At 38.9% G+C, this 72,089-nt stretch overlaps 1 long non-coding RNA gene across 2 annotated transcripts; it reads left to right on the top strand.

The window, feature by feature from the left end:
* The first annotated feature begins 18,312 nt into the window (after nt 1-18,312).
* LOC112669537 (uncharacterized) lies at nt 18,313-61,694 on the top strand. Of its 2 annotated transcripts, XR_003142339.3 has the most exons (7): nt 18,313-18,452; nt 36,407-36,449; nt 37,385-37,527; nt 57,963-58,088; nt 58,587-58,806; nt 59,088-59,424; nt 60,117-61,690. It is a non-coding gene; the product is annotated as an uncharacterized LOC112669537 (long non-coding RNA). The 2 variants fall into 2 exon arrangements; XR_007405904.1 differs by having other exon boundaries at nt 59,088-61,694.
* The last annotated feature ends 10,395 nt before the right edge of the window (nt 61,695-72,089 follow it).

The raw sequence follows: 72,089 nt of genomic DNA, 5'->3' as shown, positions 1-72,089 counted from the left end.
GTTAAAAGAAAAGCAGGTTACTAATATTGCCACAATTTTGGGAGGAGGTAAGCAAGAAAGTCGACCCTGCCCTGCTGCTTTTGCAGACCAGCCATGTGCTATCACTTTGTTCTGCCACATTGCGTCTTATTTTTGTTCTTTCTATAGCTGTTGCTTTGGCGGCGCCTTCCTCCCACCTAGCCAGTAACTCCCCCTTCTTCGAATTCCAGGTGAATGCCTTCGAATTCCTGCCTTCCCTTCCCTCCTCTCTGTTCACTTGCTTTGCACCATATTGTTTCATAACACAGGGCTTGTTACCTTCCTTCATGGTGTGGGCAGATGCAGTTAGGCTGTATGGTGTCACTTAGATGATCCATCTCTTCCTGACCTGCTACTTGGGTGGACAGGCCTTTTGTTTTCCCCCCAGGAAGCATTGTCATTTAGGTGGATCGAGAATAACTTCTTCAGGACTTACCAGACAATCTCACCATGTGCTTTTCTCTTTCTCAAAACTACATTCTCAAAAATCTAAAACTTCAAAGGCCACCAGAGTCTGGCAGAGCATTTGCTTTAGTACTTGTACCTCTTCACTCCTCTCTGCCCATTAAGTAAATATGGCCCAACTGTAGACCTTAACAAAGTTCTGCCTGTCATTGGTTGGGTATGAGATCAACTATTTAAAACAACATTAAAAGATTACCGTGTGATTGGTAATAACTCTTTCACATTGAGGGAATTTGATCATCTTGGCATTAAGATGATTAGTGAAAATGCTGTAACTAAAGCAAGATCTGAAAAATGCCAAGTTTTGGTTTATGCACCTAATGGGCTATAGATTTCATACTAGGGTTTCTATGTCTTTTTTTTAAAACTTGTGTTGGGAAGAAGAATTTGATGGAGCTTGGAGACCCCTTAAGACTTGATTAGGTTATGTAATTATTTTATCAGGAAACAGGGTTGTAGATATTGCTGTAATTGTCCTTTTTTCTATAGCAAAAGTATTCAGGACTTGATGATTGTGCAGTAACCACTACAATATTTTTGTTCATGACATGGGATGTGTAGTAGAATACCAGGGTCCCCTCTTCCAAACATTTTGCTTTCTTATTTCATATCTACATCAGCAAACGGGTAGTTTGACCCCACTTGCTGAAGGCCATTTATCCAGTCTTGCTTAAAATAAACTCTTGTGTTTGCACCAGGTAGTGGGAAAAGTCCATGGAAAGCAGCTAATGGATAAGAGTGCTTGGTGGTTTCCTCAAACCTTCCACAACCTCCCTTTTTATTCTGACACTAATAAATGAGTAGTCATTTTTTCAGAGGATAAAAATGCTATTTCTTTTGTCTTTAACCAAAATAGGGACCAGTCATTAAAGACTTTATCGTTATTTGCAAGTGTTCAGCTTTTGCAAACAATGTTATGGAAAAAAAATTAGACAAACAGCCCTTTAAAACAATCATGACCACTGTAAGCTACTTAGCTTTGATAATTTCTTCTTTCTCTATATAGCCTTGACCTTGGCTGAGAGAATGTGATTTACAACATAAGTGAATGTCAAGAGGACAGAAACTATGTCATACATGTTCTGAGCTTGCCACTTTCTGTTTTAAGATATAAATCATATAACATTTGTATTAAATAAGTTAGAAAGTTTATGTATATGATTAGTTGCTTTATGGAATTATTTTTTAGAACATATTTATAAAATGTCTATTTTCTATACTATGATTTAAAAATATCCTTTAAAAGTTAATTTAAAAATGAAACTAATATATACATACAAGGTTAAAAAAATAAGATAAAACATATTAGGGCCTATAACAAAAAGCAGAGGTCTCTGGGCCACCCTTTCCCATCCCTAGTGCCTCTTCTCAGGAGCAACTACTTTTATCTCTTCTGGTTGTTTCTTATATTAATCATTGCCAGTCCCTAAATATGGTGTTTATACTCTTATTTCTTTATTCTGATGGGATATATGAGGATTTAGTTAATATATACATCCTTCTCACTATTTCTCCCAATACCTCAATATAGTCATAACACATTTTGTGTACTTTCATTATTGGATTATTCTATAACTTTAGTAAGTATAGACAGACCTTTGTTTCTTGTTACACTCAGTATTGGTACTGGTTTTGTAATTCGTAGGGCCCAGTGGAATATAAAAATGCAGGGCCCCTTGTTTAAAAATTACCCTGAATAAAATGATGATGACACAAGATCATTAACCACTGCATGGGGCCCTTCCAGGCACGGGCTGTGTGTGACTGCATAGATTGTACATCCCCAAGCTATCTCTGTTTGCACCCTGTCTTATTCTTTGGCTCCCTTTCTTCTCTTTCTCTCTACTGTCATTTCTTCTTACTTGTATTTTTAATTTTTAAGAAGATTTATTTATTTATTTTAGAGAGGGGAGAGGGGCAGAAGAGAGAATCTCAAGCAGACTCCCTGCTGAATGAAGAGCCCAAAAAGGGGCTCCATTCCATGGCCCCAAGATCATGACCTAAGCTGAAATCAAGAGTCTGATGCTTAACTGACTGAGCTACCAAGGTTTCCCTATTTCTTCTTACTTTCAAAATATCAAGATTAATAACCATAAATAATAATAATTATATCTAAGTTGAAAATTAACATACGATACATTATTGTGACTATTGCAGAACCAAGTGAAATTTTATATTTTATTTTTTGTATATCCTTTTGTTTTTCCTAGCGTTTCTAATTGAATTTTCTTTTGTCTTATCCTTTTGCCTTTATCACATTCTCAGTTTTAACCAACTTTGCCCAGCCTATCTAATTATCTATTCAGTCTGATTTTTCCCTGAGGCCTCCCCCCATCCCAGATGAAGAGTCCTGACATCCTACCTCCTTCTTTTCCAATCTGGACTTAATTCTCCCCAGGCCTGCTGCCTGACTGTGATCCTGGGACTTTTCTTTATTGCTTCTCGAGTTTGGTTTCATTGCTTCCTAGATCCTGAGATCTGATTCTTCTTCGTTTGTCCTTTGCATGCTCTAGCACCTCCTCAAATAACTTTTAGATGTAGTGAGTGTGGGAAGAAATTGCTGAGTCCTTCCATTTCTGAAGATGTCTACATTTTATTCTTGCTTTTGATTCATAGTTATGAATAGAATTCTAGGCTGAAAATAATTTTCAGAGTTTGAGAGTATAGCTCATCATTGCATTAACTATTATTGGATTAGAAGGCAACTTGATGCCTTTTACTTTATACTGAGTCTGATATTTCTCCCTATAGACAGTTTCCTCTTCATTCTTGGTATTCTGAATTTCACAATGTTGTATGCAGGTGTGGCACAAGTGTGGATCCTTTCTTATTTATAACGCTAGGCACATGGGAGCATTTTAAACATGGAGATTGATATCTTTAAATCTTTAGAAAATTCTTTTGAATACATTTTTTGATAATTTCCTCCTCTCTGTTTTTCCTTCTTTTGAATTGGTGTTAAGTGGATCTTGGGCCTCTCTGACTAATTCTATATACCTATTATCTGTTATCTCACTTTTTTCTCTGTTTTAGTTATTTTTAGGAGGTTTCTCCCAATTTAGGTTCCAATATTTCTGTTAATTTATGTTTTTTAATCTTGAAGTTTCATTTTTCTCTGATTTTTCTATTTATAGCATTCTGTTTTTGTTTTATGAATACAAAATCTCTCTAACGAGTAAACAAATGGGAGTATTCAAATTATTCCTCAATACATCATTGTATTTTTGTTTTTAAATTTATTTACTCAGGGTCGCCCCTGCCCCCATTATGGAGGCTTATACATTGGTGATCCTTGGCTGACCTTTTAATTTTAAGATGAGGCAGTAAAAGCCTCATGCCAAATGCTGTATGTATGAATGGGATTTGTGAATTGGTGGTGTTTGCTCTAAGGGTGGTTGGTGGTCATGGAATATTTTTCCTGGGGAGCTTCTATATTCTAGAATCCATAGTCCTTTCTTCTGCAGTGTGATGAAGTTCTAGATTTTTTTTTTTTTTTTTGCCTGGAGGTATTTTCCTGATTGAAAATTAGAGCATGTGAAATTGATTCCTTCTTATAACTTTCAATTATTTCCTCAGTTGCCTCCCCAGGGCTCTCTCCTCTCCCCCTCTACTTTCCTGGTTTGGTTGTGCTGTCTCTCAGGTGCCATCCTTATTGGTCCTGATATTTCTAGATACTGAGCCTCTGGAGTTCTATCTGGAAGACTGCCCTCCTGAGCTCAATTGCTTCATATGCTTGCGTTGATTTGTCACTCTTTGCATCTTGCTCCATCATCAGTTCCATCTTCTGCACTTCTCACTCCCATGAATTCCATGAACTCTCTTTTTTCTCTTCTTTTCTGCATCATTGTTGGCTTCAGTTTTTTTTTTTGTTGTTGTTGTCATTTAAGTGAGATCTTAGGAGGATGCTACCTACTATATTTTTGAGGAAGTCCTTATTCTTTCATTAAACTGCCCATGGCATCTGAATGTGCTAAAGATGGTCTTATCCAATACTTGCCAACTGCTTTCATGCAAATACTTTCTCATTCTGGTCACACTTCTCACTCTGTACAGTTGGAGAAAAATCAATGTAAATTTATATAGGGAAACCAAAGTTTATACAATATCTATGTTTCTATGTATTTATCTATCATTATACATACAGGAAAACAATTTCTGCTAGATATGAGAAGGGAAATGGTTCAAATGGTTAATAGTCTCAGAGAGAAGATAAATATGGCCAGCTTTGGAATGGATAGGAGTTTTTGTTGTTCTTTTTAATCAGCAGAATGTTTTAAAAATGCTTAAATGTTTAAAAGTGGCTTTAGGCTAGTAGGTATTCTCTAAGTCATCAGGCTTCATATCTTTTTATTTTAAAATATATTTGAGATTTATCTTTATTGAAACACATCAACAGATTGTTTAGTAAAGTACATTTTTTTTTCATTCAGGGTTTGGGGCAAACACTGCAAAAATCATGTGTAAAATGAGGGAATTTGTTAAACTACCAGCACATGCTTATAGCAGTTCTTACTTTATTACTGCAACAGTTACATTGGTGACTTACACCTGCTTAACCATAGCTCCTTCTTCTCATGGGACAGAGTCTTCCTAAGTGTAAGTTTGGACATTAGCCTACGAGGTGGTATCTCTAAGCTTTCAGAGACCTTGTTAACACCTCGCATAAATTTCTGTCTGTAGCATTTTAGGAATTTCTATATACAGATTTTTACTTCCAAGGAAAACAAAGTGCCTAGCAGCTTTTAAAGACCTCTCTCTGCTTCTCTTCTAATTGCCCAGCAGACAGTGGTAATATCTAGCAAATATTACTGAGCATTTAGTGCATAGGCTGGGACATTAGTATGCTAGCCTCACAGTGGGATGATGAGAGAAATGGCTGTGAAATTTGGAAATGTATAAACTGTAATAATATCCATGGGCACTTGATCTGAATATTGTCAATAGGGAATAAATCATTCCAAGGAATACTGAAGAGGAGAGAATGAAATTAAGTTAGAGGAGTTTAATTTAGCTAACATGGTTTAGTTATTTGTTTTTGTTATTTTTTTTAAACAAGAATATAGTATTTACTAGGTGTCAGGCAGCATGCAAACATCTCATGGAATCATTCCGTTTTGACATAGGTATTATCTATAATTTGCAAATGAGGAAACTTAAGCTCTTTTTTTTTTTTTAATTCATGAGAGACACACAGAGAGAGAGGCAGAGACATAGACAGAGGGGGAAGCAGGCTCCTCACAGGGACCCTGATGTGGGACTCGATCCCCAGACCTGGGTCACACCCTGAGTCGAAGGCAGATGCTCAACCACTGAGTCACTCGGGGGTCCCATGGAAACTTAATTTCAAAGAGCTACAAGAGGAGCTTTCCATGATTAATATGAGGCCGAGATGCCATTTGAACCTGTTTGGCTTGAGAGCCTAGAATCTTTTCATGGCATCTTGCCTGCCTCACTTTGTTTGCAACCTTTATTTGATGTGTTCTTTTGCTTGGAACACCCTCTTTTACTTTCTGAAATCCAGTTCCTCTTTTAAGTCCTAACATAGATACCAGCCAGCATAATGTCTGCATGGATAGTAGAATCTCAATCCATGTTACTTATCCTTATTTTCCAAGAGAACTTCCCCAACTGCTAACTTGGTGTTAATCTTTCTCTTTTGAGTTCCGTTCTACTTTGTATATAGTTTCTTGCTGTTGACCACTATTTATGTGCATGTCTGTATTTTCCACTAGAATGCAAGCTGTCTGAGGTCGACAGATGGGTTTGAATTTCTTTCTATGTAATCCTCATGGGCTAACACAGTATCTTCTACATATTTGACCTGAATGGGCTCATGTTATGGCAAGACTGGATCATCCTTAAGTGTAGGGTTGAGCTTTATGATCCTGTAGGATAAGTAGGTGTCTAGTTTTATAGATATAATTTTTGCTTGTTTTTTTAATCACTCAATTTTCTGGGAGAAATGGAAGACTTCATAAAAGCTATAAAACTGCTCAGAAAAAAATGAATATTTACTAGATTCTAAGATATTTGAAGGCAGGGACTATTTTATGTTCATCCTAATGCCCCACTCAGTAGCTACACACTGCCTTGCACACAGATAGTTTGGATCACCAGCAAACCTCATTTTATTTTGCTTCACTTTATTGTGCTTTGCAGATACTGCCTTTTTTTCTTTTTACAAATTGATGGTTTGTGGCAATCCTTTGTTGAGCAAATCTGTTGGCACCATTTTTCCAACAGCATTTGCTGCCTTTGTGCCTCTGTGTCGTATTTTGGTAATTCTCACAAAACTTCAAACTTTTTCATTATTATGACATTTGTTATGGTGATCTGTGACTAGTGATTTCAACTTGCTGAAAGCTCAGATGATGATTAGCATTTTTAAGCAATAAAGTATGTATATTGTTTTTCAGGTATCATGCTATTGCACATTTAATGGACTACACTATAGTATAAATGTAACTTCTATATGCACTGGGAAACCAAAAAATTCATTTGACTCACTTTATTGTGATATTCGCTTTATTGTGTTGGTCTGGAACCCATCCCCGCAGTATCTCCCAGGTGTGCCTATGTTTGAAAGTGTGTTGACTGGTAAGCCAAAGGCAAAAAGATATGCTTCAAAACAAGGTTGGATCGTGCAGGATGAAGCCCACCTTGAAAAAAATTTCATCCTGCTGACACCACCTTATGTTGACCTCTTGAAAGTCTGGGAATTCCTAAGAGATTTTAAGTAAGATTCTTGTTTCTTAAATATTTGTGTGAATTCTCTTCCGTCTTTCATTCTCACTTCCTGCAGCAATTTTCATTCTTATCCTTTGCTGTAATTGCTGGGTATTAAAAGTCTGTGTGAATGTGTTATGAAACAAAATTGTACGAATATTCTTATCTTGGGGTTTTTCTTTTCTGTGATGCTGTGAGAAATCTCTTTTTTACCTCCTGTCAAGTCTCTAAAGGGATTTTCGCAGCTAATTTGGGATGATAAAGGCATTCTTATTGTAATGCAGCTATTCTGGTTAATATATATAGATTTCAATAGCTTGCATTTAAACCTGCCTGAACTCAATGAAGTTTCCCACAGAATGGTTTTTAAAGAATGAATGCATTTCATGCACTACCTAACCATTCTCTAAGTGGCCCTACAATTCAGCCTTGACTTCTTCACACAAAACAGCAGCTCTAGGGCTCTTGGGTTTGTTCACTGAGATAGAAGTTACAGAGACTGAAAAATTAGAGCTCAAATTGTTGTCAAGAAAAACACAAAGCTGTTTGGTTTGAAGGTCAGCTTTCTGATAGAGAGTGAAACAGGCAATGGAAATCAGAAAGTTCATCAATGTTTTATTTGAATAATGCTTTGCTTGGCTATTTGAGATAAATATCCATTAAAGGCATGAAATACACCATGTTGACCTCCTAGACCCTAAGAAATCTATTGCCTGTTGACTTTGTTTCTTGTTTACTTTATGGAGGAAGCACATACACTTACTTAGTGTGAAGTGTCTTCCCTTCCCCTCTTCACCTGCTTCTGCTTCTGTCCCTGTCCCTAGGAACACCACACCCACAGGGATTTCCCTACCTTCTTAGGTCACTTCCCTTTTAAAGAAAATGACTCTTTCCTTATGTAATGATTAATACTATGTCAACTTGGCTGGACTTTGGTGCCCAGGTGGTTGGTCAAAAACTAGTCCATATATTGTTGTGAATGTATTTTGTAGATGTGATTGACATCTACAATCAAGTAGCTTTGAGTAGAGTATCCTTGATAACATGGGTGGGCCTCATCTAATCAGTCGAAGGCCCAAAGAACAAGAACTGGGGTTTCCTGGGGAAGAGCAAATGTTGGCTTATGACTGGAACATGAATGCTTGCTTAGGTTTCTAGCTGCTGGGCTGCCTGCAAATTTCAGACTTGCCCCATAATCACGTAATTAATTGCTAAACCCATCTCCTCCCCTCTCTGAATATCTTTATGCGTATATCTCTATTTCCTATTTGTACTGTTCTCTGGAGTGCCCATATATACCATATTTCAAATGTCTAAACATACCACCACACATGCTGCCACACTAACTTTGATAGTGTAGCGGGAAAATGACCTTCACTAGTTTTGGCTATTTACTTCCTGTTGAAGAATAATTTGTAAAACTCTTGGTTGCCCATGTATTTGCTGACCAGCTGCTCACATAATTTCTCCCATGAGTGCTTTCCTGTATACTTTGGCCATGCCCTGTTCACTTATTCCTCAGTGGTTGTCCTAAGTGCCTGCCATACATATGCTACTCTGTGACTATTTACTGTTCACTTTTGTATGGCCCCGTTTTGAACACTGGAAAATAGGGGCAAGGAAGGGCAATTGTGAGAACCACTGTTATTTTCATATTGCTGCTACTCTTTGCCTGGAGGTTTATTGAACTAAGTGGTTTTCAAGAGTGTAAGTTTGAAAAGCACGAGGGCATATTCTCTAGGTGACCTTCCTTTTAAATGAATATGTTTTGATAAAATATGAACCTTGCAGAATTTATGGGATAGAATATACACTATAGTTTACCACATTGGAAGTGTTGAGTGGAATAGCTCGTGAGGGGTGGCTCTTCCTCCTTATTAAGGCTATACAGTACCTGCCTCAATGAGAGACCTTCTGCACAAGCACACGGAAAGGACCAGAAGGGGCCAGAATGATTGAAACCGGGGGTGTGACATGGTTTTCAGAGGTGATGTAAGTGATGGTCAAGTGGAGACTCCTGGATTAAAAGGGGTTTCCTGGAAGAAGTCCGGCTCTTACCATCTGGCCACTCTCCCTTGAACAAAGGCAGAGCTGGAATGTTTTGAGACTCACCTCTGCTGATGGGAACACTGAGGGTCCTCAATGTTTCCATCGCACATCAAAGGAAATTTGGGGTAAAATAGCTGTACTTTTAAAATGAAGGTAATGAAAAATAGGATTTTATTTCAGGACACTTTTTCAGCTTCTCTACTATATATCTACTCTATAAAGACAGAGATACTTTAAAGCCCTGTCCAAGAATTCTAAGCTTGTATTGTTTATACTTTCATGTCACGTTACCTTTTAGTTATCTTCTTGGCCTGCTGTCCATACTTCTGAGCTCTAAACTTTCTTCACCATTTTTTTCCCCTCTAAACTTTCTTTCGTTTGCTTACATTTCCCTAGCAATTGTGTGACTGAGTCTTTTTGAATTCCTATCTGGACAATGGGAGGTGAAATTCATGTCTTACTTGACTTCTTCCTGAAGCTCGACCAATTTTTATGAAGTTGAGTAAGTGTCGACTCAGCTGACACCCTTTAATAAATGGAATATATTCCTAGGCCTAGTAGGAGTTTTAGAGTCAGACAGCCTTTTAGATCCCAGCCCCACCCTTTACCAGCTTTGTGACCTTAAGAAAACCAATTTCTTATCTTCTCAGTTTTCTTACCTGAAGAAACAGGACAAATGTCTATCATGGAGATTGAATAGGAGGAGTGATACAAAAGAGTGGATGTTTAATTATTGGACACTGTTATGATTATTTATCAAAGGCCATTTATTTGTTTGTTTTCCAGGCAAGAAAGACAAGTCCATGTTGTATCTGTTCTAAATAATTTTTACCTATTGCTTTTTTTAAACTTTCTTCTCCTTTTGATTTCATAAGAATAAAAGATGATAGACAACTAAATTTTAGTTTTGTTATATTATTTAGTCTGAGGAGAAAAAATCTTTTGCAACTTTAGAAAAATTAATTAAGGGTCTTTACCATTTGTGAGTGTCACCATGGAGACAAAAATTGTGTGGTCACCATAGCGACCTTTATCAACTCTCTCCATCTGAAATTATTACCGTATAAAATTAGATATGACTGCTGCTATGAAAAGACACAGTATAAATAAGTTGAACTATCTTGATGACAATGCCTGCTGCATGTGGTATCTTGGTGTAGTTCTAAAAGTGTTACTCAATGGTAAGTTGACACCCGGCTAGATTTTCACGTGGCCAACTTTTGGCTCTGCCCTTTTACTTCTGAACTGATAGAACATCCTTAGATGGGGCTATTCCACGTTTCCTCTTTAGTATCCTGCCTCATTCAAGGCAACTTTACTGAGTCTCTGCTTTTTATGGCTGCTTTTGCCGTTACTTGTTGCTTCTATGATGGATACTCTATGCATACATTCTGATGCTTTTGTAAAAAAAGTACAAGTTTATATTTATTTATAATAGCTCACATATATAGGTAATAGTAGTAATAGTGATAATTTTATATTTTTTAGAAATTTATTTATCTTTTTAGAGAGACAGAGAGAGCAAGCACAAGCAGGAGGAGCAGAAGGAAAGGAAGAGAGAATCTCAAGCATACTCTGTGCTGAGCTCAGAGCCTGACATAGGGCTCAATATCACCATCCTGAGATCATGCTATGAGCCAAAACTGAGAGTTGGATACTTAACTGACTGAGCCACCCAGATGCTCCAGTTACAATTTTAGTTTAGATAACCCTTCTTCTTCTATAACATGCTAAGATGTATCTCATAACTTACCACAAGTTATGAATTTAAAATGCATCTGTGTTTAGAATTAAATGATTCCTAAATATGTGATAGGCCATCAAGTGGTCCAAATGGTGTATACATTATCCACAGTATTTATATTAAAGTGCAAGCACCCAAGTTCATCAACTGTTAGATTCCCTGGATTCTGGATGATCTCCTGAAGATGGTGATGGCTTCCTTTGGACTCAGGGAGTTAGTTGTGTTGGTGGAGGTGGGCCAAGGTGGGAGAGTAAGTAACAGTCAGAGTTAAGGAGACAGGGAGGGTATGAGAAGCAAGGAGCAGGCAGGAAGAGTGAATGTTCTTGGAGAGCTCTGAGGGACATAACTTATTTTCAGATTTTCCCTGGTTTCAGAATAATACCAAATTTGAGTTAGATAGGAGCCTCCAAACACTTTTTTTCCCCAAACACTTAAGTAAAAACATTTTGTAGTCAGGTTTAAAATTTCAAAACAAGATGGGCATTTCTTCAAGTGCATCTTTTCATATATTGTCTAGCAATGCTCAAAAGATGCTGTATTTGAGTAGGAAAATAAACTCTGGATTATTGGTCTTGTGAGCAAAATGACTTCCCAAACCCAGTATTCCTTAAAGGAATGAATGTAAACTCTTTGTGGCATACCCCAAAGGTAATGGCAGACTTCCCCACATGGCGTGCTGATCAGATTTTTGGGATTCTTCTGGTGGACATGACATCTAGTTAGCTGAATTGAATGTCTTCTGAAAATTTAAGGACTTGAGATCTCAAGCCAAACCTGGTCCTTAGGGTCTCGGGATTGTTTTTCCTGGGCAAAATGTTGACCTCTATTTCTAAGAAAAACATCTTTGAAGAATTCTTTGGACATCGAAATAGCTCTACAAAATAACATTTTGGTGCTTTAAAGTATAAACTAACCAGAAACACATGATTTCAGTTTCCCATAAATCACAGAGGGTTTTGCCTAAGAGAAAAATGCATGGTGAAACACATCGTGGGTAAACAGTTTAAGGCGGTAATCTGGTTGCACAAGTAGGTCAAGGATTGGGGAAGGTGACATGCAAATTTGTATTCAGGTGGAGCATGTGGGGGCACATTAGCATCAGCTCACAGCTGGTGAAAGACAGGACAACAGCAATGTTGTGTTAAGGTGAGAGACTGGTCCTTGGTTTCTTTGTCCTTCAACTGACACCTGAGCTGTCTAATATGATCCTTTATTTGGAATACTGGTAGAGAAAATAAGACCAAGTTATTAGAAATTCCAGTTTTAGCATTCTTCAAATAATCTGGTTTGCTTATTAATCCACTGTTCACTCCTCATCACCTGCATTAAGGGATTGATATGAGAGATTTATAATCAGTATATATGAGCAGAGATTCTGAGCTATTGTAAAGATATTGGAAGACACTGTCAGGATTTAAAAATATCCTGTATTTGATATTCTTGGCATTTTAATTGGTGTTATTTGTAATAATAATTATAAACAAAGTATTTTTGCTTATATTTATACAAAAAATTAATAAAAACATTTTTTCTAAGGGAGATTCTTGATGAAATAACCACAGTATGTGAATTCATAAGGTCTAAATGAATTCGGCTTTATTCTATGTATAAAATAGTCACTTGACTTGCATTCAGGTTGTGAAATTTGTTGAGAATTTCTTGACTCCTAGATAGGTGTACATTTGAGAAGATGGAGGTAAAGGGATGATGGGTCAAGTATTGTGTCTTCTATGTATTATGCATTGTGCTTTTAAATGTGTCCTCTTTTAAAATACTTACAGAAGTCTTTACATAAAGCTTATTATCTTGATTTTATAGGTGAGGAAACTAAGGCTGGAGAGATGAAGGTCATTTAAACAAGATCAACAGTCATTATAACTTCCCTATTCAGAATTGAGCAGTAGTGTCCAATGTTGGAAAAAGCTCTGGCTGGAACAATTTTCACTTTATCAGATTTGCAAGATTCTATTGTTCTCTCCTCTAAGGGATGGAAACTGAAGATGTGTAAATTAAAAGCCCAAAGACCAGTCCCTCTTTATTAATTAAAAAGAAATTCAGAGAAATCCAGAGACTTAAAGAAAAAAATTTTTTTTCATTATGTGAGCCCAGTGTTGGTAAAAAGCAGGAAAAACATCAGGAAGGCTGGCTTCTAATCCAACAGACCATTGTGCAGTAGTGTAGATGCGGTCAGCGTACTTGTTCTTGAAACCAGGAGTTCAAATAAGGTCTTTGCAGATAAGCAACATCAGAACGAATAATAACAAAATAAATAACAGCAAAATAGGTAAAATAAGGAAAGTAAACAAAAATTAAACAAAGGACAGAACTTTCTGTACCTTTGGACACTTAGGGATAAGTAGTTATGAGGATAATGTGTTATCACGTAGCTAATTACTGTAAGTGCACAGATGGTATTCTGAGTTGATGAAACTTCTTATATATCCTAACCCTCAGAGGAAGCTGGTCCAGTGGTCCTTCTGGTGCCCGATGGTGAGACTGGTGAGTGTATTGCTAGAGTCTGGGAAGAAATGACAGTGCAATCTGTGCTCAGTGATGGAAATTTCTCCCAAGTGGTATTCCTAAGAGTCCTGGTGATTTAATCTATTTGGTATGTGGCTGTTGGGCAACAAGAAATGTCTTTCCTTGTATGCTAAAAGGTATAGCGTTTGTTGGTTAATATTAACGAACATTTCTAACCAGAATGAGATTGGATAGGTGGCGTTTAGAAACTTGTGAAAAATTTCTAGTCAAAACCACAGTCTATATCGAAGTTTGACATCACTGAGAATTGCTCCTCTAAAGATTGTGGCAATGAAAGACAAGATAGGATGGAAATTCTGTGACCCTCCATAGCTGCTTTGATGCTTTATTACAATATGTGCTGCATCATATGCTGAAAATGATACTCCAAGGTGATCATCTTTCTTTTTAAAATTTTTTTAAATTAAAAAAAATTTTAATCTTTTTTTAACCATGACATATTTGAGTTTTAATATGTTTTATATGTAAGTTAGGTCCTTAAAACTGTCACTTTTTTTTTTTTAATTTTAACTACTCAGATTATTTGTCACAGCCTATATTCGACCTGGGCCTTCTGTCCTGGTTTGAATAAAACAGTAATGGTTTCTAAGTAATGGTTTCTGGACAGCGATCGTATTTTTGCATCTTTTGGTACCATTGCTCTCACAGTCCGCTGGACTCTGACCAATTTTTTCGTCTTAATATTGTAGAGTACTTTGGTGCTCCAAAGGGGAGCGAAATTGTGGAGGGGACTTCATCTTACTTTGCCAATCCTGTCATAAGTATCATACCTCTTCTATGCTTAATTTATTCTCCCAGAGATGAAGCTTTTTAATCTGTCCCCTGCCTTCCCTTCCCAAAGCAAGGTGCCTTCAGAGTGGGTTTAACTCTTTCAGATGACAGAGTTCAGTGAGACCTTTCCACTGCTTCCCCACTAAAATGATCTCTTTCCCATTTCTGCCGTCCATTCACACTGCCCATTTGCACCTAAGGCATCCTGCCTTGCAGGATTCAACAAATATTAATTCAATGTGTGCTATGTGCTGGGTACCATAAGACAGCATATTTGGTCCTGGGGTTGGTTGGCTGAACAAAAGCAGAGTTCTTATCAATGGGAAAGGCAGACATGGAACATATAGTTCAAACTGTGGTGACCAGGGGGATGAGGAGGCCAGGGTGCTGGAGGAGAAGGCACGGGTCTTGCTGGAGGAGATTGCCCAGGAGGAGACAATGCACTGAGACCTAAGAAGACATCTGGGTGGGAGCAGGGTGGAGTGAGTGTAGAAGCAGTTTGGAGGCTCTAGGGTGGACAGAGTGGGATGTGACTGTCTAACTGGGAAAAACCAAGGAGAGCTGAAGTGGAGAGATGGGGTGGGAGGGAGCCCCAGATGAGGCTGAAGAGCTGGCAGGCACCAGGTGCAAGCTGGGGATGTGTGCCTACTGATTTTCTCTCCTGCTCGAGGGCTGGCTCCTATGAGCAGCAGTGTCCAGTGCTTGCTTATAAACAAGTGAGCTTTATTCAGGAAGCTTCCCCAATAGTTTATGGAACAGTTAGCTTCCAAAGACATTTCCAGCCCAAGCACCAGAAAATTTGACTGGAATTTTGTGAACAATTCTAATCCCTACAGTAGCAGCTCTTCCAACTAGACAGTTCCTGATGGAACTGGAACTTTGAGTGGAGAGACTGAAAGTCTCAAGATTTGAAAAGAGAACCTCAGAAATTGGCACTCTGTCCACGTGATTGTAGCATGACAATTAGCATTTTGGGAGAAAGCGGCTTTCATAGGAAATCATATGTGAGAGGAAGTTTAGGATAAACTGGTGATCAGATAAATGGTCATGGAAAAGTTCCTGACTCTCTCACCTTTTTCTTTAATCTCTTTCATATGTCATGTCAAGCCCTCCACCAAAGTCCAATATCTTATAAACTATTAGAAGAAAAAGTCACACATCAGAGAGAACCTTATGGAAGAGGTAATTCTATCATCTATCTATCTATCTATCTATCTATCTATCTATCTATCTATCTATCTATCTATCATCTATCTATCTATCATCATCATCTATCATCTATCATCTATCATCTATCATCTATCTATCATCATCATCTAGATAGCTCGCTATCATTGATCATCTATGAGACAGGGTTAAAAGACCACTATGGGACAGCTAATAAGAGTCTAGGAAGTTTTAGGTACAGCTACTAAGTGTCTAGGAAAATTGTGTTCTGAAAGGAAATTCACTAAGAGGCAAAGTTAATCAAGTTAATCTATAAAGCTGCTTAAAGATTTCTCTTTAAATTTAATCCAAATTTGCTAATCCCAACAGGAAATGGGCAGAGAATTATATAAAGATAAATTTCCCCACAATCATTCACATATTGTTTAGAATCACATTCTGCATGGCATATTGGGTTTATATATAGTGTACTAGTCAAAACGATGAAAATTACTTTTTTAAATTAAATTTGATTACAAAATATTTAAAGCATACAAAAATATAACATTTTACCATATCTTTTTTAAAGGAAATAAACAGAGAGGTACACCTGAATGCCCACCAGTCCTGCCCCCTCCCTGCCCCAGCAGGATAGTTTTTCACCTTTTCTTACAGAGGTAATCACTATTGGAAGTAGGGATATATTATTGACAGTGCTTTAATGCCTTCACTGAAAAGCAAATATCTCTTTGCATCTCCACCATCTACGTATACATGGTATTATTTTGAGCATTTAAAAATTACCCGAATAATACCCTACTGTACAGTTTGTATGTTTTTGCACTATTTTTTGTGTCTTGTTATGTTTTTGGGACCTAGCCATGTAGATACATGTAGATCTAGTTAATTCATTTTAAGAGTTCTTTATGTCATTGTAGGAACATACCAGAATGTATTTATCCATTCCCAATTTATTTTCAAATGTATCAAGGTATGTTTAAATTGTTTCCAGTATTTTCTCTAGTAAAATAGTGCAAAGAACATTCTTACCCATGTCTCCTTGTGCACCTGTCTGGAACTTCTTTGGAGTCATACCTGGAAGTGGAATTGTTGGGTCTTAAGTAATGATGCCTTTAGCTTTAGTAGATATTGTCAAATTGCTGACAAATGTGCTTGTACCAATCAGTGCTCCCATCAACCTATGAACAAGATGTAGAGTTCTCACTTCTCATTCTAGCCCTCATTTGGTATTTCCAGACTTTACATATTTGCATAGCTTATGAGTGTGAAATGTGTTTTGCCTTATTTTTCATTTTTCTGAATACTATCGAGGTGGAGCCCCTTCTCATATGTTTTTCCGATAATTTAGATTTCCTCTTCTGTGCTTCACCTGTTGACATCTTTTGCTATTTTCATTTCCTTTTTTGACTTTCTCTTATTTGCTGATGGGGGATAGTTACTAAACAGTTTACTCTGGATACCAAGCTTTTCTTGGCAATTTGTATTCTAAGTGTGATTTTCTAGTAGAGGACAAACAAAAGCAGAATAGGTGGAAAGGAGACTTTTTGACTCATCAGGAGACTTGAATGTTTGTTTTAGTTTTACTACTGACTTGCTATTTGACCTTGGATAGGTGGTATAATTTGACCTCAGAATAATAAAGTCTCTTAGATATATGATCCTATCAGAGTCCAACAAAATTAATTGGAGAGGAAGTTCTATTGAAATTAGGGAAAAGTTTAAATGCTAGAAGACCTAAGGGGCCCCTGGGTGGCTCAGTAGGTTAAGTGTCTTCCTTTGGCTCAGGTCATGATCTCAGGGTTCTCTGATCAAGCCCCACGTTGGGCTTCCTGCTCAGCAGGGGAGTCTGCTTTCTCCCTCTGCCTCTCCCCCTGCTGTGCACACTCTCTCTTCTCTCTTTGTCAAATAGATAAGTAAAAATCTTTTAAAAAAGAAAAATAAATGCTAGAATATCTAAAAACAGACTGGATTTTTGCTGCTTTAAGAATATGGATAACTAGGGGTAGCTCTGGTGTCTCAGTGGTTTAGCGCTGCCTTCAGTCCAGGGCCTGATCTGGAGACCCAGGATCCAGCCCCATGTCGGGCTCCCTGCGTGGAGCCTGCTTCTCCCTCTGCCTGTGTCTCTGCCTCTCTCTCTGTGTGTCTCATGAATAGATAAATAAAATCTTAAAAAAAAAAGAATATGGATAACTAGGATTATATGAATAAAGTTGGCTAACATTGGAATCACATTTTACAGTTTTCAAAAATACTTCCCTATACACTATTTCATAAATTTGACTTATGGGATCTTGTTTTAGTAGTCCAATATGATTCCTTGATTTCTTGTTTTAGTAACAAGTAAGTTGTTGCATTTCAAGTTTGAAGGGGTCAGAGGCAGGCACTACATCTGTTTGCTCTGCCTTAAACTGTGTCTACTTTAATATTTTCTAGAGGGCATGAAATGATTGTAGTGATTAACAAAACCACTCATTAACTTTTCTTCCCATTGCCCCAAAAAACAACTAAAGACACACACACTCTAACTTTTAAATGGGAATATCCATCTTATCTTGAGACTGTGGCAATCAGCTTCATTTTAGGAAAATGAATTTAATTGTATTTCATCTTGCCTGGGATACTCTGGTTTTTGAATTGGAATGGAAGTTGACTGTCACCTTGATCATCAACTCTCTTGTTCATGCAGCTGCATTAGCAGGGCTATTTAGCATTCCGCCAGGACTTGGGTTTGTTAAAGGATGCCCAATTTTCCATTTCTCTATGATGGAATCTAGCATCGTCCCTTTGAGGTCCTTCTGCTAATAAGTTCTATTGTTTCTTCATAAGGCATTTAAGTGGAGTGGATGACAGAGCTTCATCTCATTCCTGAATTATGTCTTGTTCATCTAGATGCTTTATGACTACTTTTTTTTTCTGTTCTGCCTTGTTAGTCCAAAGTCCGATCGGGTTGTAAAGCAATAGCCATTCCCAGGTATGTAATACATTTCCCCAGATAGGGTGGTGCTTAATAATCCTTGATATCCTTCTCCACTCTTATGTGAGAGAAGTCACTTTTTTCCCCCAGAAAAGAAGATAAGTTGCTTTTTGTCTTCCCCACTTGTAGATTCTCTTTCCTTTGGACTTTAGCCATGAAACTTGACTCTGCCAGTATAGAGGAAATGTGCTAAAGGTATTAGGAGGGGGTGCCACTGGCTGTTTCTTTGCCAACAGCTCTTACTGGGGTAGTTGGAGACAGGGACGAGCTGTGGTCAGAAATGCCAAAACAAAGTACAAACTGAAGGAACTACTATCAGGATGCTGGATCAAGATACCCCTTAGGAGATAGAGATGGAGATTTTATTCTGAGGTCAAGTCAATATAGCAATTAGAAAACAGAATTGGGATTAGGAGACCAGATATAAGAGACCAGAAGGTGGATGTCAGAGGAAGCCAGACCAGAATAGAGCAAGGCAGGGACCTGGGAATCTGAGTTCCTGGTTACACGTACTGTGACTCACAGAGGACTTTTGTGATGTCAACCTCTTTGATTCTTTAGGGAGTCCTGAGTCATAGTTTCTTAGCAATGGCCAACTCTGCCTACACATGGCTGAGAGCATGTTTTTATAGACAATTCCTTTGCTTTCCTCTTCTTTCCATACCCCATCCCTGGCCATCCAGTCATTGTAAGGAGGGCCAGTAATACTACTACATAATATGTACATTGTTAAAGAAAACATATTGCTTTGCATTTTTAATGCATAGATGCATTAAAAAAATCATACTCAAATATAGCTACTTCATTGTAATTCCCAGCACATTGCAGAAAGCTGTCTCTATCGAAAATATTTTCCCATAAATGTGGTAATTGTTCAAGAGAATATTTGACATTGGTTAGAAATACCAGGAACTCTTGCTTTAAAGGGCAATTTCTAAGGTTTATGAAAAGATAAACTGAGTGGGGGAAATGACCGTGAGGTTTTAGGTCATTGGTTTTCCATAATTTCATGACCTTTCTCTTCTATATTCAAGCTGATCATAGAAATGGGTTGGCAAGGATGAGGGAACTCGGGCAAACTGAGCCTTTTCCTCCTTCACATTATAAGTAGTTAATCAGCTTCTTTGCTAGAGAGAGGACCAAAGACTAGAGAGAAGCACCTTTAGGTGTCCTTACACACAGCTGGCCAGGGTCCAGAGTGGGAACTTGGACTTGAAGAGGCAATGGTTCACATGAGCTGGTTCCATCCAAGGCTGGGCAGAGCACCAGGCAGGATGAGCTTGGTTCACAGCATTCCATGTGGTTCCCTTCTCCTCTCTGCCCTTGCCTGTCTTCATCATCCATGACTTCTACTCTGATGACTCTCCTGATGTGGGGCTCCCCAGTTCACTCCTGCTTCACATCTATTCACCCCCACTACAATGTGCAGCCCAGTGCAGTACCTTTAGAGATTTCAAAGGCAGAGTAGCCAAAGCAGAGATCCTGCCCGATTTCCCAGGCAAGGCAGCTCCTTTGCCTTTCATAATCTGTGGCTTTGTAACTCCAGTCTCACCTGTCTCACCTGTCTCCTTCACATCTGATCAGTTACTGACCCCTATGTGTTTCATTGATGATGTCCTTGGAGCTCCCCATCTGTGACCCTCACCTGGAAGGCAGCAGTGCTTTCTTTACCAATCTGATTCCTGGTCTCATCTCTCCAACCTGTGCACTATTGCCTGCCTAATCGCCCTTCACTTAGCTTTCACCATGGAATTCCTCCTTCAAAAATCTTCACTGGCCCCAAATGCACAGTGAATAAAGTCATTCTTGTTATCATGCACACTCTTAGAGTTTTGTGAAGGGGTCTCAGTTATTCTTCCAGCCTGAATCTCTAGTCACCTGCTCCATTCTAGGCTCTTCAAGTCTTCAGAGCTTTGTCTATGCTTCCCCAGAGAGCTTTTTCTCCTTGACTCAGTTCATCTGTTGAAATACCATTCATCTTCTAGGGCCTAGATAAAGGGGCATTCATTCCTCCATAGAAAGTGGATTTGCCATCCTGAAACTCTGAAAATGACTTTGCCTCTTCTGTTTTCCATAACACTTTATAGCCCTCTGACAAACTTTATGACATATATTTATGTGGTACTGTGTCTTATTTGCCCCAATAAATTATAATTTCCTGGGGGCAACACATAACATTTTAGTCATTGTCATTTCAACCGTACCTAATAACCCTATATAAAGACATTCAATCATGTTTTTATTTAATTCATTAATTTTTCAAGTTTTTATTTAATATCAATCATATTTTCAAAGGACTGAAGGGCTGAGTGAATGAATTAATGAAGTTAGGTTCCAACTTGTAGATTTAAAAGATACTTTTTGTAAACATTACCATATAGATATATTCTACTTAAATAAAACAAGTGTATTAGTACTACTTAATATTTATGTTCAGCTATTTAAACAATTTCACTTATAAGGAAACAACAAAGAAAAGCTTTTTTTTTTTTTACTTGTTACTAGCTACACTTAGGAGACACTGGGCATTTTGGATCATAAGACTGCTATTATTCCAAACATTTTAATAAATGCCTTCAGAGCCAGGTTATGTATCATGCAAGAGAGTTTAATTGCCTTATAACTAAATCTCATTTTTAACAATAACAAAAAATGGTGTCCTTCATCTTGATTACACATCTTGTTACAGTTGCATAGTTTGAGTGATTTTTGCTGCTGTTGAAGATGCAAAATTATGTGCTGCACATAATTTGTGCAGGTGGATCCGAAGCGGAGTATGGTGCGGGTGGGGGTGACGGCAGCGCGGTTGGAATAACGCCGTGCGGTGTCCTCTGGGAGTGGCTGAGAGGGCTGCTGCTCCTTCAGGCCAGAAGCTCTGGTATGGTTCTGAAGAGAAGTCACCCTGCTTGTGCTCACACTGTGCACTATGGAATGGCCAGTGTGTCCCAAGGTAGTGATGACCCAGAGGGTTTGATTTTCTATTTATCAGCAGGGATCATTCTGAAAGGAAAGAGCCAACGGAAGCATGATTCCTGTGCTGTGTGTTTATGGAACTCTCGCCATAAGGAGAATTAGCATGTCAGGAGAGGCCAGGTTGTACTGCAGGAATAAACAATCCCCAATCTCAGCGGCTTACAACAAAGTTTATTTCTACCTAGTGTTGAGGCCACTCCTGAAAGCAGCTGTCCCCTGCACGGGACGCTGGTGCAGGCTGATCTTGTCATTTCAACAGAAATGTCTGATCACTTCAACGGCAGTCTCCACTGTCCCAGCACCAGGGGAAGAGGAAGCATGAGCCTGGCCCGAAAGTAATGTTGTTTGGCTAGAACTGACCCCATGGCCCTGCCTAACTTTGAAGGGCCGGAAATAGAGTCTTCTGTGTGTCCCAAAGGAGAGCAGAATTGGATGCTGGCAAGCACTGATGATTCGTACCATCCTTGATGAACTGGGTACACGTAATCGCTCTTATTTTTCAGTTCTGTGAATACATACTGAGCCAATACTTTATGTTTAGCACTTTTCAAGGCATTTGGGGAAGAATAAAAACATAGTCTGCATTCTTAAAGGATCTAATGCTTTGTGCAAAAGCAAGCTACTTGAAAGACTTTAGTAGCAATACGAGTCCTTCTATGAGAACTTTTAAGTTGATTTTTTTGCACACTTTTGGACAAATTCTGGGAAAGAGTGGTCAGGAGAAGGAGGAAAGAGATGAATATTCCAGGTGGGAGAAAAGTGTGAGCATAAGTACATGGCAGTGAGCTTGGTGATCATCCCTGGGAGCGGGGGTGAGGAGACGGAGAGACAGAGAAAGCTGGGGAGGCAGGAAGAGATCGAGAGAGAGACAGGAAGACAGACCGAGGTCAGCTCTTCTAGAGAAGCTATGGTCTCAGAAGGAGTGGCTTTGGACTTAGAATGCATGGATTCAAATTCTCTCTCTGGTTCTCCCATTTGCTTGCTCTGTGACGTTGGGCCAATTGATTCACACCTTTTGGCTTGCCTGCCTCTCTGTATAAAGGGTGGTAAGCATGTGCTCACCCCAAAGGTTGTTCTGCAGATTATATGAAGTGATGCATTCAAGCACTCAGAAAGTCCCTGCCGCATAGTGTGCAAAACTCTGTAAATGTGCTCCCTGTCCCTCTGGGAGGGATGGTTAGCACAGGCAATGATGCAACTGATGCATCATTGGATGCAAATGATGCACTGCTGAAGAGTTTGGAGTTCATTCTACGCAGAAGGGGAACCTTGGTCTCAAGAATATTGCTTAGAGTCTGCTGAAAATGTTGCCTTGTAAGGCCGACCTCCACCTTCTCTTCTGTTTGCTAACCCTAAAGGCAGCTCAGTTCTCTCAGTCTCATCCCACATAATGACTGCCAGTTGTACAGACGGGAATCACATGGGATCACGCCCTGTGTGGGGGAGGGTCCCCCCCTGCCACGTCAGCTTTTTGCTCCTTAGCTGACCATTGCCCTGTTCCTCCTTCCTCCACTCAATACTGTTTCCTGACACTATGTTCTGTTCCTGTCACTCTGTGGTAGACACAAAGAAATATAATGCATGGCTCCTGCTCTCAAGGAGCTTACCAAATGGTTGTATCAAAACTTAGCTCTGCCAAGTCCATTTTCAGAACCTTTTGTTTCAATGGAATGAGAAAAAGTAAAAATAGCCCCAGCGGCCCTTTCAAAGGTGTCTTAAATTATTCTTCACTCATTTTTCTTCTTATGTTGTGAATATCTTTAGCTTCTATAGAAGGACAAAGAGAAGAAAAGTAAATTCCTGGCAGCCGTGAATTCTATTTATACTCTGTGGCACATTATATTTCTATAGAAATAGCTCAAGAGGCTGGAAGAGCCTGTTTCATGGAAATCCAACGCTTTTTTGTGGTTATTGACTGTCTTTCTGCACATTCCAACGTCAGCTAGAGAGTGTGTAAGGAGGGACGTGCACACTTGAACTGCATCCTCTAGAAGCAGGTGCTCAGCCCCCACATCAAATACCAGACACAAATCCTGCCAACCTGGCCCCTCTCCCGCTGTCAGTACTCTCAGATAAATGATGGGGCTTAGGCCTTTGACAGAGAACTCACCCGGGAAGCCCAGTGAGCTGGAGATACATGCGAGTCTGTTGATGTGGCTTTGAGAAATGCCATCTGAGTCCGCCTCGACCAACAGGGTGTATGACCACCTCTTATCCCAGTGACTACTTTTGGCCCAGAGAGCTTGATAGGATTTTAAAGATCACTGCTCTGCTCTCTCATGAAAACATTTTCTTCCCCCTGTTTATTCAATGATCCTGCTTTGGGACAACAAAATGTAAAATACCAACTGACCGTACTGAAGAAACACTTTTCTCATGAGAACGGTAGTGAGAGTTTATGTTGGATGGGGGAGGGGAACTGGGGATACAAGACCCATCTGCTGTTGTTTGGACCTCACTTTGAGGGAGTCATAAAATGCAAGCTGTGCAGATAGCAACTCCACGTGGCCACTCCTCCTGTGGGCAATTAGTGTTGTGTCCGCGATCGTTTCCATGGAACTGTGTAGTCTTTAGGGCTCTCCTAGAGAATGGGGTGGTTGAATGGCAGGGTTTTTTTCTCTACTGTATACTAAACACTCGGGCTCAGTCCCTCTTGGCTCGTGCTTATCATTCTTTGGTAGTTACAGACACTATCCCAGGACTTCCATCCCAAATACTTCCCTTTGTGGACCGGGAGATGGTATCCTCCCAGGGACTGGAGGGCACCTTAGGATCCTTCTTCCATGCCTCTGTGTGTATAACCACCTATTCCTCACAGGAGCTGCTGTTTATTCAATGCTTACCATGTGCCGGTGGCTTGATAATTCTCATTTTATTCCCACTATCGTCCTAAGAGATAGAATAAGACGCAACATTGAGTGAATACCAGGCATGACAAGCGCTTCGGATTATTTCACTTTATGCCTGAAATAACCATAAGAAGCAAGTGTAATACCGTTATTATACCATCTCACAGTTCAAAAAAATGGAGGCTCAGTGAGATTAAGCAAACTGACTAAAGTCACATAGCTAGTAAATTAAAAAATTACTATGGGATTTGAACCTAAGCTTGAGCCCCAAGTCCCAGGCTCCTCCCACCAATCCACATAGGGTGAAAACACGAAGTTCCTCTCGACAAAAATGGTCATTTCCTGGTTCTCTCCTTGAGTGCAGAGATGCTACCTGAAATGTTCTAGAAATAAGTCTCAGTTCAGTGATGGATGCAAGTTTTAGGGATTTTTCTACACCTTCACTTACTTTGCTTGATATATTTTATGCCAATTGACCATTTTCTTCTCATATTTTACAAGAGAATTATTTATTTTCAATGCATATGGTAATTTACTCAAAATATAATTATCCCAATTAAGCCAAGAAATAAATATGCTTCAACGATACAGCATATTATCAAATATTTTGCAATTCTTAACTAAATATTTATTTATTTATTTATTTATTTATTTATTTATAGATTTATTTATTTATTCATGAGAGACAGAGACAGAGACAGAGACAGAGAGGCAGAGACACAGGCGGAGGGAGAAGCAGGCTCCACTCAGGGAGCCCAAGGTGGGACTCGATCCCAGGTCTCCAGGATCAGGCCCCGGGGCTGAAGGTGGCGCTAAACCGCTGAGCCACCCGGGCTGCCCTAAATATTTATTTAGGTGATAGAGATTTCTTATGTTTTTTACTGATGAAAATATTCAGGCAGGGATGCCTGGGTGGCTTAGTGGTAGAGCGTCTACTTTTGGCTCAGGACATGATCCTGGGGTCCTGAGATTGACTCCCACATAGAGCTCCCTGAGGGAAGCCTGCTTCTCCCTCTGCCTATGTCTCTGCCTCTTTCTCCGTGTCTTTCATGAATAAATAAATAAAATATTAAAAAAATATTCAGGCAAAGATTACATTTACTTCCACTTAAAATATTAAAAGCACCTAGAAACTTGAACATATATAGTGAGCATATGTATCACTTCTTTTTTTCTCTTAATGACAATAGGTTTTATCATTGCTAAAATTAATTTGGTAGCTATATACCTGTCTTGAATGCTCCAAACCCCTTATTTCTTGCTTTGTCCAGCAACTATTAGTCCTGGGTGGTAGAGGTGAGGATGGGAGGACTGGGAGATGCTTGCCCTGTCTCTGGGCAGCCTCTTGCTTCTTGAATTGCTCCCTTCCCTAGCCAACCTAAAGGGGGTGTTACCATCTTCTGAGGCTGTGCCTATGATCCCACATTCTCCTGCCCACATTCTCTTTTTGTTTCTCCTTTGTCCCATCCTCTGACCCTTTACCATGGGTACCTGTGTAGGGGTACCTGTCCAGGCACAGAGCCATAGCAAGTGCATGTGCAGGATGTGTCCTTACAGAAGAGCCTGGTGAAGGGTCTGGAGGCCAAACCCCTGTGAAAGTAGACACCCTTCTTTTTTTATATATATTTTTTCTTTATTTATTTATGATAGTCACAGAGAGAGAGAGAGAGAGAGGCAGAGACACAGGCAGAGGGAGAAGCAGGCTCCATGCACCAGGAACCCTACGTGGGATTCGATCCCGGGTCTCCAGGATTGTGCCCTGGGCCAAAGGCAGGCGCCAAACCACTGCGCCACCCAGGGATCCCCAGTAGACACCCTTCTTATTGCCCTAACTCACACCTCAGCTTCATCACAGAGGAGAGCTCAGTAAGAGACCACTGGTTTTCTTACTAGAAGAAAACTAATGGTCCCATTCAGTATCTCAGTTTCAGATTGCTGTGAGTCACCAGGCTCCTTTCAATACCTTGCTTGGTGTAAGGAATATAGTCAGTGGTACTGTAATAGTGTTGTATGGTGATAGATAGATGGGAGCTGTACTTGTGGTGAGCATAGCACAATGTATAAATTCATCAAATCACTATGTCGTGCCCCTAAAGCTAATGTAACATTGTGTGCCAACTATATTTCAACTAAAACCATAAATAAAAAAAAAAACCAAAAACCCTCAAACCTCTCAATTCTATCATTGACACATAATAAGTGTTCAAAACTTTTGAATGACTATTCAATATTTCAAAGAATAGCCTGTATATTTAAAGTGAGTACCCTGTGGCTTCAACAAATTTCCTAAATTTTCAACAAACAAATAAAAATGCCTTGTTTAAAGTGTGCAGTGCCAATCCCTGGATGCTGGCAGTTTCCAGCCCTGGGGATAAGAGCCCATCAGGTGCCACTGGGCTGGCTACTACACGGAGTGCTGATAGCCCAACCCTTGGCTTCTCCCTTGCTAGTGATAAAGTTACACTTCTTCCACCTTTCCCTCCAAGCAAGCCTTAGCTGTTTAGTCCACCTCCTAGATATGCCACTCTTCTTTCTCAGTTTTTAAAAAAAAATTCTATTTTAAAAAACTCTTTTATTTTAGTCAGTTTTCTCTTTTATTCTTGTAGTACTTGGGGTGCACAGGACGCTGTGGCCTTCCCAGATATGGAGCTCTATCTTCTAGCCTCCATTTTCCTTCTTTTGAGGAACATCTCATTCTCCACTTGCTTTACATCCTTCTGCAGCAGGATGTCCCATGATCAATTTTATTTCTGCCTTTGGCCTCTGGATTTTCACAACGACCCTTGCAGATATTGATTTTTCAGTAAAGATTGCTAAAATTAATGGTCTAATGGAAAGAGTCACAGGGACTTGATCTAAATAAGAAAAATATTACATTGGTTTGGAGACTGGAAGATTTTCTAGTCACTTCCTTGAGAGCCCATGAGGTAACTTCTGACATGAGCTAGGAAATAGAAAATAAAAATCTGTCTGAGGTTTCAGCTTATGGAATATCAGGCTGAAAGGACGTAGAAGAGATGATCTAGATCGGGATCAGTAAAAATTTTCTGTTAAAGGCCAGATAGAAAATATTTTAGGCTTTGCAATTATGCAGCTCTGCCACTGAAGTATGAAAACAGACATAAACAACATGTAAATGAGTGGGCATGGCTGTTTTCCAATAAGATTTTATTTATAAAAACAGGTGATGGCCTGGATTTTGCCCTGGGTGGTAGTCTTTAGACTCCTGATCTAGATTAAAGTTCTGTTCTTATGCAGAGGAACTGAGGTCCAGAGATGGGAAATGAAAAGCTTAGAGTCAGATAGCTCCTCTTTGGAAGAGATAAAGACACGACTCCCCCTCCTCCCCCCCACCTCTGGGGCAGGAGGGGCTGTCGGTACTCATTCCTGGGGGAAGAGGGAATGGATGAACACTGTCAGTCCAATGGTCCTACCAAAGGCTGCAACTTTGCTATATATTGGGGGACTAGTCTAACTTATGGGGTTTGAGAGTGCTTATGAAGAGTTTAACCACTGACTCTTTGGAATCAGAGTCTAGAACCAGTTAAAAAATGGAACAAAGGTGTTTTTGAGCATTGAGTTGCTGTTTTCAATAGAAAACAAAGAGTAGGCTTATAATTATGGTTTTAGTCTCTCAGCTATCTATTAGTGTCATAAAACATGCAACATTTCCAAAAAGGAAAGAAAAGGTAGACAAACTGATTTGTTGAAGGGTTTACGGGTTGGAAAGGAATAGCCAAGTTGGCACAGAGATTCACCCGTTGCACAGAAAGGAACAGAAGCAAAATACACCAGTGTCCTTGGAAAGAGAAGACTTATTTCCTGTGCACCTGTCTAATTATTCAACAAAATATTTATGGAGAGACTACTATGTATAGACACTGTTCTAGGTCCTGGACAGAAAGGTACGACAGAAAGGTCTCTCTGCCCCTACATTCCAGTGGATATAAGCTAGTTCACTGAGAACAGGCAGGAGTGAGGGGCTCTCATTATGTCTTCAGAGTGAGATAGCCTGTGGTTGGATGGATGTATTCTCCTGTGCATTAATCCATTCTCCCTGTACTTGGTCAGAACAGGGCTGGGAAACTTGGACTTCCTGGTAACGGATTCTGTAGGGATTTCCAGGTGAATGAGGGGAGAGTGCAGATGTGTGGCAGTGGGTTAGACTGGTAAGGGAGCAGTTTTCCCCATGGAAGACTAGAAGCATGGGATCAAGAGTAGCAGCTCAATTTGAGTGAAGACTGGGCAGAAAGGGCAGTTGTTTAGAGCTAGAAGATTGTTTAACCCTTGCAGATAAGATGGTGGAGAATTGGGGGAGAATGAGTAAGATAGGCTAGTTGCACTGAGAAAGGGTCTTTTTGATTATTCATTTAGAAAATTTTCCAGGAGGGGAACGATGTGGTGGTAGTGGTGAGCTATAGAGAAAGAGGAGATTTATAGAGGGACTTGAGAACAGCTGGAAAGTAAAGAGAGAGAGAATGATAGTAGAAGGTGTGGTCAGAGCTGTGCGCAGGGGCCAGTAGCTCATGCGTGTCCTGGTCTAGATAGCATGAGAGATTTGAAAAACTGGAATATTTATCGGAGATTTTTTTACCTTCAAAGTAGATATCAGTTTATTGAGATATAATTCACATTTTAAAGTGTGTAACTCAATGGTTTTGAATATATTCTCAAGGTTGTGAAACCAGAACACTGTCACCAGCCCAACTGTCTAGACCAGGCAGTTGACCTTCTTTGGTCAGGGGCAGGGGGAAGCCTGCAGAGTCACCACAGTTGATTCTAGGGACAGAGAAAGACCTCAAAACTCCAATAGTGTATTCTTAAAGGTTTTTTTTTTGTTTGTTTTGTTCCATTTTTAGGGGAGAAAAAAAGTATTACTTCCTAAAAAGAAGTACAGGTGATATTTGGGACCATTAAAAAAAATTGGAAGGAGCCTCCCACAAAATAAGGAAAAAAAGGAAGGGAAAACGATTTATTTATTTATTTATTTATTTATTTATTTATTTATTTATTAAAAGGCGTGTTTATTTATTTTAGAGAGACCCCATGTGCATGTGCAGTGGGGCAGAGGCAGAGGAAGAGAGAGAATTTCAAGCAGACTCTGTGCTGAGCAGGTACAGGGAGAATGGATTAATGCTGAGCACAGAGTCTGATACAGGGTTCAATCACATGACCCTGAGATCATGACCTGAGCTGAAATCAAGAGTTGGACGCTTAACCAACTGAGCCTCCCAGGTACCCAGGGGAAGGGAAAAGTATTTAAAATGTGGTTTGTGTCTTCCATTGGATCTGCTTTTTGACACTGATCCACAATGAATTATTACTTTTTCTGTTGTCCTCAAAGGCTTTTGAATATGTTCAGAAACTGATTATGCAAAAGGAGAAAGAACAAAGTTTAGAGAAAAAAATATTGTGGTACTGACATCACCAGACATTAACATCTGTTCTCTTGTTTGTGCCTCTGACCATATTAAAATATTTGATGTCCCATTTAAAAAACAAAAACAAAACAAAACAAAAAAAAAACCACTGCTCTATGGGTTTGCTGAGGACTTTAATGACAAATATGTTTCACCTTTGACCTCGAAGTAAATGGATGTCATGCTGTCTGTTACTTGCAGATGTCAAGTGTTTTCCACAGTGAGTTGAAGAAGCCAGAGAGTTGGCAGGCAAGAGACTGAAATGTCTGCTTATACTTGAAATGGATTTGGAATATACAAGTGCATTTGTGGAGTGGAAAACATTTTCAAAGAGAGACGGTTTGACGCTAAAAGGACCATTTGATGCTCTCTTTACCCTCTTGGTTTTATTCAACTCATTTCATTACTCTCTGTTCCTATCACCTCACCAAGGGAAAAGCATGCCTAGAGCTTGACTGAGATAGAATATTTTATATTTTTAGCTATATTTGCACTTTACAAGTGCATCTGAAAGGTAGTTTGTTCATTTTTTTTCTACTCAAATTATTTGAAAGTATTATTTTGAAAATAAAAAAATATTCATTTTTAGCCTTTTAAATAAATAAAAAAATGACCACTAAAAAAAAAGCTTTTTCATTTCCATGTAAGAGTTTAATGGCAGTATCAACCAAGCTTAGATGATATCTAAAAATTAGCCTGAGAAAATTCCTGTAATTCCAGGCTATGAAGTTGTTTCTAGGGGGAGGCCGTTTCTGCCCTTCCCATGTTTGTTCAATACTGCCCTGCCCCAAGAGTAGAAAGTATCAATTATACCACTATTTGTGGGCAAGGGGGAGAGACCTTGCCTTCAGAATGATCTCAATTCTGGGGAGAATATTTGGGTCTATGAAAAGGAAATTACAGAGTGTTAAAATCGTGCCTACAACAAGCCTCTGTGACATGGTTTTGGTTTAGTTGCCTTCATGACACGTTCTCTAAAACGTGACTTACATTTGGTTTTGTTCCTCATGAGGAGAAGGACAGCAGAACCAAGTGTGCATAGGCCTGTGTTCCAGGATCAGGGGTGAGAGGGCCTTACCCAGTTTAAGCTTTCTTGGGGTGCTTAGCTTTTCCAGCACTCCTGCTGTGAACAGTTACTTGTTTTCGTTTCATTGTTATTTTACTCTTTCTTCCTTTCAGCTCCCTGGATCATTCCTGGGCAGGGGTGGGAAGTCAAACAGAGACCAAAATGGCACTGGGGACCTCATCACCAGCTTCCATATTTTAGAATAAATAGCAGGAGCCATACAGTGCTATTCAGTTTAACTATTTCTTGTGCAGGATGTAATGATAGACTCCTTAAAGCATAAAAAATGAGCAAGGCAATCTATGATTTCAAGTAGGACAAATGCTGCAACAAAGGGAATTTTATGCTTGCTTCTGAAGACAAGTCTAGAAAAGTGTTGGAGAAGTTCAGAAGAAGGAGAGAACAGTTGGGAGTAGGATAGAATCACAACAGGCTTTCCAGAGGAGCCATACTTGAGGTGATCCTTGACTGGTGGTGGAGATAGTGCACAGGGATGCCAGGGAGGAATTATTTCGCCAAAATAGAAGTCAAAGGAGCAAAGGCTGGGAACAGGAAGGATGACTCTGGTTCTGTTGTGAGCGAAGGGAGGAATGTGGGAAAAGTGGAAGGAAAAGTAGGGGCAGAAGGGAGGAGGAACGTTGGACAAGGCCAGTGCTGCTGTGCAGATGCAGAGGGGCAGTGAGTTTGGGGGGGGGGGGCGAGAAAACCTTAAAAGGTGAAGGACAGATGGGATCTAGAAGATTCCCTTCCTATCAGATCTGGGTTCATTGAAACCCAAGGAGAGCCGAGAGAGAGAGAGAGAGAGAGAGAGAGAGAGAGAGAGAGAGACGGGAGGCCAGTGTTGCCAGACGTAGGAAAAGACAAGCTTTGGAAACCCTGGAGAAGTAACTCATTTTTAAATCCGTCTAGTCCCTCCTTTTCCTTGATGCCGAGCTCAGGGGTGCCTGGGCCCTCCGGCCGTGATGCAGAGCTGTACTGGGGTGTGCTTTCCCAGAGTGAGACTGGGCGAGATTTACAAGTAACTGGAACTTGTCCCCCCCAACCCCACGTCCCCCCAAGAGACACAACGGAGAGGTCAATGCTGCCTGCAGGAGGGGGTCAGGTCTTGGAACAATTGTCAAATGCGAGGAAAAAGAGCACCCCCCCCTCGGCAAACCCAAAGGCAAACTTTGACTGCTTGACAACATAACCAAACGACTGATAAAAGTGGCCCAGCGTGTTTTCTTTTCTTTTCAGGGCTAAGGCTCGGGAAACCACAGAAGTAAGTCAAAAGGTGAAGGCGACAAAGCCACCTGGCGCGGGCACCGAGCAGGCTCCGTGTGGCCCGGTGCAATTCAAGAGGCGCGGGTTTGGGTTTCCAGGCCTGCTGGCGCTGCGGCGGGTCCGTAACCGGAGCGGGTCCCTCCGGGCAGCGCCAGGGCTCGGCCTACTGGTCCCCAGCTTTGGGTTTCAGGGGGTGGGGACTTGCAGGCGGGGCGGCTTTGGCAGGCGGCCCAGATTTCTGGAATGTGTGTGCTCTGCCTGGTGGGCTAAGCAGTTTGGCATCAGGTTCCTGCCTGCGAAGGCAGGAGAACAATAGACATGTGGCTCCAGGGCTAATTAGCCGTGTGAAAGCCTTGGGGGCCGTGCTATTCTCCCTGCTGTGTGCCTGGCTAGGCCCCCCAATCTCGCGGCCACTGCACTGGGGAGCCCGCTTGAACACTCCGGGCTCTGGGAGACCCGCCGTGCAAAGGATGCATCAGGGGATTGGAGTGCGAGGGTCGGAATCAGACTTGGGGACTTGTGTCCGTGACATTGGATCAGGAAGTGGTCCGGTGCAAAAGCCATTGTGTTTCTTTTGGCACCTTTATATGCTTGCTCACCAGCAGGTGTGGGGTGCAGGGGCGCAGTTCCTGCCCAGCACCTGCCACGTGTGGATGTGACTACCCCCAGCACTGCGGTCATTTCATTTCCTCACAGAGGGGGAAATGCTCTTCTGCTATCATTCACCTTTGGTTTGGGTAATATTTTAGTGGGGCGGAGGCTGAAATGAAGGCCAGGCCGTGGAAGGCTCCAGTGTTCAAGGAACACCAGCCAAATTCTTGGAAGAATGTAATGTCTGGATTAGTAGAATCTTAGCTTTGAGAGAGTCAAAAGGTCTTGAGTATTTGATGGGAAAAATAAGAGTGGTTTTTCATTCAAGATCATCCAACTCAGCTTGGGACAATTCAGATTTATATACAGTTAAGTGAAGAATGTTCGTTATTTAATAAAAATATTTATAACAGGAATCTTCTTGACGGGAAGACTTTTCCAGGGGCTGTGAAACACAGCAGAGGTTTAACTTCTAGCTTGAAGGTGTTCATCTAGTTTAGGAAATGAGGGCCAGGGCCATCCTTATTCTCACGGTGAGCACCCTCTGTGGTCTAAATGGAGAACACGGGGAGAAGCTTTCGAGGTGTGAATGGAAGGAAAAGTGTTTCTTCCTTAATTTGAGCACAGAACCCAACTTCTTTCTTCCGGTAGCACGCTTGCACCTGTTGCCAAGTCCGTATTCTCGTCTTTCATTAAGTGGCTCCCTTGAGATTTAAGGCCTGCGCCCTACTTTAGATAGCCTCAGTACGGCTGTGGTTGAGGAAACAGAGGTCTAAAATATTTTCCCCAAAGTTCTTCAAAACCAAAAAATAATCAGTTGAAGTTGATTATTACTTTTCTAAAAGGATGAAAGATTCAGTGCTTACTAATGTACCTGGAGAGTTGTGCCCACTGCAGACCCTTGCTGTTCCGAGGGAGGCCCTACTCTTCTGAGCTGCAGCACCGGTACCACGTGGGAGTGTGTTGCAAAGACAGGATCTCAGGTCCCCAGCAGGCTCTGCTCACGTAGACTCTGCCTTTTGTCGAGATCTGCAGGATTTGCGACCAACAGAGCGCGGGAATAAATAGGTGCCACTACGTCATGAATGGAAAATTCTCTCTTCTTTGTTCTCTCATGAACTTTGCTCTCTCTCCTTTCCCTTCTCCCCTCTCTCCCCCTATTTAGACTGTTAATCCACAGAGGTGTACTGGACCACCCTTGGGACACCTAGACTTTTCTCTGTACGAAGCACGTGAGGTGATCTGACAGCTGGAGACCTTCCTGTTACCAGCCATTGTAATAAAACATTCCCCCAAACCAAATTCGACAATTATTAACATGTTTAAACAGAACACGATGTTTACTAAGGCATTCTTCCTGAGGCTTAACATATCCTGTGGGGTTGGGGGTGAGGGGAATAGATGGAAATGTTAGCTCTACCTGTAGTTCAAGGTAATGTCAGAACTAGAGGTTTAAGCCAGAAAAGCAAAACAAAACAAACCAACAACAACAATAAAAACAAAACCCAAGCCTCTTTGTGAGAAGCTGGAAACGGGGATCCTTTTACATGCACAATTGGTCCACGAGAACCTTGTTATTAGAGCGACTCCTCCGTTCGAGTGATTGGAGGATGTGCTCAGTAGCTGAGCTCCCCGCCCCTGGTTCTGTGTGGGCTGTACACACGCAGAACGTGCTTTATAGGCAAGAACGGGAGAGCCCTTGACGGGCAGGGCTGAGCTGCACACCAGCTCCGCGGCAGGTGGGACCCCCAGGGGCTCGTTGCCACCATATCCTCAAGGCCTGGCCCGAAGCACGTGCTCAGTCGGTACCTCCTCGAGGACTGGTAGCTGTAACTCCCACTTGTGTCTGGAACCAAAAATACCTGATTTTTTAAAGATGCAGTGGTGCCTTTTTAACGGGTGGGATGGGCTGCGCTTCAGGCAGAGGGAAGCATGGCCCTTGGAAGTGTGTGCCTTCCTTTCCCGCCCCACTGCAGACACGCACGGGTCAGCTGTAGATGCTGGGTGTGGGTGGAGGAAAACTCAGGCTCCTGGGCCTTGGGGGCATCTCCTTCAACCCTGTACCCCGCGTGGGAATGCTCTCCACAAGGTGGCCTGCGGGCCAGAGACTTGTGAGGCGTGTGCCTGCCCAGGATGCCACGTGGAACTTAGGGAGGAGACATAATACAGCCCCTCCCAGTTCAATAAGAGAGTCACAGGTTTAAGCAAATAATGACACTATTTGTTTTTTTTATAAATATATTTCCACCTAGGAGTGCAGAGGGAGGAGTGCCCCACTCTTCTTGAGGTGAGACATGGGTGGCTTCACAGGCTTGATCCCATCATAGGCATGGCTTCTGCAGGATCAGAAGACATTCCCAGGGTAGGAAGTGACTTTTTGTTAAGGATTGATGGTGTGCTAGGCACAACTCTCAAGTGCTTTGCATGTGCGAATTCATTTAATCTTTCATAATAGCCCGCTGGTGTATTATGCCCATTCTGCAGACTAGCAAACTGAGGATTGAATGGTAAGGAAACATGCGCAGCCAGTAAGTGGCAGAGGAGGGGGTTGGTGTAGGGAGTGCCATGCCACAGCGTTGTTCTGCAGCGCCATGCTAGACCCTTGCCCAGGAAGAAAAATACACTCCTGGCAGGAAGATAAGGTCTGTGTGCAAACCTCCTATGGAGGAGTGAGTGAGCATGGCATATTCTGGAAACTGCAAATTGTTTCGTGTGACTTCTGAACAGAGAGCTTGGAAGAATGGGTAGGGGCTGGGCCGTGCGTTTGCATTTTTAAGGCACTTAGGATTCCTTTCTAGGTGAAAGTTCTAGAAGGAATTTTGTTGTTGTGGTAAAATATACATAACACAAAATTTAACTATTTTTAGCATTTTAAAATATATTTATTTATTTATTTTAGAAAGAAAGAGAGAGAGAGAGAGTGTGTGTGCTGGGGGGTGCAGAGGGTGGGAATCTCAAGCACAGTCCCCTCTGAGAGCAGAGCCAATCTGGGGCCGCATCTCAGGGATGCATGAGGTCACGACCTTAGCCAACATCAAGAGTCAGATGCTTAACCAATGCCAGGCGCCCCATCATTTTTAGTATTTTTGTGTATAATTCAGTGGCATGAAGTACATTCACATTGTTTTGCTACCCTCACTACCGTCCATCTCCAGAACCTTTTTGTCTTCCCAAACGGAAACTCTGTTCTCATTAAAAGGTAATTCCCACTCCCCCTCCCCCAGTCCCTGGCACCCAGCACTCTACTCCTGTCTGTAAGTTGATGACTCTAGGAACCTGTAAGTGGGATCATATAGCATTTGTCCTTTTATAACTGGCCTGCCTCTCTCTTTTGGTTGTTGTGAATCGATGGTTTTTAATCTGGGGAAGGATAGAGTCAGATTTACATTTTAGAGATACCGAGTGGAAAAAAATCTCTGGTTGCCAGTGCTAGGCCAACAAAGCTGGAGAGCATATCTATCTCTCTTATATCCCAAGCACAGGGCCTGGCCTGTAGTAATTACTCATCGAATGAATGATCCCTCTATTATGTTTTTCATAGCTGAAATCTCTATCATAGGTGGAAGATCATCTTTACATCTTAAAATCGAAGGAGATTAAAAGAAGACATAATAAAATGATGTACCTGAAAATACTATTTAAGCCATTAAGCACTATATGTGCTGATTACTATCCTCATTATTTTCTCTGTATTTCTGATAATTCAGGCAAATTTTTGCTGGATTCAGAGGCCAGCCTTTACCAATATCTATACAGCTTCATTACAATGTTCTTTTTCTTTCTTCACAGCTCCTGAAACGCACGCATCCTTACAACTATCCTGATTATTCACGTAAGTTTAATGTGAAATATTTGGAAGTTCAATTTGCATAGAGGATGCCTTCTCCAGTTTAAAAAGAGTCTGTGTCTTTCAGGTGGCTTTGTGTCCTGGTTTGCTGTAGTATTTTACTTGAGTGTAGAAAGATTAGAAGCCCATTAGAATATCATATTGTGAAAAATTTCAAATACACTAACGTAGAGGCAATAAAGGGCCTGGTGAACACTTATATATCTGCCCCAGTTTGACACTTGCTGCTTAACCTAGAATATCCATTTATAAAATTTTTGTTGAGACCTTTAAAAAAAATCTGTACCATCATTTCACTTTATTCCTATGTAACTCAGAACACATCTCTTAAAAGTATAGACATTTTCCTTTGTAATCACAAAGGCATTTGCACACCTAAAATGAGTAGTATTTGCATAACCGTATTTTCTTGATTGTCTCAAAAATATTTTCTTGCACTTGGTTTGTTCAGTGGAGACTGCGTGTCGTCGTTAGTTAGGGCTGCTGTAACAAAATGCCGTAGACAGGGTGGCTTAAACAAAAGAAAATTATTTCTCATGGTTCTGGAGGCAGAGAAGTCCAAGATCATTGTGCTGACAAATTTGATATCTGGTACCAGAGACCTCTTCCTGGCTTGCAGACAGCAATCTGTCTTCTTGTTGTGTACTTAATGTGGCAGAGAGAGGGCTCTGGTCTCTTCTTCTTCTTTTTTTTTTTCTCCTTATAAGGGCACTAATTCCCTCATGGGGGCCCCACCCTCAAGACTTCATCTACATCTAATTACCTCCCAAAGACTCCACCTTCCCCTACTATCACACTAGGGATTTGGGATTCAACATACAGATTTGGGACAGAGGACACAAGCAGTCAGCCCATAAAACTCCATCAATATATCACAATTGCACTTATTTATAATGTCTCTTGTGTTCCTTTTAATACAGAGCAGACCACTTCCCTTCATGTAATTGTCGCAGAAGCTGAGTCATTTGTTCTATAGAACGTCCACGTTCTGCATTCAACCATTGGTTTCCTTGTTCAGTCATTGGAGTTGGTCTTCTACCTACTGTATTTCCTGTATATGGAGGTTAGTTATAGATAATTAATTAGGTTTAGCCTCATAATTTTTGGCAAGAATATTTTATAAATGGCTCTGTTTGCTTTCTATTGCCTACATTGGAGGGCTCACAACATCTGGTCATCTGACCATTGCTAAGAATCATTATGGATTCAAAGTAATCTTTAAAAATATACAGTAAAAAATGATTTTCCTTCTTATTCCAAAAATAAGACAAATTAATTGTAAAAGATTTACAACATATAGATAAGCAAAAGAAATGAAACTATCTTAAAACCCTAACCCTTGGTAACTGCCATCAAAATTTTGGTGCAGTTCATTCTAATATTTCTTCATAATATATATTTTTTCATATTCCTCTTTCCACTTACTCTGGATATCTTTTAAAGTATTTTACAATGTGATTGGCTATCTAGTTCTTATATGGTGGAGTCAGAATTTATTTAATTAACGTACTACTTTTGTACAGGTTGTGAAAATCATAAATCCACAGTCTAAATACTCATTCAGATTTGGCTCCAAACCAGTCTGAGAGCAAATGACTACTGCATGGCTCTCTGCTTTCTGGGACCACTGCTCCTCATCTCTAGGGGGTGAGGTGGAGTTAGGGGAGTTAGGGGCAGAAGTGGAGGTGGCATTGGGGGATTGGGTGCCATTTGAGAGTTTTCCTGAAGTATTGAACTATATCTTCTGTGCCTTACTGGATATTCTAACTTGTTCTGGTGTTTAAGATTCCCTTTTAGAGTCTAATGGGCTGATTTCCTGTGCTTGGCCCATTCTTGCTCCTCAAGTGTAGACACAGGCCAGTAGCTTTAGCATCTCCTAGGAGCTTCTTGGAAATGCAGTCTTGGGACCTGCCCTAGACATGTTGGACCAGAACCTACGTTTTAACCAGTGCTCCAGGAGTAACATGTGAGACTCACCATTAGAAAGCGTTTACATTCAATTAATGGCTGGAAAAGCTGGTCCATCGTATGATTCACGTGCTGAATTCTACTGTGGAAAAAATCTTAATAATGGGCCAACTCAGCTGGCTTTCTTTCTAAGGATGGAGGAAAAAGCCAGTACTGCATTTTGGAGAGGTAAACTTGGCAGTGGCTAGAAGCCTGGGATTTGCTATTCAGACTCAGTCTTAATAACCATGTGATGTTAGTAAGTTATAAATGGTCTGGTCTTTGGTTTCCTCCTCAGTCCAATAGAGACCATATTTCTTATTTCATAGGGATGGTCTGAGGGTTAAAAGATATCATGCGGATGAAGCACTTAGCACAGTGCCTGGCACATCCTAAGTGCAGAGCAGCTATCGTTATTAATGATCAGAAGATGCTGTTTTATGAAGTGGTGTTGAGAGCAAAGGTTAATTGGTAAACATTGCTTTGGGGGAATACCAGGATGTTGAACTTTTTCCTTCTAACTTCAGCTGTAAAAGAAGTCACTGATCAATTTTAGCTGCTGGTTCCATGTACGGAAAGCGATAAACCATTTTGGGTTGAACATCCATGTTATGTTTAGAACAACCACCCACTATATACCATATGCTGTCTTACTCTTTTACCCGATGAGAAAAAAAAGCCCACAAAAAAGCCCAACTTCCCCTCACTCTTTTTGAAAAGATCTTTCTCTTCAATACAGGCTGAGGCTTAAATATGCTTTGATTCCAAAGAGATTGTATTTACAAAGAACCTTCGTCTTAAAAAGATCTGTCTAGTTCAATTCTATAGCGTTCTAAGAGAGCAACTCAACAAAGAAAGTTGCAATGAATCACACAGTTGACTATTCTTTTTGAAGTAAGTGAAATAAAACTACTACCAAATGTGGTGTGGACTTTTTCCAACCTCTAAAATAAATATTTGTAAAGCGAGCCTTGGTGGCATGAAGACCATGGTGATAGAGGATTGATACATGATAACATGTTTCTTAAAGATGGATCTCCTGACAATTAGAGGTCGAATTCTTATCCTGGAATTGAGCCAGAATGAGTAAAATCCTTTTAGTAGTTAAGGACTCCCCTATGTGAAGGAAACACACTCTCTTGGGGGCATTATTTAGTTCCACTAAAAGGAATCAACCCTGTTGCCATCTGTAGAAATAAGTTTACCTTGTATGAATAACCCCTAAATTCTTAGGATTCTTTTAAGTAGGTGAAGTGTCATCCTATATAATTTTAACTTCAGACAGCATGAACTGCTTGCATTATACCTGCAACTGTTCTCCTACTCTTGCTCCAAATTGCTTATGAGAAGCTGGCATTTTCATTGTGAATCTGATCCTGGGTTATTATTGAGCAGATTCTCTAAGTACCATGTGCTGAATACGGTTCAGAGTCCGCTCTGCTTGCCTTTCAATAGGGTCTGGCCCATGGCTTTCCTGTGATCAGTGAGTAGACAAGGACAGGCTATGTCACCATGGAGATGGGATTCACAACCTGTGTTCCAGGTTAGCAAACCTGCTCCTGTGACTCACCTGTTTGGAACATGCGGCAGAATCAATAAATATGTGCATTTATAGAACACATAGGTATGGCTTATTTATATATAATCTGTGGCAGAATTTATATCAGTTGGTCAAAAAACTTATTAGTAAGCTAATTATAATAATATAATTATTTACACTTGTGTCCTAGTTAATTTGTACTTTTATATTTTCAAATATTTTAAAGCCTGCACAAATCCACAAAATAGGCATCTCCCTCCATTCTCAGTTTACCATTATCACTGCTTCCTGATTATTTTGCATCTTTTTAGAGTTTCCTGAGCCTTTGGGCCAATAATTCAAACTAATCTGCTTATAACAACATTCCATTCTTTCACATCCTGTAAATCTCCATGCCACCCCTTCTCCGCACTCCTTCCCCAAAAGTCAGTACATATCCAGTTTGCTCTAAACTCATGGTTTGACTTTGATTAGTAGTATACAAATTTCTCCTAACTTGCAGACCTGTGAGCCAATGTTTATTTTCTAAGGAAGGCTTCTGCTATTCCTTTATTCCTCTTCTTTGAGTGAGTATATATTCCAAAATTAATTTGTGATCTTCATTGTCACAAGCTTAGAAATATTTAGAAATAACTCTCTGAAAACATCTGCCGAAGCCTCAGGAAGGCGAGAGGGGAAAGGCTACCCAGCATGGGCTTTCCTGGGAGCCGAGCCTCATGCATGATGTTGATGCTTTCTGCGTTTCTTTAGGGACAGACCTACAGGACAATCCCGACCGATTGTTGTCTAACTGGCAATGGGGTCTGAGGAACCTGGAGGATGAGTTTTTTGTGACTATCACTTGGCTGAAAAATTTTTTGCTTTGAGTATTTTTCGTGAAAACCATGTGTGGGGAAAGTCACTATTTTATTTTTAGGTCACCTAGTTCCAGAACAGAACAACTTTAGCAGTGCTGGCTGTTCAGTTGCTGTGTTAGTAATAATGCAGCGCAGACATGGTTCACCCCAAGTTCCTCTGGCAGGACAGGCCCCTTTGTCTGTTTGTTTTATTGTGGTAAAATGTACATAATGTGAAACTTAGTATTTTAACCATTTTTAATTGTACAGTTCAGGGGCATGAAGCACATTCACCCTGATGTGAGGCCATCACCTCTCTCCATTTCCAGAACTCTTTCCTCTTCCCAAACTGAAACTCCACCTCCATTGATAATAGTTTCCCATTCACTACCCCTTCCTGCCTCCAGCAACTGGCAACCACCATTCTACCAGAAAGTTTCTATAAATTTGACTATTCTAGGGATCTCATGTAAGTGGAATCAGACAGCATTTGTCCTTTTGTGACTGGCTGGTTTTACTTAGCATAGTGTCCTTAAGGTTAATCTATGTTTAGAATGTGAGAAGATTTCTTTCCTTTTTAAGGCTCAATTCCATTGTATGTAAATTCTGTTTTTATGTATATGCCACATTTTGTTTACTCATTCACCGGTAGATAGGCACTTGGGTTGCTTCCACCAGTTGGCTTTTGTGAGTAGTGCTGCTATGAACATGGGTGTACAAGTATCTGCTCAAATCCCTGCCTTCATTTCATGTAGCTGTAGATGTAGAAGTGAGATTTTTGGGATATGGTAGTTCCATTATTATGCACCCATTACTAAGCTCCACCATTTTACATTCTCTCCAGTAATTCACAAGGATTCCAATTTCTCCATATGTTCACCAATGTTTTGTTTTCTGTGTTTGTTTTTTCTTTAATAAGCCATGTGAGGGTGTGCCGAGGTACTTTCTCATTGTGCTTTTAATTTGCATTTTCCTAATGACTAGTGATGCTGAGTATCTTTTCATATGTGATCATTGGCCATTTGTATGTCCATTTTTGAATCAAGTTGTTCCCTTCCCTTCCCTTCCCTTCCCTTCCCTTCCCTTCCCTTCCCTTCCCTTCCCTTCCCTTCCCTTCCCTTCCCTTCCCTTCCCTTCCCTTCCTTCCTTCCTTCCTTCCTTCCTTCCTTCCTTCCTTCCTTCCTTCCTTCCTTCCTTCCTTCCTTCCTCCTTTCCTTTTTTGTTAGTTATTAGGCTCTTTGTTTTTGCAGACCTGAGAGAGGTCATCATCATCAGTCAACGTGCTCATGTTTATGACGGCAGCATTATGTTGAACTGCTGCTAAATTCTGTTTTTTTTTTTCAAATTTTTTTTTAAAAAAGTATTTCATTTATTTATTTGAGAGAGAGAGAGGGTGTGAGGGAGAAAGAATGGGCAGACGGAGAGGGAGACAGGAGCCTGATTCAGGACTGGATCCCAGGACCCCTGGGATCATGAACTGAGCTGAAGGCAGATGCTTAACCAACTGAGCCACCCAGGCATCCCTACAGTCTATTTAGATGCCAGCCTCCAGGTGACTGGACTTGACTTTGTCTTATAGACCTGTTACCTGGGATTTACCCAGGAACTTTACAGGGGCTGCAGACCAGGTTGTGGGAAGCCAGGGAGCAAAAGGGTCCCCACATAAATCAGCCAGGAAAGCTCAGTGATCAGAAAATCCCCTCTTCCCCTGGTATAATAGCCCTCTGGGTCCTAACTTCAGTCTTCAGATATGATCTAACCACTGGGAGGAAAGAAAGTAGCGTCCCTGGAACAAAACACATTTTGGCACTTATGGCTTTTCCAGATAAAAGCTTACATTTTTTTTTTTAACATTTCTTTGAAACTGGGGACTTAACATGATTTAGGCTCGTGAAAAGCCATCGTTAACAGGCACTCTTCTTCAACTACGACATGGACCTTTACTCCACATGCTCTCTAAACACAGATAATTACCATGGTAACCACAGTGTTTCACGATCTCATACATACACTTGCACCTTTCTTAAAGAAACACAGAACACAACAATGTAGAATTAAAACAGTAAATCATTGGAATGTTTTTTATTTGTTGTTACATAGTTGTCAGAATTTAGGGAAGAGCTGGACATTGTCATCCACTATCAATTGTACTTGGAGAAAGTAGATGTTTGGCCAGGCCCTTTGACATCTTGCCAGAAAATAAGGTCTTGTTTGTAACATCGTGTAAGGAATGACCGATGGGTTTCTAGATTGTTACGGTCAGAAGACTTTCAAAGCAGAAAATGTCATTAAGAACACAAAGTACTGAAGAGTATAGATTTTTCATGACACATGCACTGGGCCAACTCTATCTTCAGTTAAATTACAGTTATGATTACCCTAAAGTTGGTAAAAGTTTGCACACACATGCTTTTTTGGGTAGCATCTAATTTTATCTTTGGTTGTATTTGGAAACAGGCACAACAATTTTGTTGTGCCTTCAAAAGTCTTTCTTTTTTTTGGCTATGTAAACAAGTCTTTTATTGCCCTATGAATACTTGATGAGTGGTCAGCAAAATGAAACCCATATGAAGCTTTCATCAAGAGGCATCTCCAAGCAGCTTCTGACTAACCATAGTGGCCGGGGCTGGGGATGGAGCAGACTCAAAGACCTACAAGCTGAAGATAAGTAATTACAAACGCTTTTAGCAAGACACCTGCCCTCAGCTTTGAATGTTTCAAAATGTTATGTCCACATATGAAGAGAAATATCTCCCCATAATTCCTCACGTGATGAGGACTAGCTTGCCTTCCAGCTAATGGAATGTAGCTCTGATTTCTCTATCGTTAACCACTCTGTCTCTGGAATACCAATGTTTTGATGAGGGAGAAGAAAGGACCCTCTTCTGTTTGATTGTTTTCTTTTAAATTAAAAGTAGTAATAAATCTAACTCAACCAAAATAACTGCTGAACATTTCATATTAACACGGCAGTGAAGATGAACTTGGGCAGTGCATGATAAATGTTTCTCTGTGCTTAGATTGGAATGCCTCCAAACCCTGAAACTCCCACACCAATTTGGAAGGCCTACCTGAGGTTTTTATATCCTTAGCCTGAAGATTCATTTTTCATTTACAAGATCGAGCTCCCAAGTTTCAAGGACAACCATGCTACACTTCTGTAGAACATACACAGAGATAATGTTGGAATGAGAAACTTTAAAAAAAGGAAAAAATCTGGTAAATATATTATTTGCCTTCCAAATCTAACATGTGTGCACTTTTCTATGTTGTCTATAGTTTAATTATAAATTGATAAGCCTAAATTTTATGAGGTAAAAAATAAAGCAGTTGGTTGGTGGCCAAAGAACAAATGTGACATAATTCTGACCATTGCTGTCTTGTCAAAGAAGACGGTGTATGAATGTTGTTATCAGACAGCCCATATCCGAGACTGATCAGCCAGCTGAGTGCTCTCTGCTTCCTCATGCACAGGCTAGAGTAGTCAGGAATGCTTCACAGAGGAGGTGACACCCCAACAGGTACAAGAAAAATGGACAGAATTTGGAGGAAGACCAAGAGATGATGGGAGAGTGCAGTTGTTTGATGCACCTGTTTGAAGTAGCCATTGCTTGTTTCCTTTCCTGGTTCCAAGGAGCCCCAGATGCTAGATGGTATAAAGATCTTGTCCTCAAGAGTTTTGTTTACTGTAGTTGGGATAAAAGGGAGGGGTGGCCGACTCAGACCTGGGAGATCAGCTCTTCCTCACCTCTCACACATGCTATGAACTTGCTCATGCTTCACCCTTGTTCAGCATGTCCGTTTACTAGACAATCCTCCTTACCCTCCATCTCACTTCAATGTTGCATCTTTGGGAATACATTTCCTGATGTTTCTGGAAAGGTAAAAATCAACCCCCTTCTTACAAACTTCATAATCCCTAGTACTTTCCTTTGTAGCTGTGGTCACAGTCTACTCATCCACTCATTCATTCATTCATTCAAATTGAGGTACAACTGACATATAACATTATTTTGGTTGTAGGTGCACAACATCATGATTCAACATTGTATGTATTGTGAAATGGTCACCATGATAAGTCTACTTACTATTGTCCCCACACAGTTACAGCTTTTTTTTTCTTGTGATAAGACCTTTTAAGATACATTTAGCCACTTTCAAATATGCAACGCAGTATTGTGAACTATAGTCCCAGTGCTATACATGACATCCTCATGATTTATTTTATTACTGGAAGTTTGTACCTTTTGATCCCCTTCACCCATTTTTGCCCACCCTGCTCACAACTTTATTTTTGTTTGTGTGATTATCTAATTATCTATGTAACCCCTATTTGGCCTGAACTCCACTAGGGCAGAGACTGCTGTCTGGTGTTCTGAGTTTTGTATCTTGAGTACTAGCAGCTAGTACCTAGCACCTGACATATTGGAGGAACTCAGCAAATATTTGATGAATAGATGCTGTTGGAGCAATTGGGTGGATTCCTAGTGGAGGCTATTCATATATGGGTCTACCTCTATATAATTCTCATACCTGCTACCTACCCAAACTCCTTGGGGGCCATCTTTATTCATCTTCATCATGTTGTTGTAGATAGACACTTCCTATAGACTCCTAAATGGTTTTGCTGTTTGCAGTTTTGCCCTTTTTCAAGTAGATAGTTGCTCTTACCACTGGAGTAAGTCTCAAAAATACGAATCTGATCATGCTACCCTCCACTGAAGGTTGAAGTATCTTCCTTGTGTGTGGGGATCTGCTTCCACCTCCCCCACCCTCAAGCATCTGACCCTGTCCCATTCCACCCTCTCCAGAGCCTCCTTCAGCCTCCTGAACTCTGTGAGGTGGCTCACCCTCTTCTACTTTGCACATACAGTTTTTCAAGGCAGGAATATCTGTGCCTCCTATCTTCCAACTGGAAAAATCATACATGTTCTCAAGACCCAAGCAAATAGCTCCCTCCATGAAGACTTCTCTAATCAACTCAGTGATTCCTTCAACTGTACCTAGTAGTTCTGTTTTTCATTCTGACTGCATTGAGCTGTGATCATTACCCTATGTGTCCATCTCACTTGCTAGGTTGAGTTTCTGGAGGGCACAGAGCATGCTACTCATGTAATTATTTCCATTTTGTCCCTACCACTGAATATAGTTTCACTTAGTAAATATTTTGAATGAATGAATGAATGAATGAATAAAAGAAAATCTCTCTTATTGGTCTTATCCATGTCTTTGAAATTGACTAATCTTTCTTTTTAGGAGTGTAAGCTTCTCTCTTAAGTTGGATCTCAAGCTTTTGGAGACAGTTTCTTACATTCTCCTTATGTATTGCTTCTTGCTAACTGCACATAAAAAGAATGCACCATTTGCTGATTGATTGAACCCTAGAAAGCCAGCCCTTTCAACATATATTTTGTTGTTGTTGTATACAAAAATAATTCTGGCTTATGATAATGTTGTTAGAAAAATATCAAGAATTATAATTTCTCACATAGGCTTATAGAAAATGTCCTTTTAAATGATACATCCAGGGATCCCTGGGTGGCGCAGCGGTTTGGCACCTGCCTTTGGCCCAGGGCGCGATCCTGGAGATCCGGGATCGAATCCCACGTCAGGCTCCCGGTGCATGGAGCCTGCTTCTCCCTCTGCCTGTGTCTCTGCCTCTCTCTCTCTCACTGTGTGCCTATCATGAATAAATAAAAATTAAAAAAAAATGATACATCCAATTCTTCTTTTCACATTAACACACATAATTACAATTGAGGTTTTTGAAAGTTTTATTTAAAAAATATTTTATTCCAATTAATCAAATTTCCTATGCAAGTTCATAATTTTTTCCCTAAAATATGAATTAGAGATTCAGTAACAGATCATTGTAATGAACATTTAAATCTCATGTTTTGTAATTGTGAATGGTTAAATATATTTGATAAAGGTGCCTATCTCTTTATTGAGAATCAAAAAAAAAAAAAAAAAAAACAAGCACAAGAATCCTTAGCATTGGAACTGAGTTGTGTGGGGGTTGTGGAAAACTGGTTAGGCCAGTGGTTCTGAGTGTGATACCAAACCAGCAGTATCAGTATTGCCTGGACTCTGATTAGAAATGTAAATTCTCAGGCCTGACCTTAGACCTGATGAATTAAAAATTCTGGGTTTTATAAACACTTCAGGGGATTACAATGCACCATAAAGTTTGAAAACCACTGCTTCTGGGTGCCTGGGCAGCTCAGTCGGTTGGGTATCTGACTCATGATTTTGGCGCAGGTCATGATCTCAGGGTCCTGGAACTGAGTCCCTCATTGGGCTCCACGCTCAGCTCATCGGGTGTTTAGTTCATCTCTCCTTTCCCCTCTGCCTCTCCCCCTGCTCTCTCTCTCTCTCTCTTTTTCTCAAATAAACAAATCTTGAAAACCACTACTTCGGTTGAAACTTTTTCCCAATTCAGTGACTCTCCTTTCTTAACAGAGGGCTGCTCAACCCCTGCTTGGCTTCTTCTATGAGATGGAGGCTTTATCTCCAAAGGAGGAAGCCCACTATACTTTGGAATAGCTTTGATTTGTAAAATATTCTGCTTACCTCCTTGTAACTTCCATTCTCTGAGCTATGTTGTACCTTCTGGAGCTCTATGAACTAAATAAAATTGTTTCCCGGGGCACTGCTGGGAGCTTCCATGCCCCTCCTAGGATCCTCTCCCAGGGGCAACACTCCTCAGTCTACCCACTGATCTACAAAGGACGTTTGCTCCAGTTTATTCATTGTGTCCTTGGATGTAGTTCTGCTTGTCTGGATTCTCTCTGGTGTCCCAGATTTGGGCTGAACAGACTGAATGCAATACATCTACCCACATGGCTGAAAAATGTGTTCACTTTTTTGTTCACTGTGTTATAATTTTGATTTACATTGCTCTTTAAGAAAAACAAAAATGTAAGGAAGGAAAACCATTCTACGTTACTTTGACATGAACTGCAGTGACTGGTACGTGGGCTTTTGCCTTCTGGTACAGTTTATTTTGTTTTTCAAGTTAGTTTTGCTTTTATTAAAATATCTCTCTCAGAGTGGGTTTATTTGTGTCTAAATCTTTAATGGGAAGATGAAAGAAAATCACCACGTGGACTAATTTAGAAAGCAAAGTTATTACCATGGGAATTTCCTTCCCGTTTTCAAATTAGTGGTGCTTGCTTTTAAGCTTATTGGAATATACAATTAAGTTTATTGACCTTAATAAATTCCACGGTAGGTATACATTAAGAGATGGGGAGAAATATTCAAATAGAATGACCTGAAAGATATCTTACTTCTCCAACTTTGTTTGAACTTTTTCCCACTACTCTGCTTATGCTTTAATGGGCTCCTTTTTGTATTTCTAGTTCCATATATGCATATGAATATGTTCCTTTTTTCAGTTTTATTGAAGTATAATTGACAAAGTTGTAATATATTTAAAGTGTAAAATATAATTATTTGATATAGGTACACATTATGAAAGAATTCTCACCATAGAGTTAATTAGCGCACCCATCATCTCACATATTTATTTATTTTCATTTTTTGGTGAGGAAACTTAAGTTTTACTCTCTTAGATCATTTTAGTTATACAATACAGTGTTATCAACTGTAGTCACTATGTTACACATTAGATCCTCAAATCTTATCATCTTATAACTGAAAGTTTGAACACTATACCTGCCTCTCCCTATTTTTCCCACTCCTTCAACCCTGGCAATCACCATTCTACTCTGTTTTAATGAGCTGGAATTTTTCTTTTTTTCTTTTCTCTCTCTTTCTCCTTAAAGATTCCACATATAAATGATACTGTCTTCCTTTGTCTGGCTTATTTCACTTAGCATAATGCCTTCTAGGTTCATCAATGTTTTTATGAATGGTAAGATTTTCATCTTTCTCTTGGCTGAATAATATTTCATTGTATGTACATGCCACATCAGTTTTATCCATTTATCTTTTGATGGACACTTGAGTTGTTTTCCTATCTTGGCTAATACAAACACTACTACAGTGAACATGGGAGTGCAGGTATCTTTCGATATCCTCTTTCATTCCTTTGCATATATTTCAAGAAATAGGATTGCTGGATCATAGAGTAGTTCTATTTTTAATTTTTTTAAGGAAACTCCATATTGTTTTCCAGAGTGGCTGCACCAATTTATGCTCCTGTCAACAGTCCACAAGGGTTCTTTTTTCTCAGCACCCTCACCAGCATTTGTTTTCTCTTGTCTTTTTCATAATAGACATCCTAACAGGTGTCAGATGACATCTTGTTGTGGTCTAAACAGATGTGAGATGATATCCCATTTTGGTTTTGATTTTATTTCTCTTATGATTAGTGATGTTGACCACCTTTTCAAGTAACTGTGGCCATTTGTATGCTTTCTTTAGGGACATGTCTATTCATTTTATTTTATTTTTAAAGATTTATTTATTTTTTTTTAGGAGAGAAAGAGAGAGAGGGAGATGGAAGGGAGGGCAGAGAGGGAGAGGGAGAGAAAGTCTTAAGTAGACTCTGTGCTTATTGAGTGCAGAGCCTATCCAGGGGCTTGATCCCACAACCCTGAGATCATGACCTGACCCCAAACCAACAATCTGTTGTTTAACCAACTGCACCACCCAGGTGCCCCTGTCCATTTTTAAATTGAGTATATTTTTACTCTGAGTTATGTGAGTTCCTTGTATATTTTAGATAACAACCCCTTACCAGATATGTGGTTTGCAAATATGTTCTTCCAGTTGGTAGGCTGCTTTTGTTACACAGAAGCTTCTTACTTTGATGTAGTCTCACTTGTTTACTCTTGCTTTTGTTATCTTTACTTTTGGCGTCAAATCCAAAAACTCATTGTTAAAACCAATGTTAAGGAGATTATATCCTATGTATTTTTTTAGGAGTTTTATGGTGGCAGGTCTTAAGTTCAAGTCTTTAGTCTGTTTGGAGTTAGTTTTTGTATGGAATAAGATAGGAGTAAAGTTTTATTCTTTTGCATAGGGATATCCGGTGTTCCCAGCAATCTTTTCATTAAAGAGATTGTCATTTCCCTCTCTGTGTATTCTTGGATTCTTTGTCATGAATTAATTGGACAGATATGTGTGAGTTTATTTCTGGGCTCTCTATTCTGTTTCATTGATCTATGTGTCTATAATATAGTTTGAAATCAGTAAGTATGATGCATCAAGCTTTGTTCTTTCTCAAGGTTGCTTTGATTATTTGGGTTTTTTTCGTTGTTCCATACAAATTTTAGGATTGGTTGTTTTATTTCTGTGAAAGATACCATTGCAATTTTCATAGGGAATGCACTGAATCTGTAGATTGCTTTGAATAGTATGGATATTTTAACAATATACTTTCTTCCAAGCCATGAGCATGGAATGTCTTTCCATTTATTTTTGTCCTCTTCAATTTCTTTCATGAGTATCTTATAGTTTTCAGTGTATAGGTCTTTTACTTTATTGGTTAAACTTTTTCTTAGGTATTTTATTCTTTTTGGTGCAATTGTAAATTGGATTTTTTAATTTCCCTTTCTGACAGCTCATCAGTAGTGTATAAAAAAACAACTGATTTTTGCATATTGATTTTGTGTCCTGCAACTGTACTGAATTTGCTTATTTGTTCTAACAAGGTTTTTTTGGTGAACTCTTTGGAGTTTTTCTAAAGACTTTAGAGTTTTCACTTGCAACCAGAGACAATTTTACTTCTCCTTTCCCTCTTTGGATGTCCTTCTTTTCCTTTTTCTTGCCTAATTCTTCTGGCTAGGACTTTCAGAACTATGTGGAATAAAAGTGGCAAATGTCTTATTCCTGATTGTAGAGGAAAGTTTTCAGCTTTCCATTGTTGAGTGTAGTGTTAGCTTTGGCTTGGGATTCGTGGCCTTTATTACGTTAAAGTACATTCCTTCTATACCTACTTTGTTGAAAGTTTTGTTTTTTGTTTTTTTTTTTTTAACATGAAAGGGTGTTGAAATTTGTCAAATGTTTCTTATTCATCTATTAAAATGATCATCCATTTGTTAACATGGTATATCACATTGAGTGATTCAGGTAATGTCAATCCATCCTTGCATGCCAGGAACAAACACCACTTGATTGTGGCATATGATCCTTTTAATACATTGTTGAAATTGGTTTGCTAATATTTTGTTAAGATTATTTGGATTTATGTTCATCAGGGAGATTAGCTCTTAATTTTCTTTTCTTGTAGTGTCCTTGACTGGCTTTGATATCAGGGTGATGCTGGCCTCATACAAAGAGTTTAGAAATGTTCCCTCCTCTTCTATTTTTTGGATGAGTTTAAGAAGGATTAGTATTAATTCTAAATGAGATATTTGGTGGAATTCACTAATGAAGCCATCTGGTCCAGACTTTTCTTCATTGGGAGATTTTTGATTATTGATTCAACCGCCTTATTAGTAATTGGTCTGTTCAGAATTTTCTATCTATTCATGATTCAGTCTTGGTTGTATATTCCTAGGAATGTATCCATTTCTTCTAGGTTGTCCAATTATTAACCTATAGTAGTCACTTATGATCATTTATATTTCTGTGGTATCAATTGTAATGTATCCTCTTATATTTCTGATTTTTTTTTTTTTTTGGTCTTCTCTCTTTTTCCATAGTGAGTCTAGCTAAAGGTTTGTCAATTATATTGATCTTTTCAAAAAAAATCTCTTAGTTTCACTGACCTTTTAAATATTTTTTTTCATCTCTATTTCATTTATATGGTCTAATCTTTGTTATCTCCTTTCTACTAAATTTAAGTTAGTTTGTTCTTTTTCTATTTTCTTGCTGTAAAAAAATTAGGTGGTTTATTCAAGATCTTTTTTGTTTCTTAATGTAGACATTTATCATTGTGAACTCCTTGGAACTGCTTTTGCTGCATTCCATAAACTTTGGTATGTTTCATTTCCATTTTTATGTGTTTCAAGATTTTTAAAATTTCTCTTTTGATTTTCTCTTTGACCCTTTGGTTATTCAGTAACATGCTAATTACTCTCCATGTATCTGTGAATTTTCTGATGTTTTTCTTGTAATTGATTTCAAGTTTTATACTATCATGGTAAAAAAAGATGCATGATATAATTCCAATCTTCTTACATTTATTGAGGTGTGTGTGTGTGTGTGTGTGTGTGTGTGTCCTAACACATGATATATCCTGGAGGATGTTTCATGTATACTTGAGAAGAATGTGTTTTCTGGCACTCCTGAATGGGATCTTCTGTAAATGGCTGGTAAGTTCATCTGGTCTAATGTGTAGTTTAAGTCCAAAGTTTCCCTATTGATTTTCTGTCTGAATGATCTACCCATTGTTTAAAGTGAAGTATTGAAGTGCCCTACTGTTACTGTATTGCTGTCTATTTCTCCTTTCAATTCTGTTAGTATTTGCTTTATATATTTAGGTGCTGTAATGTTGAATGTGAAATGTTTATAAATGTTTCCTTTCTCTTTTTCTTTGTGTATGTTTTGCTTTGTTGTTACTGTGAGGCTTACATAAAACATTTTATAATAGTCTATTTTAAGCTAAGAACAACTTAACCTCAAATGCATACAAAAGCTCTGTATTTTCACATTGCTCCCTCTCTATGTTTTTGATGTCACAATTTACACTTTTTATATATCCATTAACAAATTATTTTATAGATTTTTTAATATATTTGTCATTAACCTTTATATAAGAGGTCTAAGTGACTTACTACTATTACAATATTAGAGTTCTTTGAATTTAACTACATATTTACCTATACCAGTGAATTTTACACTTTCATATGTTCTTATAATACTAATTAGTATACTTTTGTTTCAGTCTAAATAAGTCCTTTTAACATTTCTTGTTAGGCTAGTCTAGTAGTGATGAAGTTCATTTTTTGTTTATCTCTCCTTTGATGTGTATGCATCTCTCATACCTTTGCTGGATAGTGGATTCTTGAATGGCAGTTTTTATCTTTCAGCACTTTGAATACATCATGGCACTCCCTTCTGGCTTGGAAAGTTTTTGTTTGTTTGTTTGAAAAGTTTTTGCCTAGATATCTGCTAATAGTGTTACGAGGGTTCCCTTGTACACTTTTCTCTTTCTGCTTTTAAGGTTCTCTTTGTCTTTAACTTTTGGCAATTTAATTGTAATCTGTCTTGTGGATCTCTTTAGATTTATTTTATTTGGAACTTTCTGGGCTTTCTGGATCTGGATGTCTATTTAGGTTAGGGAATTTTCAGCCATTATTTCTTTGAATAAATTTTTATGTGTTACTTATAGATATCTTTAATATCTTCATTGAAATTCTCACTTTATTCATGCACTGCTCTCCTGATATGGGCAAACATCTTTATGACCATTATTGGAACTCTTTACCAGATAATGCACTTATCTCCATTTCATTAGGGTTGGTTTCTGGAAATTGATCTTGTTCTTTTGTTTGGAACATATTCCCCTATTTCTTCATTTTCCTTGACACTCCATGATTGTTTTTCTGCATTAGATGAAACAGTTACCTCTCCCAGTCTTGACAGACTGGTCTCAAGCAGGAGATGAACATCATCAGCCTGGTATAAGCTCCTTGTTGTGTCTCATACCTTTGTGATTGTCCACACTGTTGTCTTTGTTCCCAGTAACTCCCAGTAGTTGAGAATGTGCCAAGACCCAACAGTGTCCCAGAGGGAAGTGTCACAGCACCTCGACATAGGCTGATTTTGGAGCATGACCCTCTGGCTGTAGCTGGGAATTATGGATTAAAACTTCTTTCAGGGAGAAACTGAGAGATGGGCACTTTTGTTTACTCCTTTTGCATTGAGCCTGGATATACAGTCACTGGCAAGGGTGGGGTAGTTATGCGTCCATTTAAAAACTGCTTTTTTGTTTGCTATAATCTTGTGGAACTTGTGAATGCAACCTCATTGGCTGCATCAGAGCTGGTTGTTTCAGAGGCTTTTCCTGCCTGTGGCAGGTTTTTTTTTTTTTTTTTTGGCAGTTGTAATAGACATGTGTGTGACCTCTTTCCAGAGAGGTGCTGGTGCTGGTTTGATCGTTGGAGTGAGCTGGAGAAAGAAGGTGGGGAACATGCCCATTGGCTTCCCTGGGTTCTAGGAAGGATCACAGCTATCCCCTAGATGTGTGCTAATTAGAAGCCAGGCTCTAAGATAGTAGCTTGTAAAGATGCAGTCAAGCTCCTTCTAGGGAAAGACTGTGACATGGGTCTGCTTCCTTGGTCTGCTTCCTTTGCCTGCTTCCTTTGCACTGAGAACTGGGGGGATAGCCATGGGTTTTTGTATGCCTGTTAAGTACTGCTTCTTTGTTCGCTACAGTCCAGTGGGACTCATGGATGTAAACCCTATTGGCTTTTAGAGCCTGATGTTTTGGCAGCCCATTCCTTGGGTGAGAGCCTTAAAAGTTGGGATACTAGATATATGGCCCAAACCCTTTGCTCTCCAGGAAGATGCTGGGAACTGGAGATTCTCTCTTGATTTTGTGGCATTCTGCCAGGAATGGAGTTAATAGAATGTGTCTTGGTCTTTCTTATGCATTTTGATGTAGGCATTTTCTCATTTACCCAACATGTAGGAGTTACTGTGGATTTCTTTCAGAGGAAATTACTCCACGTGTAGCTGTATATTTGGTGCATCTGTAGGAGTTGGCGAGTTTATGTTTTGAACCTTAAACGAAGCTCTATATGATTAATCCTTAGTGTATTTGATATTGTTGTTTTGGACTCATTTGTTCTGGTCTATTGAGATCTTCTACATCTAGATCCTGTTATACAACATACTGTATAGGGTCACTCACTGGTCTGAGAGTTTTGTTTTCTTTTCTTTCCTTTTTTTTCCTTAAAAGATTTTATTTATTCATGAGGGACACAGAGGCAGAGACATAGGCAGAGGGAGAAGCAGGCTTCTCACAGGGATCCCGATGTGGGACTCGATCCCTAAACTGAGATCACACCCTGAGCCAAAGGCAGATGCTCAACCACTGAGCCACCCAGGTGCCCCCCTTTCTTTTCTTTTTTTAAATAGAAATGTCCACCAAGTCAGGCCCATGAACTAAAACTTTAGCATATCATTGGGAACTCAAATTGACCTTACTTTGCTAATTCATTGTTTGGCAATTCAATCAGTTAGAAATCTACAAGCTGTATTTTTAGTTTTCTAATTTTTCTTCTTACCCACATACAAAAAAAATATCACAAGAGACTTTGCTAAATACCTTATTGAAATTAAGAAACCAAGTGTCTATAGCATTCTTCACCACCTACTGCTCTAATACTCTTAGTCAATAAATTGTAGTGGGCTTCATTTGTCAAGATGTGTTCTTAGTGAATCAGTGCTGGTTCTCAGTGATTTCTGCCTCCCGTTGAAAGAGTTTACAGGCCTATATTTAGTAATTTATTCAAGAATTTTTCTGGAGATTGATATAAGCTCTTAAATCATAATTTTAACCTATTTTCTTTTAGCCTTTTCCTTTTTTTAAAAAAATTTTTTATTTATTTATGATAGTCACACACACAGAGAGAGAGAGGCAGAGGCACAGGCAGAGGGAGAAGGAGGCTCTATGCACCGGGAGCCCGATGTGGGATTCGATCCCGGGTCTCCAGGATCGCGCCCTTGGCCAAAGGCAGGTGCCAAACCGCTGCTCCACCCAGGGATCCCTCTTTTAGCCTTTTCCATAGTGTTTGGAACTCAGGAAATATCTTGTTTCTAATCTTTTCACATTCTCTCTGAAGTTGAAATGCAATGATTCTGTATTTGCACATTCTTTTAGTATTCTGAATGTAATCCATTTGGACCTAGAGACTTGAATTCATTTAAATGAACAGGTTATTTCTTACTATTATTACATACTTTGGCTTTTAGTTCCTCAAAGCATTTTTATTTTGCCTTTTCAAATTTATTTTATTTTTATTTTTCCCTCCTTTGTGAGGGCTCAGGAACTTATCTGTTTCGCTCCTTATTATTTCCATGGTGCCCATAACAGGCTCTTGACAGACACTTGTTGAATGAATGAAAATTGAATTATACACAGATTCTTGTCACTAAACTTGTAACCTAATGAAGACTGGTGTAGATATGGATCATTTGTAATTTTCATCTCAAACATGTATTATTTAATTTTTTTCATTTTTTTGTTTTTACTTACTTTAAAATAAATCAATTCACATAAAAATCCCGTTAATGCTTTGAAATGCAAACATTACTTCTAAACCAAGTTTATTTTTATTAGCAATAATGTTAAATGTATATTTCCAGTAATAATATCCTCATTACATACATCCTTAAGGTTTAAATAATTTTTTCCCTTATAAAATCTGGATCCATGACAAAAAAATCCACTAAAATGATTATAATATGCTTCTAATCATGTGCCTCTTAGTCACTAGCAGTCAACAACAACAAATGATTCATATCATCATGGAATCAGATGCTCTGTTCCATCAAGTAAATCCTAATTTTTGTTTATATGAATGGCAGTAACTTTTATTTTTTATAGATCAAGACTGTTACTTTGATTCAAAGTGATTTATAATCATACCTTTCTTATTAACACCTTTATCATTAAACTGGTGGCAGAAAGGAAAACAGATATTTATAGGTTGAAATTCAGGAGAATTTATGCTTAGAAGACTTAAATATTTGCACCTAAAAAAACTATGGAATAGTCAGATAAAATAAGAGAGAATTACAAATGTTAAGTGTGATATTGATGCTTCATCTGTTGAGGATGCCTGCAGGTAGTGTGGGGTGGAGACTCAGCCATGATGAGTTCTACAAAATACTGATGGAGGAATACATTTCAGAATTCCTTTTACCTTATTTCTTTAAAAATAAATCCCTTTTTGGTGCCTGGTGGCTCAGGTCATGATCCCAGGGTCCTGGGATTGAGAGCCCCAAGTCTGGCTCCCTGCTCAGCTGGGGTGGGGGGTGTTTGCTTCTTCCTTTCCCCCTGCCCCTCCCCCTGCTCAGGCTCTCTCTCTCTCTCAAATAAATAAACAAAATCTTTTTTAAAAAAGCCTACCAGATCCCTTTTCTCTCAAAGTATTGATTCTACAGCCTAGGCCAATCTGTGTAGAACTGTGTATAAGGCAAGGTGAGTGACAACACAATTACATCTGGAAATGGGAACCAAGAGAATAAGGCAAGAATAGGATCAAGCCAAGGAGATGAAAAAATAAAATAAATGAGAATAAATCAAGTGCATAAATTTCACATCAGAATAGAGGATGAGAGAGAAGAGAAGTCAGAAGGAAGGAAGAGAGCAAATGAGATGGAGTGGCCTGTGTTCAACAGAGGCAGGTCTAGCTCTGGTGCTTGGAAAAGATGATTGAGACTGTGGCACACAGGCATGTCAAGTTCTCTTTTAGCCACTCCTAAGAGTCAACCTCCATTCAAGATACATCAGACATGGGGAGGCAGGTAGTGACTGAACTGAACTTAGGGAAAGTAGGTCAGTGTTCTCATCACTTGACTGTCACTTTTCTTTGTTGAGATGGAGTTGAGAGGATATTGCAGAGAATGATTTCCTTTAGCACAAACTGGATAGGACCTGTTGACAAATTGACTTCTAAATGGCACAAGTAAAACATTTGGTTGAGACTTGCACTTTATAAAGCTTCGGCAAATTCTCCACTCCCAGGCACATGGTTTCCAAAGTTTTGCTTTTCCAGGTCTGGTGGGGTATTGGCGGGGTACATATCCTTTCTACTGCAGAACCCCGTCCTTCTATAATGGCAAAGGCAAGGAAATGGCTCCCACTCAGCTGGAGGAAGTCCTGGGGTGGAGTCAGGTATTTAAGATTGTCCCAGGCACGACACCTCTGTTTCCAGTTCATTCATTCTATGTTGAAATCAATTTCTTAACTTTGGAGAGTTGGCTCTTCTGGAAGTATTTCTCAGACATGTGTTTTTCTTCCTTAACACATTAATTCAATTAAAAAGGTATTCATCTATTACTTTTTTTCCTTTCTCATGCTATAGTATTAATTTAATTTTTATTTATTATTTATTTTTATTATGTTTATGGGGTTGGGTTCTTGTCCAGTGTTCATTTCCTCTCTACTTTGGTGGAAGTCAAACTACCATTGGCCTAGGGGCTGAAAAGGCCCTCTTGGGTGCTCCCAAGCCTTCAGTTCCAGCCAGTGAGAGAGGGCATTTCTGCTTCTGGCTGCATTTTCCAAAACCTGATCTTTGTTTTTCCCAGCCTCCCACAAGGCAGAGTTTCCAGGAGTAGCACAAGACCTCTGAGAAGGAGCAGTTGAATTGGGACAAGTAAAATGCAAGTGGAAGAAACTGGGGCAGCTGTGAAATCAGGAGAGTACAAAATGAGGTAAAAACTTTTAAAAATTCTAGTGTTTTATGGAAATACCAGAATTTGACAACTCCAGGAAAAGTTACACCTTAAAAAATACTATATTATTACAATATGGCAGAATAGAGTTTTTTTTGCATGCAATTTCATATAATTTTCCTGATGGCATTTAGGATAGGAAAACATTTCACAGTAAAAGAAACTCTTGGATAATTTTCTGTCCTGCATATGTATTCACTTTTAAAAATAATCATTTCTTCTTTTTCTACTTAGTTCAAATGAGTTGTTTCATTTGAAATATACGTCATTCAAAGGAAATCTCTTTGCTATCATTCATACTATGTGGTGAACCCAATTAACTTAGATGAGTCAAAATAGCACCTTTGGTGTATGAAGCACAATTGGAGAAATCATTAGGTAACCATATACAAAGCTATATTTAAGATATTGGACAATAGTATTGGCACACCAGATCTCTATTGAAATAAACAAATTTTATGTTGTCACACTTCATAGAGCACAGAGATTTATACTGGGATCAAAACCAGAGCAAATGGATTCTTGGAACAGCAGCAGATAAAACCTCTGAAGATTCAGACTCAATTCCCAGGATCCCACTTGCACTTCCTTAAACTCCCGTCCAGGAACATGGAGAACCGTACTCTTTGATCTTGACAGTTGGAAATGTGCTCAGAGATACTTAAGCCTTACTAGTCTACTGACATGCATGTCAAAGGTAATTGATAAAGTCTTTATTGGTTGGGTAATAGTAAGATATTGACACTCAATGCTCTGTAGTGTGAAGAAAGCTCAGTGGCATGATGGGAAGACCATTGGACAGTAGTCAGGTGTGGATTTAAGACATTGACCTAAATTTCTTAATCTTTTTGAGGCTCCTTTTCCACATCTGGACAAAGTCCTTAAGGTAACCCACAGCTCTGAATGTCATGATTCTATGAATTCTTGGCTCACTCAAAGCTTATGAATGATGTTGCCCATGGACTCATTCTCTTCCAGATTAGTGGACCTGTTACAAGGAAGAGTGTCTGCTTGTCTTCCACCTCTACTAAACTGTAAGCTACTTGAGGACAGGGGCTGTGCTTGCCCATCATCATATCTCTGGCATCCAATAGACAGGGCCTCAAACAACAACTGTTGAATGAATGAGTGGACGGCTCATAGCTGAAGACTGGAGGACCAGAAGCGACATTGTTCGGAAAAGCCTCATGTGACAATGAGAGTGAAATGCTTTCTCTGGCTAGAAAACATTCTTGCTTATTTTTCTTTTAAAGATGGACTTTTGCTGGCTGAAGACTTAGATCCAAAGAGAATATTAATCTGAAAGTAACAAAGTGTGAGTTTTATAGGCTCTGGACCACTCCTGGCCCAGCTGTTTCTTTTTAATGAGGATAGCTTTTTTCTCACTCCCCCATTCTCTGGCAGAGGGGTTGCTGCATTCTGATATTCTCTTGCAAAATGAAGGCCTTTCTTTGTTATTCTTTCCTCACTTTAGAAGACATTGAGTTTTATTTAAAGAACTACGTCTCCCATAAGATTTTAACAGCAGCCTGAACAGAGTCCTTATCATTCTTCATTGAAATCTTTAAAAGTCCAGTTAAAATGTTTCTGTGTTCATTGGCTTCTCTGATTCTCTCAGTTCATAATGCCTTCCTCTTCTGAATTTCTGTCATACTTGTGGGGATAGTACCTCTCCTCAATGGCTCATCACAGACAAATCTGAGATGGATCCTGCCCATCCTTTTTGCAAGGCCCAATCAGCTCCAGTGTAGACACTAGCTTTTTCACATACCTTCTAGCACCACGCACTGCCCCTTTCACACTGGTCCTAATGGATGTTTGCTGAACTTGTGAAATGACATGTGTGAGTGAACGATGTCTAGAAATATTAGAAACAGAGCTAGTCATATTCTATTATTCCAGGTAAGTCATAGACTTTTAGCAGAGGCAGGGGTCTGAGCAATGGTATAATCCAAGTTAGTCATTTGACATTCTAGCTTTACATCTTAGAATGTCCTTTCTGTGCAGCAAATTCTACGATTTCAACATGACTTCAAAAATGTGAGAGATTTTCAACAGCATCAAGAGTTGAAGTTGTAAATGTCTTGTTCAGAAAGCAGAATTGGAGCCTGTTTCCATGGGATGGAAAGCAGCAGCCAAAGGCTTACTCAGTGTGGATCATTTTAAATATAGAGCGATCTGTACATCAATTGTGTAGTGATGTAGTCTTTTTCCTCCTCTCCCTCAACTCTTCCACTTAACATTTTGCTTTACTATTGTTTGGCCTCCTGTGTCAAATAAAGCACCTTTTATATTTAGTACAATAGGCCCAGTGTCAAGTTTGTCTAGTCCAAAGTGCTGAACAAACATTAACCCATCCGACTCCCCTTGACCCCATATTGCACACCCTTGTTTAAACACTACAGTTGTCCTAGATAACCGCTCTAGGCAGTAGCTAGGAAAATTATAGAAAGCACATGAGAGTTTAAATATCTGTTAGGGTGTGTTGCATACTGATGTTTCCCCTGATGTTAAAGGTCTTAAATCCTGATTGTTTACAGTTCAAAAGTCTTCCGGAGGGATGATTAAGGGCAAAACATAAGAAGTAGGAAATGGCTGAATGCCTTTTAGGAGGTGAGGGCTTTTGATGATGGACTATGTAAAATATTTCAAAATAGTGATATCCAAAGATTTTATTACTAAAGTAGAATTAAGCAACAAATTCTTGAGACTCTCCATAAATCAGAAATTACCACCCCCCCCCAACAAAATAAAAATATCTGGCTGAGTTTTGGGGAGTGAAGATATTAATTTATCTAAATGGCATGTTGACTGTAGCTTGTTTTTGGGAGACTGTTTTTTTTTCCTTTTCCTTCTGAGATGTCTTAGCTCTTCCCTTGTTTCTGCCTCTGGAATTTGTAATACACTGTAAAAGGTCCATTCCAATTCTATCACAAGGAATGGAATTTGAGGAGTTCCCAGTTATTTCAGCTCTCTAAACTTTAAAAAAATTTTTTCATGAAAGGAATATGTATTCTATGATTAGGAGAATTTTTTGAAGATTCAAAAATTGTAATTACAATGAAACTTTAACAGTCCTCCACAATTCTTGTCTGTAATTTAAGTGCCACTTTTAGCAAGCCACTTCAGTTCTGTGGCTGTTTCCTTGTCTGTAAAATGGAATGTATTTGATGAGCTTCAGTGCTATGCTTCTTTATGTTGACAATTTATTCAGTATGTCAGTTACTTTAATACTGGCTTTAGAAAAATTATACCTGAAGGAAATTGAAGTAGTTGTAGAGATCCAAAGACCTTTAATTTTTGTGTATTATCACTACTGTAATTTATAATGTGTTAGCAAAGATTATGGCAATACATCAGACTATTTTTGCTGTTTCTTTGCTGTGTATATGTGTGAGTGTTTCTATGTATCTTCTATCCAGTGGGAAGCAGACGTTTTCAATATACCTAACGGCTTCAAATGTATCCTAAGAGTATTTGCTGCTTAAATAACAGTTTAATGGGAAATACTTTTCAAAAATTGACTCAGAGTTGTGATATTTTAAAAATAAATCAATATTATAATTTTAGTTCTCTTTCCACCCAGTAGGTAGAATGTAAAGGTGTGATTGTCATCTAAGGTATATGGAATTTGCCACTCATATCTGATGAATGATCTCTGGTGCATTTAATAAATATTGCTGCTCCTTGTGGGAAGTGATGGAATCCTGGTGTTGAGGGTCAAGGCTAACAATGCATCACGAGCTTTTCCTGTTCCAGTGAGAAATTAGTGAGAGGCCTGAAGTAGTGAGGAGATTATGGTTGATGTCCAGTCTTTTACACATTCCCTTTTGGCAGGAATGTGTAAATCAAAATAAAAACATTTCTAAATTCTAAAGTGCCAAAGTTCTGATTTCTTCTATCATTTTTTTCTATGCTTCAAAAAATATTCAAGTATCAAGTTCTTTCAAAAATTATTATTTTGATGTTTTGGTAACACTGCCTTGCCTTGATAGGTGTTCAGAGTGCTATTTGATCTGTACTCGTGTCCATGGGCTCTGGTGGGAGCAACATAAGATCAAACCATGGCAAGGACAGACATTCTTATAGACTGGATTTACTGAATCGGAGACTACCCATTAGACATTTGTGCACTTAAGCAGATATTGTAAACCACGAAGCAGATATAAAGCCTAGCTGAGTTCTCGGCGTATACTTAGTTTCACATCCACATTGCATTTTTCTACTTAGGAATGTTGATAAGTCAAGGAATATTGCCAATATTTACAAAGTGCATATGTGATCATATCTATATACAGAAATGTCTCTGAATGTTACAAATCTTCAAATGATGATTACATATATTTGGAAGAGCAGGTCTTTTGCCTGAGTATCTCTTTTCACTGTGTAGTAGAGATGGTTTGTTCAGCTTTTCCTTTTGTGTTACAGATTTTTTAAAACTTTTGTTAAAATTTTCATGCCCTTTCACTCCATCAGAAAGGGTTTTCTTTTCTTTTCTTTTTTTGCATAAAATTATAATGTCAGAAAATCTTAACTGTGAAAATAAAATCATTGCTTGAAAGAAGTAGAAATTTTTCACTATAAATGACTAAGCTGGTAAAGAATCTGGAAGAACATTGTGTTCAGTTTCTAGTTTTAAAAATCATTCTTTAACATTATGTAGTACAGTTAAGCCACACAAATAGGAATCTACTATGGACCAAATAATGTTTTCTGAGATTAGCTACAGTAAAGACCTTTTATAAAATTATTGTGAAGACCGACCTTAAGTGAATACCTTGTTTGTTAAGTGGGCAACAACCCTATTTTAGAACATGAAAGTGAGTAAGAATTCCACCTTATATGGGAAGGTCATTGTTTCCAAATCTCTAAATTTAATATAATTTGGGGCTGATGGGAATGCAGCCTCTAAAATAATATGTGACATATTAGAATGCAGTTAAGTGCATTGAATCAGAATAGAGTATTTTAGCATATATATGGAATTACTTGCCACCTAGTAAAGTCAGTATCTCAGAGATTTGCCTTGAATTTGAATTTTTCTTGAATTTTATTTTTTATTTTCACATGTTATTAGGTAGCTTAGTAAGATTTGAGAAGAAAAAGTTAATTTAGTTATAAAGTTACGCCAAGATGGAAAACATACTTTGATTCAATATGAAAAATAGCCAAAATCCTTTTTAGTGTGTTTGCATAGCAAAAATAGCTGGTGCTATGAATTTCATTTTTGCCAAAATTGTGACATTCATCCAGGAAGAAAATGGGGCATATGAACTATTTATGTGTATGACTTTTTGCTCCAAATTGTGAGGTAGTTTGGTGAAGGATTTTCTTTCACTGGCTGAGATTTTGAATTCTCTGTGATGCTGTGTTTACAAAAAGTGACTCTTTAACATGACTGCCTTGAATTTGGAGAAGTTGAGATCTTTCTGTTTGGGTTGCTAATTATTTTTTTCCTCTTTTTATCTGTATTGGATTTATTTAGACACTGTATTTATCATGTTGATTTTAGACTTTTTTTTCTGTGCCTTTTATGGGAAAGGCAATCTCTACAGTTATGTCAACAAACCACATGGTTTATGGAGTAAAGATATTTTCCTGTTCTTATTTGCTAGTTGATTTCTCATCATTTCTGAAGAGCAGTGAAATGATTATTAGTGCAACCTGTAATATGCTAAATTAGGATAATAAGCCTTTTCAAGGAGCCATGTCTTAAGGAGTATTTTGACTTTTCTGGCTCTCTTTGAACTCTTGGATTTTGCCAGCAATTTTCAACTGTGTCCTCTTTGTTCAGGAATCTATCTTAATAATGCCTAAACACATTCTTTAACTCAGGATTTTATAATGATGACAAAACCACACTATGACCGAGAACCATATACTGTTTATAAACATTTATTTCCAGTGTATAGACAACCATAAAAACAACATCTGCAAATAGTGGGCACAGAGGTTAACATTCAGACTATGCTTTTTAAGGGATTTGTGAACCCTTAGTCAAGAAACTGTTCCTGCCATAGGTTTTCTCAGAAACCCTCGTCCTTTGACATTTGTCAAAGTCTTCTCTGTTCCCTATTATTTCCATTCCAACTTGTCTGTGTTGGGGTGATCAGCCCCTTGTGTCAGGGCAGTTCTTCAACATTTATGAAATGCCTGGTGGGTGTCAGGTGCTGCGTGAAGCTTGAAGCAGCAAAGGGAACAGGGCCCCCATCCTCCAGGAGCCCCAGCTGGTGAGAGCAGATACCCGGGATCCTCTAATAAGTGTGGTGGTGCCATATTGCTACAATAGGGCTGGATGCAGGAACTCAGAACAGGGACAACGGAGAAAGCTGGGGTGTTGGGAGACCTATTACAGCAAACCAATCATATCCCACCTGCAAGAGGGAGATTATAATGGTAGTAGCTTTCAGTTTGGCATTGTATTGGAAGAAGTACATGCTTTTGAGTTGTAAATTGCTACATAAATGATAGCTTTGTTAAACAATTAATAAAAAGAACTTAAGGTTAAAAATATAAAGTAATATACTAGTGAAATGCATGATAGGAAAATAATTATTACCAGTTTATAGCATTTAGTCTTTGAGACCGTATAACTACTTTGCAAAAATATTGCTCCTGTGTTATCTTGAGAAGGCTATTTCATGACTGCTTGTCTCTAAATGAAAGTTTTTATCGAAGTATTTACTTTAAATACTTTAAATTTAGAGTATTTATGAAAGTATTTAAACCTCAAGGATTAAATTAAAATAGGGAAGTTGCTTCCTCTTCACATCATTGGGCAATATCTCAAAGAAAACCTGTAAGGCCAAACTATTTATAAGCAGATTTTTTTTTTAAAGGTGTATATGAGTATTTTGAGTGTATGTGAGTAGATAGAAGATATGGCTACATGCAATAGAGATAAGCTTGATACAATTACTGCTTTAGCCTAAGACTGAATAGCAGGTAATAACTTCACTATCTTAAAGCTCCTCTTTTGGCTTTTGAACCGATTAGGAAATTATACCAGTTATTTACTTCTTTATTTTTCAGATATAAAACAAAATAAAACACAACACAATATAATCTCCAATGTCCCCAAATCCAGCCCTGACTTTGGATGGAAAAAGAAAAACAAAAATCCTCCCCATAATGTTTCCTGGTTTTTGTGTGAATATTGGTCTATGGTACCAGAGGAGCATTAGTTCAGTATTTTGAAAACATATGTGTTAAACTCTTGAGCTAAAATGGACTGGAACATCATGGATTTGTGCGAAGAGATCCACAATTCTCTTATCTATTGGTTCTTACAACCATCTCATTCTTTTATTGTTTTAGTCAATTCTTTATCATTATGCCATTGCATTTTAACCATACAATATGCCAGTCTTCAAATGTTGTTTTGGCCACTCATCTCTTGTATTGCTTTTGAAAAATATTTTCTAATTTCTATCAGTGGAGCTGCTTACAGAGTTCCATGCCTTTCTGTCCTGATAGAGAGATCTTCATCCCTTCAGTGCAGTGTCTTAGACCCATTGATTTCATTTGGTGTGTTCTTGAACTTAAAGAAAAGCTCCTAGTTTATGCTATCACTGGTTTTAGCTATTGGATGAAATCCCGTTATACCCTACTGATCTCCTGAGTTGATTTTTTTCCATAAAGATCTTGACACCTAAGCCTCAAATAACCCTTACCAGACTATAATTGGGTATTATTTAGTAATGTAAGTATTTTTCACCTTTGTCCATGAAGAATTTATGGTGAGGCACATATGGGATGAGAATTCCTTCCTCAAAAACACTGACTTCGATTTAAGGCTAATGTTCATTTAGACTGTTTTTTGCTAACTATGAGGACAACAAATTCAAAAAGGAAATAATAGCAAATTAAATTGACAGGAAGCCTAGAAATGAACAGATTTTATCCAAGCATCTTTGTCGGTGTGCAGAAGCAGGATTCAGGAAGAAGACACTCTGGGGAGCTATCTCAGAGTGCAAGGCTGCTGGCTACAGCCATGGGTGGTGACAGAGCTTGGGGCTCAGCCCTCCCTGCTCGCTGTCTCAGTGACTATGGCCATATCACATAAATCTGCTAGTGTCCTTCACTGTCAAATGGAAAAATAGTCCTTAATGTGAGGATTAGATGAGGTGGCATTTGTAGGCTGACACAATGTCTGGCAGAAAGAATCTGTCCTCCCCTGAGATTGCACAGTCCTAAATTATTTCTCTTCAGGAGCTCTCACTACTTTTCATACCTTGTAGTTTATTTCGTATTCAATGTCAGCTCTTTAAAGACAAGGTCTATGTCAGATTTCTCTTTATGCTTTCTACATTTCCTAGTACAGAAGATGTCCTGTGACTGTTTGTTGAATGACTATATGAATGAGTGATTACATGTAAGTGTGGTTTAAATATTTTAACTGTTCCTGGTAGGAATTTTAAGATTTGATGTCTGATACTGGCTGACTCAGATATATGATCTAGAAATATGTTGTATCATAGATCTGAACTTCATGAATTAGTTTGAAACCTTGGAAAGCTGTAGATATAAACTTTGCATTGTCTCAAACCTAGAGTCTGAGCAAATCTTAAAAACATTATGGAATGAATCCATTAAGGGCCTGAAGTCTTTGTAGGGTGGATTTGACTTCCCCCCAGGGAGTTGATAAAGAAAGCCCATGGCTTTGTTTTTTGTTTTTGCATAATAATAACTCATTATATTTTCAACTGCTTTAAAATCTTATCCTCTTTGAAATTTTTAGGCTAGGCTACCACCTGGGCCACTAGCAAGTTGTGTACATGTTGCCTTATCCCTGAGTCCACCAGAAGTTCAAAAAAACATCCTTTGTTGGGCTTTTGTCTCAAAGGAGATCCTTATAGGCATTATCAATTTGTATGCCTCTCTTAAGGGCACTTTTTTGAGAACCTTGAAGAACACGTGCAGACACGTTCATTGTTCATATTTCCTGGAACACATTATAAGTTTAGATATCTGTCAACTGACTACATCTTCATTGTAGTATTTCCAATCACAAATGTACATCCAATAGTAATATTTTTACTTATTTGCATGAATATTAGTTATTCTTAATTTTGTACAGTGAAGGGGAACTCAGATTAAAATAAATCTAATCCTTGGGGCACCTGGGTGGCTCAGTCAGTTGAGAGTCTGCCTTTGGCTTGGGTCATGATCCCAGGGTCCTGGGATTGGCCCCTGTATTGGGCCCCTGTTCATTGGGGAGACTGCTTCTTCCTCTCCCTCTGCCACTCCCCCCAGCTCATGCTTTCTCTCTTATTCTGCTGTCTCTGTCTCTCTCTCTCTCAAATAAATAAATTTTAGAAAAAAATTACATTTAAAAAAATGTAATCCTAAGCAGCCCCAGTGGCGCAGCGGTTTAGTGCCACCTGCAGCCTGGGGTGTGATCCTGGAGACCTGGGATCGAGTCCCACGTTGGGCTCCCGGCATGGAGCCTGCTTCTCCCTCTGCCTGTGTCTCTGCCTTTCTCTCTCTCTCTCTCTCTCTGTGTCTCTATGAATAAATAAATAAAATCTTAAAAAATAAGTAATCCTTACTACAATGTCAATTGTATTTCATCTTCTTTAACAGGGTCAACTACTCTGATACTGTCCAGATAATTTACGCCATATAATTCAAAGTTGTCTTGGAGATATATAAAACAGGACAACTTTGCATAACCCCTTTTACAACCACTTTCTGTCCAATTATTATAGTCTATTTTAGCTTCTCATGATTTTTCTGGACTTATTTTAAGATCTAGTAAGTCATTGCATAAAGTGAAGATCAAGGACTTTTTAAAATTACTATTAGAAGTATAAATAATGTCTCTTAAATACTATGGAGAAGGTATTTCTGAACACTAAAAGAAAATGAATTCATTATAATTGCTGTGAGGGAGGAAAAGATTAGCATCTTACATTTTTAGGTTGAGTTCTGCCTTTGCCAAGACTTGGCAATGAGCATTAGGCCTGCTGTGGAGAAGGCCAATTCTGGGCCATCCTGGGATGTGATCTCGGATGCTACTGATTTCAATACTGAGGACGCTGGGACTGTACTAACAGTTGCACAACTCTCTAGCTGGCACTCCTTTCTTTCAGGATAAGACACTTTTAAATACAGGTCCTTTTAAACATTTTATTCATAAACCACCTGACTTCTAGGTTAAGTTGCAAGAGGACCATCCATTTTTGCTGTGGGTATTGTGTGGAAGAAAAAAATTCAAAGTTATGTTGAGGCTTAACTGAATCCAAATGCATCAGTTATACAGGTGAGAAGAGCAATGATATATGGGAAGGAATTTGGGGGTGTGTGGAGTTCACTCGGTTGGTGGAGACATTAACCATGTCTGCTTAAGCTGTATTTTTATTTTGTTTGCATTTTTAAACCAAGAAAAAAATGAAGAAAAGTTAGTAACAGAAAGTAACCTCAAGTTCCCAGAAATGAACTGAATTTTTAATATTCTTTTTCTATTTCTTTTGGTCACAAACCTGTATTTTTTATGTGATAAAATGGAAATGAGTGGTGTAGTTCATTAGCTCAGCCAGTAGAGGGGAATGACGCCTATAACCGCTCATTACCATGTGCAACTACTTCACATCACTTTCTCATGCTCCATTCTGGTAATAGTGCAGCTTTGCGAATACGTGCTATCAAGGGAGCCCAGGGCCAGTGATATGTGGTGAGGTGACCTTCAGTTCCTGGACTGTGCTCATATAACTTCCTTCTTTTTATGGCTGCCTCTGACTTGTGTTTCTATTTCTGTGTCTCTGTCACTGCATTCTTGTCCTCCTTTCTGTGTATTTGCCTCTTGGTAAATTCTTGGTGTGTCCAGTATTGACCCCCTCTGTGCCCATTAAACCTAGAAAATTCTTAGGTATATCTTTTTTTCTGGAACACTGATTTTCATCAAGATCCTGTTTGCAGAAGAAAAATACTGGAGTCTTGTCATTTGTTAAGCCACCTATTCATCCTAGATGTGAAGCCAGAATTTGTATTTAAGTCCACAAACAATTTTCTGGACTATGAAGACCAGGCTGCCTCATGTTTAGAGGCTTTATCTATTACTTATATAGGTACCACTGTCCTGACTTTAAAGTTCAACAAATCCGTGGGAGAAAAGTCTCTAGAGTGTGGAATCCTATATCCTATTTCTAATGCTCTGATGTTGCTTCTATTTTTCATGAAAGTGTGTGTTTAAATGAACATTTTGATTTTGACTTTACCTAGGGAAAATCCTTTTCCCTTATTAGGCTATAATGATATCAAATAAGCACTCATTGTGCCCAATATTTGCTCAAAGTGCATTCTCCTAAAGTCAGATTTAGGAGAATTTGTGAATTATAGCCCCCAATAATATTTGGCACTGGATTCCATCTTTTACTTAACAAACCAGCATGTAAGTTTGGATTAATATTTGATAAAAAAATGGTTTAGGATAATATAGATCCTCTCTCCAGCAAACTAATTTGTTGAGACAATAAGCATGCAAGTTTCACTCAATTGATAGACAATAATATAAATCATGTCTATTTTTAAAAACTCATCACCAAGAATTCTACATTACTACAGATAATTTCAATTGGTCAAATAATATCCAACTGGGATTTATCCTTAGGATGCAAAGTTGTGCAAATTAGTCAATGTGATGCACCACATCAAGAGAATAAAAGATGAAACTGCATGGTTGTCTCAATAGGTGCAGAAAAAGCATTTGGAAAAGTTCAGCATCCATTCATTATTAAAAACTCTCAAAAAAACAGATATAAAGGGAAATTTCCTCAACCTAATAAAGGCCACTCACGAAAAGCCCATAGCTAACATCAAAATAAACAGGGAAAGGTTTTCTTTTAGGATTTGGTATAAGAGAAGGATGCCCACTCTCACCACTTCTATTTAACACAGTGTCAGACATACTAGCAAGAATAATCAGAAGAGAAAAGAAAGCATGTTAACTGGGAAGGAAGACATAAAATTATCTCCATTTGCAGATAACATGATTCTATATGCAGAAAACCCGAAAGATTCCACACAAAAAAAATCTGTTAGAACTAATAAATGGATTTAGTAAAGTTATAGGATAGAAAATCAACATACAAAAATTAGTTGCATTTCTTTATACCAGCAATGATCTATCTGAGAAGGTAATCAGAAAAGTAATACACTTTATGATAACATGGAAAAGTAAAGCAAGCTTATCTTGCTCAATTTTGTTGAGATATTTTTTATTTTTAATAAACTCCAGACAGAGAAGCCAAAAAAGATAAAATACTTAGAGATAAATTTAACTAGGAGGTAAAAAATCTGTACACTGAAGACTATAAGACATTGGTGAAAGAAATTGAAAGAGGCAAAAATAAATAGAAACATATCAAATGTTCATGAATTGGAAAAATTAATATTGTTAAGATGTTCATAACACCCCAAACAATACACAAATTCAGTACAATCTGTATCAAGATTCCAATGAAAATTTTCATAGAAATAGAACAAAAAATTGTAAGATTTGTATGGAACCGGAAGAGATCCTGAATAGCCAAAGCAATCTGAGAAAGAATGGAGCTAGAGACATCACATTTTATGCTTTCAAATTTTATTCCAAAGTTATAGTAATCAAAACATCATGGTATGATATAAAAAGAGACATGTAGATCAATGAAACAGAACAGAGACCTCAGGAATAGGTCCAAGCATCTACGAATAACTACTTTCTGATAAGGGCACCAAGTGAACACAATAGAGAAGGGATAGTCTCTTCAATAAATGTTCTGGATACCCACTGCAAAAGAATGAAATTGGACCCTTATCTTCCACCATGTACAAAAATCAACTCACAATAGATTAAAGACTTAAGCATAAGACCTGGAACCATAAAACTCCTAGTAGAAAATAGGGAAAATGCTCCTTGACATTGGCCATGACAATGATTTTCTTTTTTGGATACAGTACCAAAAGCACAGGCAACAAAAGTGAAAACAAGACCAGTGGGAATACATGAAGGGCATGCCCATCAATGGATGAATGGATGAAGAAAAATGTGAGATGTATTATACACACATAACGGACTGCTCCCAGCCTCATAAAAAGAGATCTTGCCATTTCCAGCAACATAGATGAACCTGGAAGACATTATGCTAAGTGAAATAGATACAGAAAGAAAAAACCTGCATGATCGCAATTATAGTGGCGATGTCAAATACATGGGCACAGAGAGTAGAATGGTGGTTGCCAGGAGTGGGGAGTTAGAAGAAATGGAAACTGTTGGTCAAAGGGTACAAAGTTGCAGTTAAGAAGGATGGATGTCTAGAGATCTACAGTACATACAACATGATGACCATAGTTAATACTGCCGTACTGAGCCCTGGAAATTTGCTAAGAGAGTAGATTTCAGGTGCTTTCAATCATACACATACAATGAATGATAACTATGTGAGGAAAAGATATGTTAATTAGCTTGACTAATAATTTTTCATTATGTATGTGTATATCACATGAGCATGTTGTTCCGCTTAAAAATAGAAATTTTTATTAAAAAGTAAAACCAGGGAAGCTTGGGTGGCTCAGCAGATAAGTGCCTGCCTTTGGCCCAGGGCGTGATCCTGGAGTCCTGAGATCGAGTCCCACATCAGGCTCCCTGCATGGAGCCTGCCTCTCTCTCTACCTATGTCTCTGCCTCTCTGTGCGTGTGTGTCTCTCATGAATAAATACACAAAATCTTTTAAAAAAATAAAAAGTAAAATAAAAAATTTAAAAAGAGGTCAAATATAATAAATAGAAGAAATACACGAAGATTCGTTTTACAGCAAACTTTGTTTAAAACGTCACCTGGGTGACAGGCACTAAGGAGGACATTTGATGGGATGAGCACAGGGTGTTATACTATATGTTGGCAAACTGAATTTAAATTAAAAAAATTAAAAAGGGAGAAAAAACCCGTCATGGCACATTCTTGCGTTTTATTTATGGTCATGGTGTGGGAAGCCTGTC

Source organism: Canis lupus, chromosome 25, assembly GCF_003254725.2.
Source record: "Canis lupus dingo isolate Sandy chromosome 25, ASM325472v2, whole genome shotgun sequence".
NCBI lineage: Eukaryota > Metazoa > Chordata > Mammalia > Carnivora > Canidae > Canis > Canis lupus.
The sequence above is the reverse complement of the archived record's forward strand: the minus strand, read 5'-3'. Positions and strand labels throughout refer to the sequence as shown.